General features: G+C 42.7%; 1 protein-coding gene and 1 long non-coding RNA gene across 2 annotated transcripts; one reads left to right on the forward strand and one right to left on the reverse strand.

The window, feature by feature from the left end:
• The first annotated feature begins 3,133 nt into the window (after window positions 1–3,133).
• LOC141144162 (serum paraoxonase/arylesterase 2-like) lies at window positions 3,134–32,627 on the forward strand. Its single transcript, XM_073629578.1, has 9 exons — window positions 3,134–3,288; window positions 6,725–6,795; window positions 11,041–11,096; window positions 11,201–11,369; window positions 18,407–18,539; window positions 22,596–22,796; window positions 24,174–24,255; window positions 27,506–27,634; window positions 32,112–32,627. The coding sequence occupies exons 1-9, from the start codon at window positions 3,215–3,217 to the stop codon at window positions 32,271–32,273; spliced, it is 1,077 nt and encodes a 358-aa protein (XP_073485679.1). The 5' UTR covers window positions 3,134–3,214; the 3' UTR covers window positions 32,274–32,627.
• An 18,094-nt stretch (window positions 32,628–50,721) lies between these two features.
• LOC141145781 (uncharacterized) lies at window positions 50,722–53,257 on the reverse strand. The gene is made up of 3 exons (XR_012244636.1): window positions 52,621–53,257; window positions 50,918–52,507; window positions 50,722–50,807 (listed from the first exon to the last, which is right to left on the reverse strand). It is a non-coding gene; the product is annotated as an uncharacterized lncRNA (long non-coding RNA).
• Window positions 53,258–54,095: the final 838 nt, after the last annotated feature.

Consider the following 54,095-nt stretch of genomic DNA (forward strand, 5'->3'; position numbering starts at 1 on the left):
CACACATTTTCAAATAATTGCATAAGCCGCAGTGTCTACATCCTACTTGGTGCCAGCCAATAAGGTCGCTTCTCCTCTCGGCCAATCGGGTCTCTGGACTCACTTCCTGATTGGCCAGGAGGAGAAAGGAGAAGCAGCATGACAATAGCGAATATTAATTTGCTATTGTCACACAACTGGGTGGGCTCAGGGTGCAGCACACTTACCAGCTATCCTGCAAAAGAAACAAATATACCCTTTCGAATAATTTACGTTAAAAACAGAGGGTCTTTTTTTACACATTTTCAAATATATGCATAAGCCGCAGTGCCTACATGAAGGCTTCTCTGTGTACTAGGGTCCTAACTCATAATGTTCAAAGTCTCCAAAGTTGGAAGGCATATACAGTAGCTGTGCATAGATTAAAGTGGAGTTCCACCCAAAAAAAAATCATTAATGTGCATGAAAAACTAAAAACAAAAAACATTTGGAGAATTTTTTTTTTACTCGCCTCTTTAATGCCTGTTGCTAGGGGGTCCCTCGTAATCTGCCTCCTTCTGCGCCTGGGCTCCTGACGTCACTTCCCTCGGCGCAGGAAGGGAGATCAGCTCTCCCCCCTCCCTCTAGGCAATCATCTGGGACCCAGATGATTGTGCGGCCAGTCACAGTGCGCGGCACGGCTCGCGCATGTGCAGTGGGCGCCTGGCTGTGAAGCCACAGCCGGGGCCCACAATTATAATGCCGGCGCCGCCGAGCTGAGGGGGAGATGAGCGGGGCTTTGTTCGCCCCGCATCGCTGGACCCTGGAACAGGTAAGTGTCCGATTATTAAAAGTCAGCAACTCCAGTATTTGTAGCTGCTGACTTTTATTTATTTATTTTTTTTAACTCCGCTTTAAGGGCAGGTTTGCCTGGAGGGAGCCCACCCCTCCTTAGAGACACAAGGACACATGGAAAGCCCAGCAAGAGCACAATGGCAGCTGAAGGCATCCAGTGTGTCCCCTCATCAAATTCATCAAAGTGGCAACCACCCCAACCTATAACTAGCCTTTGCAGCAAGATGCACATGGAAGTGCTTTCTAACCCTAGTCATGAATTCCGAGTTCTACCACGCCCCTCCTGTCCAGGCGGATCTGAAAACAGCTATGAAGGAGATGGCCGATTCATAGCTGCAGCTTGTCTCGGCTGTGAACACTTTTCAAAGACAAGCAACTGCAAGAGGAATGCAGAGTGAGGGGGTCAGGGGACATATCAGCCTCTGCATTCCTCTTGCTGTTGCCTGTCTCCTGAAGCTGTAAAATAAAAATTATAATGGTAGAACTTCTTTAACCACTTCCTGCCCATTGCGCCCAACATCATATGATGACGCAGACTTTGAGTGGGAATATCTGAAGGATGCCTGCAGCTACGGACATCATTCAGATATCTTCTTTTTCTGCCGACAATTCCCTGCACCATAAAAACAATCATAGTGGCTGTTCAGCCGCTTGATTGTTTTTACAGGCGGCGGGAGGGGACTTCCCGGTGCTTCTACTATCAGCCCATGGCGGGCGTTTACCATAGAGCTGACCGATGGTCCCCGGTCATCTCTATGACCTTGGGAGGCCTTTGCGGTTGTAAACACTGCTCTTGCCTTAGCTCATAAGCCGAGATAGTTTTTTATTTTAGGCTTTCCAGCCTAGAGGCAAGATCTGGGGACTTATAGACCCCAGATCTTGCTGTAAAGAAGACCTGTTGTTACGAGGGATGTTACGAAGGACTATTACGAGGGATGTTTTACGGGGGATGTTTACATTCATTGTAATAGGAATAAAAGTGATTAAAAAAATGTAAAGAGAAAGTGTAAAAATATAAAAATGAAAGTAAAATAGACAATTTTTTTTTTTTTTTTTTTTAAAGCGCCCCCCCCATCCCCGCGTGATCACTCGCAGAAGTGAACGCATACGTACATGATGCAAACAGCGTTCAAACCACACATGTAAGGTATCACAGCAAACGTTAGAGCGAGATTAATAATTCTAGCCCAAGACCTCCTCTGTAACTCTAAATAGTTAAAGCGGTGTTGCGCCTTTTTTTTTTTTTAAAGTCAGCAGCTACAAATACTGCAGCTGCTGACTTTTAAAATATGGACACTTACCTGTCCAGGGCGCCCGCGATGTCGGCACCCGAAGCCGATCTATCCCTCGGCTGTCGGGTGCTGCCGCCCCCATCCTCGGTAAGGGAATCAGGAAGTGAAGCCTTGCGGCTTCACTTCCTGGTTATCTACTGCACATGCGCGACTCGCGCTGCGCTATCCCACTGGTCCCTGCTGTTTTCTGGGACCTGTGTGTCTCCCAGAATACAGCAGGGGGGTTGGAAATGGCATAGATACCCGCGGGTGGCTCGGGTATAGTGGGAGCAAAATACCTGTATTAGACAGGTATCTGCTCCCCTCCCCCCTGAAAGGTGCCAAACATGACACCGGAGGGGGGGAGGAACCGGAAAAGCGGAAGTTCCATTTTTGTGTGGAACTCCACTTTAACCTGTAAAGAAATGTAAAACGTTGCCTATGGAGATTTTTAAGTACTGAAGTTTGGTGCCATTCCATGAGTGTGCACAATTTTAAAGCATGACATGTTAGGTATCTATGTTTTCGGCATAACATAATCGTCCACATTGTGCAAAAAAAATTATCATTTGTAGATGTAGGAGTGAAGTGTCAGAATTGGCCTGCTTGGCAATTGGTTAACAGTGAAAGAGCAGTCACAGACTGATGGGGTCATCTCTCTGCTCGCTCTGCCTTCTTCTCCTATCAGCATGTTCCTTATCAACTTATTCGCAAGCAGCACACCTGACTGCCTTCCAATCCTGTCTCTCTATCCCATTAAGAGTGCTGCTGTATAGGAGCAGCAATAATTTCTGTCTTTTATATCTACCTGGAATTCTACATTAAATATCTGAGAGGCATTCTAATTCTTCTCTACTCTATCCAAACTTAGATAAAATGCTTTGCATGGAGCTGGGCTTTAGGAATGTTACTATGTCTAAAATGTTATTATAATTTTTTTTTATATATACTTTGTATTTTGAAACTTCTAAATAAATAGTTAAAAGTGACATTCTAAGTGTCTTGTATGATGCACGGTTATGCCTCCAGGGAACTGCCACTGTCACAGCCTCTGAGGCCCCACCCCCAGTGGTTGTCACAGCTCTCATACAGCACAGTGCAGGCAAGATCTCTCTCATTACAGCACTGTCATGGGGACAATGCTGAAATTAACCCTTCTCGGGGTCACCCTGGGATTTCTGGGGGAACGTATCTACCAGTTTTGGTAAGTCACATTCTTTCCCTCTGTACTGTATAGAAGAGAATGCTTTTCCACAAAAACAAATGTAACAATCTGTTACGCTTTAACTTTAGAAACCTTTGTTCTATATGGATCTATATATAGCATAGTATGTACCTGTCCCCTGCTTAGGCAGCCTATAGCCTTTCACTTGCTGAGGTACTACAAATCCCAGCAGTTACAAAACTTAACAGTGGGAGTGACACCTTTCTGTACTCAGATCAGCACATTTCCAGCATTTTTTTTTGCAATATTATCTGGCATTGTTCTTCTAAAGTTGTTAGTCTCTGTCACCGAATTTCATAGTTATACAATAATATACTCAAAATAACATTCTTCCAACTGTTGTATATGTACACGGAGAGGTGGGCAACCCTGCGGAGGTGAGGATGTACCTGAGCAGCATGGAAGGAATAAAAAATCAGCAGGGCACAGCTTGTTTTTTTTTCTTAAAATAGATAAACATTAAAGAGCTAAAGAAGGTTTGAAGATTTTAAGGGTTTCAAAAGTTCAAGTAAGTAATGCAAGCTCTCAGGTCAATAGTATGTAATGCAGAGTTCAGTGGTCATTAGTAAGTGACAGAGACTGTAGAGGTCATTAGTATAATGCAGAGTTTAAATCTCAGTGCTAAGTAATGAAGAGTGCAGAGGTCAGACGTATTCAACACACAGTGCAGAGGTTATCAGTATGTAACGCAGTGTTCAGAGGTTTGTTGCATGTGACGTAGAGTGCCAAGATCAGGAATAGGTCATGTAGAGTGCAGAGGTCAGTAGTATGTATAGTAACTAATGCAAAGGACAGGATTAAGTAATGCAGAGTGTAGGGGGTCCGCAGTAAGTATTGCAGAGCGCAGGGGTATGTAGTATGTACGTAATGCAGAATACAGGGGTCAGCAGTAAGTAACAGGGAGTGCAGATGTCCGTATTAAGTAACACAGAGGTCAGAACTCAATAGTAAGTAGCTCAGAGTGCAGGGGTCAGTGATAAGTAGCACAGAGGTCAGTAGTAAGTAGCTCAGAGTGCAGGGGTCAGTGATAAGTAGCACAGAGGTCAGTAGTAAGTAGCTCAGAGTGCAGGGGTCAGTGATAAGTAGCACAGAGGTCAGTAGTAAGTAGCTCAAAGTGCAGGGGTCAGTGATAAGTAGCACAGAGGTCAGTAGTAAGTAACGCAGAGTGCAGGGGTCAGTAGTAAGTAGCACAGAGTACAGAGGTCAGTAGTAAGTAGCTCAGAGTGCAGGGGTTAGTAGTAAGTAGCTCAGAGTGCAGGGGTCAGTGATAAGTAGCACAGAGGTCAGTAGTAAGTAGCTCAGTGTGCAGGGGTCAGTGATAAGTCTAATATACTCTAGTATATTAGAGAGAGGATTTGGGGTTGCAAATGCTCCATGAGAAAGCAAAACTCAGGAATATGGCCTTTAAGTTGAACTCAACACTCCTGTATTTAGAATTCTTCTATAGACGATGTGCTCAGCAACCATGTTTTTTTAGGAGAGTCAACCAGCCCCAACTGGACCTCCATCCTAATCCCAATCTTCTGTAGGACAGTCGAGCAGCCTTCATAGGGCTCCATCTGTTTTCAGACTGGGCCAGTTTCCATATCCAGACACAATCAGTCCTCTTTAGGCAGACAGACCACAATGAGTAGTTCCAAACACGTGCACCTTCCCCATGGTAGGAGAGCTCAACTCATCCCAAATATTTATGCCCTTTCCCATAATGCACCACTGGCAAAGAAACTCCTAGTGGTTGGTTGGGAAAAGATATGAATATATATAATCCGGACCCACTGTGTGATCTCACACTAATGCCAGAGGTGACAGAGGTGACACCTACTGACATAATGGAGAACTGACAACCAGGCTGAGCTTAGTGGAAGCTGAACAAGACAGGCCATACATTGGCATTGGCTGACAGTAGCCATAATTTATAGACTCTCCTGCTTACAGCAGCATTATATGTTTGCTATATTGATTTTAAGGTATAAACTTGTTTTTCGTTTTGGATAAAGTGTAGAGGGATTAGTAGCCCTGTTAGGTTTTTATTGCTTTCTGTGCCCACATTATGGAAATTTACCCTTTTTATTTGTCGTGTTTACCGTATCACCAACAGTGAAAGTGGAAAGAAAATCCCAAATTATTATTGCAATAGGCCACAATTTGGAGGCAACTAGGCATTTACACCAAATATCAAAGACTTTTCTAGTATCTATGTAGAGTATCACTGCGGGGATTCCTCTCTGGTGCACTAACTGGGAAACGTCACTAGTAAATGTAAAATCACTGCGCTGGGCCTAGAATGTGGAACAGCTTATACTCAAAAACCAGGAATAGTGTCTTTAAAAAATAAATAAAAATACAAATGGTGCGCTATTTCCTTATATAAATCCCCATAATCACGTAGTACAAAATTGTGTTACAAGAAATGTGAATTCAATATTAAAGTGACCAGTGCATTATTGCAAAAAATGTGAATTCAATATTAAAGTTACTAGTGCATTGGAAATCAACAGAGAAAATTCTTTAAAGGAATTTCTAAAGATCCCAAGTGTCCAAAATGTCACTATACCAATGAATACAAAATGAATACAAAAGACTCTGTATGTGATGCTATTGGTCAAACACACAAAGTTCGTATCCATTTTTTATTCTTTGGTATATAAACTTTGTCACTAGCTTGATCCTTCCCTCTGAGGCTACCTATCAAGGAGTTAAAGTGGGTCTAAGGGCAGAATTATTATTTTTTTCCCTAATGCTTTCTATGCATGAAGCCTGCAGGAGTGCCCCCATAACAAGCTGCTTGCTATGGGGGCACTCGGCAGGGGGGAGGAGCCAGGAGTACAAGCAGGGGGCCTGAGAACAAGAAGATTGGGGCTGCTCCGTGTAAACAATTGCACAGAGTAGGTAAGTATAACATGTTGTTTTTATCTTTTTTTTTTTTTCATTTGAACCTTTACAATCCTTTTAAGTTTAGAGTAGTATGACACAGCTCTGTAATTGCAATTGGCTGCAGCAGGACAATTTTAAATAGCAAGGGTAGGCCTAAATTTACTAGACAAAATAAGAGTGTAGACTGGGGCTTTACTACAGTGATTAAAGTAGCTTTGTAGCTTCTCCTCTGCTGTTTACTCTCCATTTCTATGGAGCTATGGAGTACATATCCCATGGTACCTTGCTGATTCCTGTACTGATTGTGCCTCCTGAAACTCCACCTCTTGGTACTCTCTGTAGTTCAGAAGGCAGGCTCTGTAAAATGTGTCACACAGCAGCACAGAATTTTAGGAAATTAATGCGTGGGAATTTTCACAAAGTTTAAAAACCTCAAGATAATTCAGATTAATAGAAGTGGGCTAGAAATAACTAAAATACAATATGGAAATGAATATATGATTTTTACATTTTGACCATAAATATGCTTTGATTTTTGCAGCCATAAAACTGGCTTTTTCAAAGAGGTAGAACTTATTGACCTTCCCAACTGTCAGCTAGTGAAAGGAATTGGTATGTATGTGATGTGGTCATATACGTTTTTTTTTTTTTCTTGGGTAAGGGGGGGGTGTATGTATTTTAATTATTCCTTATTTTAAAGTTACCATACTATGTATAAGCCAGATAATTTTAGCACTTTTGATGTTATATGCAATCTAATGCTATCTATTACCAGTTGTTCTGTATAGAGAGCAGTGATGCAGTTAAAAGATCGATCATTATAATTTTTTTTAACAGTTTTGTCCCCTATGGGACAAAGTACATATATATATATACTTTAAAGTTCATCAAAAAGTGCAGCGCAATCAAAATCAAATGAATAAACAAAATCCAAATCAGGTTACATCATGTTGTGATAACCAAAACGTCTACATCAAAGCCCCATTCATAAAATGCCACCGTAGTGTAAATATAGTGACAGTCAATAGTTGAATCCAACGTGTTCGGTGCCCACCACCTTTAGGCAAAGTTCCTGCTCACCTCCAATATCTGACCCCACCACAGAGTCAAACCAGCCTTAGGCCCCTTTCACACTGAGGCGGTTTGCAGACGGTATTGCGCTAAAAATACCGCCTGCAAACCGCCCCTAAACAGCCTCTGCTGTTTGTTCAGTGTGAAAGCCCTCGGGCTTTCACACTGAAGCGGTGCGCTGACAGGACGGTGAAAAAAGTCCTGCAAACCGCTTCTTTGGAGCGGTGTATTCACCGCTCCTAAACCGCTCCTGCCCATTGAAATCAATGGGACAGCGCGGCTATACCGCGGCAATACCGCGGCTATAGTCGCGCTGTACGAGTGATTTTAACCCTTTTTCGGCCGCCAGCGGGGGTTAAAACCGCACTGCTAGCGGCCGAATACAGCTACAAGAACGACGGTACAGCAGCGCTAAAAATAGCGCTGTTGTACCGCCGACGCCCCCACCGCCCCAGTGTGAAAGGGGCCTAAGTGTCCTCCACTTAAGATAAAACTGGATGGTACTGGAACACTCCCTCTTGTAGCACCCCTGAATCTCAGTCCTCCACCTCTCACTCTCGATGATCGTATGATATATCATAAAACCTGCTGAAGAAGCTCATGAAGTGGTTGTAACTTGCACAGGAGGGAAGAGCCATTGCCATCGACCTTATTTCACCAATTTGTATCAGTGTGGTGAGCTGATGATATGCGTTTTTTGTGAGTGTTTTTATCCCTAAATAATGATATTTGAAGCGCTTCACAATGTGCATAAAAATGAATATATATGAATAAATATAAATACTCAAATAAATCCAGCGGTGAGTAAAAATTCCTAAAAAATCCAGCAATCAAAATAGTGTAAAATTATAAAAAATTAGTGACACCAAATGTGTAAAAAAATCCACATAAAAAATCCACATAAAAATAAATATATAGGGATGTATTCAGAAGGTTCAATTATACAAGTGTAGAATCCGATTGGTATAGAGCTTTGATCCGGTCCCACTAGCAAAGCTGTTTAAAAACACTTGCTTAATTAAGGTGCTCATTGACCTTTATAGTAACAATGTTTCTTTTGCTTCTGTTCACAACCAATGTGAGAATCATAAAACAGATCTCATTTGACAGGCAGATAAGAGAAAAAAACAATCATTGTGCAATAGTTAGGATACCAAGGTACACAGGCAAACTTCAATCCACTCACGTGTGCCTTATAATAAGGCATATGCAGGTTTTACTATAGCAGTCAGCCGCCTTAGACAGGAGCAGATTCACTGCAGTACACTGTGTGATACTGCTGATCTGCACAGAGCGTCCTTGGCTCCTCCCACGCGTTACATCACAGTCACGTGACTTTTTCAAGGAGCCATTGCCATCGACCTTATTTCACCAATTTGTATCAGTATGGTGAGCTGATGATATGCGTTTTTCACTTAGTTTTTTGTGAGTGTTTTTATCCCTAGTTCGTTTAATAAATATATATGTAGCAGAGAGCACTATGGTTTCTCCATTTCTGTTTTTATGATATATTATACGATCATCGAGAGTGACAGGTGGAGGACTGGGGTGCTACCAGAGGGAGTCTTCCAGTACCTTCTTAAGTGGAGGACACTAAAGCTGTTTTGACTCTGTGGTGGGGTCAGATATTGGAAGCGAGTATTAATTTTGCCTAAAGGTGGTGGGCACCGAACACGTTGGATACTGTCAGAAACCATGAATCAGACTGAGACAGAAGTACAGTTAAATCACACTTGTTTAAAAATAATAAAAAAAGGTATAACAAAGAAGAAATACCGCGCTAATAGCTAAACAAAATGAAATAAAATAAAAACGAAAATAAAAAAGCTGCAGCTCAATTTTGCATGATATGTGCAAACACAGTACATAAGAAAGGAAAAAGAAAAGCTGCGCTGCAAAAAATATTAATTAAACAAACATATTGTGACAGTCTAAGTGCCGTGTGATATGGTGGTGAGTCCCCACATAAAAGGGATACCATCAAAAAAAAGTCCCATAAAGAAATAACGTTCTGTGAAGTGAATCTTGATAAGCGATCCTTTTTGTGCAAAGAAAAATGATGAATAAAAACACCAGTGACAGTGAACCTCCACCTTAAAAAATGCACGCTTACCAAAAGGCAAGCAATAGCAAGCCTGTGAATTGGGATCAAAAACCTGACATCAGACCAGCGCCAGCAGTGGATCACTTGATGGTAATAAGGATATTCATCATTTTTCTTTGCACAAAAAGGATCGCTTATCAAGGTTCACTTCACAGAATGTTATTTCTTTATGGGACTTTTTTTTGATGGTATCCCTTTTATGTGGGGACTCACCACCATATCACACGGCGCTTAGACTGTCACAATGGGGTTGATTTACTAAAGGCAAAAAGATTGTGCACTTTGGAAAGTGCAGTTGCACACGGTAAGAGCAGTTGCTCCAGAGTTTAGTAAATGAGCAGAGGCTCAGCTGACTTTCATCAACCAATCATGTGCAAGCAAAAATGCTGTTTTTTTTATTTTCCTTGCATGTGATTGGGTATTCTTTGCAAAGTGAATTTACTAAGCTCTGGAGCAACTGCACTTGCAGAGTGCAATTGCACTTTCCAAGGTGCACAGTCTATTGGCCTTTAGTAAATCAACCCCAATATGTTTGTTTAAATAAAAAAAGGTAAACAGAGTAAACGTAGTCAAAATATAGCCAGAGTTCAGGAACCGGAACAGATAGTCAGACAAGCCAAAACGACAGGATGCCAGAGATGAGCGTAGTAGGACAGCAATCAGGATCTGGAGCCAGAAGAAATGTCAGCTGAGCAAGTCTTTAACAGGAACACAGGAGAGCGTCTCTAGAGATGTGAGCAAGGCGAAGGCAGAGATCATCTGGACTGGACGGCTTAAGTAGGCAGGACTGACGAGCAGGACATCATCAACAGGTGAGTCACTGTGGAGAGATAGGAGCTGGCATTTAGCCGGCAGCTGAGCGGCCAGCTTTGAGAAGGAAGGGCTGAGCCCAGCCCTGACAGATACAACTATTGACTATCACTATATTTACATTACGGAGGAATTTTACGAATGTGACTTTGATGTAGACATTTTGGTTATCACAGCATGATATAACCTGATTTGGATTTTGTTATTCATTTGATTTTGATTGTGCTGCACTTTTTTGATGCACTTTATTATTGGTCGGTGAATGAACACACTTTGATAGTGTTAGCAGCAGTCATAGCTTTGTTTTGATTAAACACGAGATATTCATTTGAAGGATATTTACTATAGTTTAATAATTGTGTGCGCTGATGATATATAATTTTTTATACACATATAGAACTTTGTCCCATGTTTCTAAGTGCTTTCTAGTTATGAGGTCTGACCTGCCTCTTCCCTTCTTGCCGTGGCTAACGTGATAACAGCTATGAAGGAGACGGCTTGTTCATAGCTGCAGCTTGTTTTTCGGCTGTGAGCATTTTGCCTTTGAAAGCTGTTGCTGGTCTCAGTAAATTTCTGACAGCCGGAATAAGCTGCAGCTATGAATCAGCCGTCTCCTCCATAGCTGTTGTCTGGCAGAACATTGTGTTTGCCTGGAATGTAAATTTAATTTGGCATAATTAGACATTTTAGGAAACGTGTAGTGAGGAAATAAAGTGGGTACCAGTATTGACTTCTGAAAGTAATTCTTCTCTGGCTTTCAAGGTGATCTGTTTGGCAACTAGTGTTTATAGAAATAGGCCAGACATGACAGCCCATGAATGGATGGATGGCATTGTTAATAACAATGGTTATAACATATTTTTTTTATACAGAATATGGCTCGGAAGATATTCATCTTCTTCCCAATGGACTCGCATTCATCAGCTCTGTAAGAATGATATTTGCTATTTCTGGATTGAAGCTGCCCCAACTAATCTAATTAGTAGTCATTTCCAGGTATGTTCTAATACTGTAGGTTATATCTCTTTGAAGGGCCTTAAACACCCAGCGCTAAAGAGTTTTGCACCCAACAAACCTGCAGAAATATTCCTGGTGGATCTGAACAATGATGTCCTTCACCCAAAACCACTACAGCTCAGTAAAGACATAGATGCGTCTTCATTTAATCCTCATGGTCTCAGTGTGTACATTGATGAGAGAGGTAAGGAACTACAACTAAAATCTTTTCTCCCTTCACTCCTTCTATCCAATCTACGGATTTTGGCTGTTTAGGCATTTGGCAGAAATACCAGTAGTTATTTTGGCAAAAATGATTTCACTATAACATTTTTTTACATAGGCACATAGTTTTTTACATAGTTTTGTTGAAGCGGAAACTCTTAGCATTGCTCATGTTTAGCCAAAATTTTCATTAAAAAAAAAAAATCTCTTTATCTCTTCATGTTTCTTTATGTATTTAATTGTCATTTGTGTACTTTTACTTTAAAGCGTAACTAAAGCTTCATTTTCTACTGTTCTACCTTACTTACCTGCTAGCAAAGTTTTTTTTCTTTTTTTATTGTTAGAAATTCTATATATATATAGACCTACAGAACTTACAGACAGTGCGCAGTCTACGTTGGCTTTGCTGCTCAACTGCAGACAGTCTACAGGAAACTTTATTACACAGAGAAAATACATAGCGTTCTATCATAGATGAAGCTACAGACTTAGAAACACTCCCATCTACTGGCTGATGTAGTTGTTGCACAAAATACATGAACAATGTATTCCAAAGTTTATCTCTACATTGATTTTGGCGCAAAAAACAATACATAGTTACATAGTAGGTGAGGTCGAAAAAAAGACACAAGTCCATCAAGTCCAACCTATGTGTGTGATTATATGTCAGTATTACATTGTATATCCCTGTATGTTGCAGTCATTTAGGTGCTTATCTAATAGCTTCTTGAAACTATCGATGCCCCCCGCTGAGACCACCGCCTGTGGAAGGGAATTCCACATTCTTGCCACTCTTACAGTAAAGAACCCTCTACGTAGTTTAGGGTTAAACCTCTTTTCTTCTAATTTTAATGAGTGGCCATGAGTCTTGTTAAACTCTCTTCTGCGAAAAAGTTTTCTCCCTATTGTGGGGTCACCAGTACGGTATTTGTATATTGAAATCATATCCCCTCTCAAGCGTCTCTTCTCCAGAGACAATAATTTCAGTGCGCGCAACCTTTCCTCATAACTAATATCCTCCAGACCCTTTATTAGCTTTGTTGCCCTTCTTTGTACTCGCTCCATTTCCAGTACATCCTTCCTGAGGACTGGTGCCCAGAACTGGACAGCATACTCTAGGTGCGGCCGAACCAGAGTCTTGTAGAGTGGGAGAATTATCGTTCTATCTCTGGAGTTGATCCCCCTTTTAATGCATGCCAATATTCTGTTTGCTTTGTTAGCAGCATCTTGGCATTGCATGCCATTGCTGAGCCTATCATCTACTAGGACCCCCAGGTCCTTTTCTATCCTAGATTCCCCCAGAGGTTCCCCCCCAGTGTATAGATTGCATTCATATTTTTGCCACCCAAATGCATTATTTTACATTTTTCTACATTAAACCTCATTTGCCATGTAGTTGCCCACCCCAATAATTTGTTCAGATCTTTTTGCAAGGTTTCCACATCCTGCGGAGAAGTTATTGCCCGGCTTAGCTTAGTATCGTCCGCAAATACAGAGATTGAACTGTTTACCCCATCCTCCAGGTCGTTTATGAACAAATAAACAGGATTGGTCCCAGCACAGAACCCTGGGGAACCCCACTACCCACCCAAAGTGTACGGCCCCTGCCCATACGTGACATCTGTAAGATGGAATGGGGCCAGGTGCCAAGTTAATGTAACTTGCACATGCATGGAAGTTACATCATCAGTAGCCTGAAGGGCCTGGTATGGACTGGGGGGGGGGACACCTACGCTTTTTAAAAAAATACATATTTTTGTATTGCCAGCAATGGTATTGTATTGCCGGAAATTTAAATGTCATTTTTTTCTTAATAAATGTCAGTTTTGCTGCAGCAGGTTCTAAACACAGTACAGCTGTTCCACTTTACAGGCAGACAGAGTGGACTTATGCCCCATACACACGATCGGACTTTCCGACAACGAAACCGTGGATTTTTGTTCAAAGGGTGTTGGCTCCAACTTGTCTTGCATACACACGGTCACACAAATGTTGGCCAACAATTACAAACCTAGTGATGTGTAAGACCTACAGCGAGCCGATAAAAAAGGAAGTTCAATAGTCATGTGATATCTCCATTACAAACTCTTTTTTTTTACAAGACCTAGCGCTTCCGGCTCGTACTTGATTCCGAGCAAGCGTGGAGTTTTGTGCGACCGACTTGTGTACACACGATCGGAAAGTCAGACAACAAAAATTTGTTGGCAGAAAATTTGAGAACCTGCTAACCAACATTTGTTGGAGGAAAGTCCGACCACAAATGTTTGATGAAGCGTACACACGGTCGGACTTTCCGCCAACAAGCTCACATCCAACATTTTTTGTTGGAAAATACGATCGTGTGTACGCGGCATACGTCTTTAATAGGATTCGGGGTTTCAGTCCGAACTTTGGCGATGTTCAAGAGTTCTGGCGCAAACCAAACCGGGGGGGTTCGGCTCAACTACAATGTGATAGGGACAGAGTCGATACTAGGAGTCAGGTGTGCGGGAGGGGGGATAGGGGGGTCCAAACTTTGCTCCTGTCACTTCTACCACCTGTCTCCTTGGACCCAGAGAAAGACAGAAGCAGCTCAGAGAATAAGGCTCTGGTGCTTGTGCCTAGCGACTGACCTCCTCTACTGAGACTGCATCATGCCAGCCACTCAGGACAGGATCCAACAGCAAGTGGAGGTCACTGGAGTAGCGATGTTTACTCCTGTGATTTCCAGGTTTCAGAGGCTTTGGCCAGGTATGATATATACAAAGTTGTATTAGCTCGACCAATTGAACTATGTAAAAATATACAATACATGGAACTCATATTTAAGTTCCGCTTTAAAGTCGAACTGAACTCCCAAAGTAAAGACTTGCTATGTTTTAAGGAACATTCTGAAATGGTAATTGTGCAAAGCCCTGCCTCTGCCTCTGCCAAGATGGCAGCATCCACATAGAGATAAAATAAGACAATGTAAACAGTAATGGGGAAAGATCAGAGCTCCACAGGCAATACTGGTGATTGGTCCTTTGCCCTCTGCATGCTGTTATTTGGGCACAGCTTCCAGAGTTCAGTTTCGCTTTAAAGTATAGCTATGTGCTTTATGTCATACAACCCGGACTCTATGTATAAAGGTGTACTTGCAATACAACATGGATAAGCTTCATCATGTAGAATGAATGATCTAATGGGCACAAAGCCATAAAGTTTCAGTACGAATATCACTGTTCAAAGCTAAAGGCCATCAGTCAGTCACTGGAATCTAGGACAAAGTATGAGGTTGAAGCAACTTCTCTCTGTGTTTGCTGATAAGAGCATGCAAACTCATCCCTGCTGCACTCCAGCAATCTTCCAACTGATCTTTGTATCCCTCATTAATATTCACCACTTCTTACCTCTCTCCCTGACTCTTCTAAACTAATCATTACAAACAGAAACGAATGTAGAGTTGCTGCTTGTAGTAATAAATAATAATTCTTGTTTAAGTCTTCTAATGCCGCGTACACACGATCGGAAAAGGTATCATGGCTTTTCCGATGGGATTCCGCTCAAGCTTGTCTTGCATATACACGGTCACACCAAATTCCGACCGTCAAGAACGGGGTGACGTACAGCGCGTACAACGGGCCGAGAAAATGAAGTTCAATGCTTCTGAGCATGCATCGAATTGTTTCCGAGCATGCGTGATTTTTTGCGCGTCCAAATTGCATAGAGACGATCGCATTTTTGGATAGGAACTTTTTCCGACCGAAAAATAGAGAACTTGCTCTCAATCTTTTGCTGGCTGGAATTCCGCTTGCAAAAGTTCGATGGAGCGTACACACAGTCGCATTTTCCGACCAAAACCTCTCATCGGAGTTTTGATGGCGGCATTTCCAATCGTGTGTACGCGGCATAAGAACTGAACAGTGAGGACTAATCGGTTGCTACTGACAAATATTCGAATACTAATTCTCTCATTAATACTAACAGTGGGGCACTATTCCTCCCACTGACACCAATGGTGGGGCACTATTCCTCCCACAGATACAAATGATGGGACACTATTCCTCCACTGACATCAATGATGGGGCAATATCCTCATACTGATACCAGCAATAGGGCACTATTCCTCTCACTGATAACAACGATGGGGCACAATTCCCCCCACTGATACCAATGATGGGGCACATTTCCCCCCACTGATAACAATGATGGGGCACTATTCCTTCCACTGATACCAATGATGGGGCACAATTCCTCCCACTGATACCAATGATGGGACACTATTCCTCCCACTAATACCAATGATGGGGCACTATTCCTTCCACTGATACCAATGATGGGACACTATTCCTCCCACTAATACCAATGATGGGGCACTATTCCTTCCACTGATACCAATGATGGGGCATTCCTCCCACTGATACTGATGAGAGGGCAGCATTCTTTCCACTGATACCAATGATGGGGCACAATTCCTCCCACTGATACCAATGATAGGGCACTATTCCTTCAACTGATACCAATGATGGGACACTATTCCTCCCACTAATACCAATGATGGGGCATTCCTCCCGCTGATACTGATGAGAGGGCACTATTCTTTCCACTGATACCAATGATGGGGCACCATTCCTCCCAATGATACTAATGATGGGGCACTATTCCTCCACTGACACCAATGATGGGGCACTATTCCTCCCAATGATGGGGCACTATTCCTTCCACTTATACCAATGATGGGTTTGAAGTTGTGAGACCTTTATTCTAGTCTTTTGCCTATTTTGTACCATCTTCGTAGCATTTACAGTGACGGCCACTTATACAAACAAAATAAACTTTTCATGAGAAAAACATGCCACTGCTGAGCTGATTTTGAAAATGCTAGTTTCCTGGCTGTCTCTGGATGATTCAGTACCTATTGACCACATGCACCCACCGAAATCAACTCCTGAGCTACGTATTTGCCAGAGAATCAGCATATTCAGAAGCAGAGGTCAACAATGTTAGCCACTATTTTTCATAGGATGGGATTCCTGCAGAGTATAATGGAAGGCAAACCTTTTTTTAGTATTGGATACAGTGGAGAGGGATTAGAACACCTGCCAGGTTTTTTTATTGATGTCTGTGTCACCATTAGGGAGATTTGTCCCCTCTATTTGTCCTGCAAGTGGAAGTAAAAGCAAATCCAAAATTTGAGTGGTCTCCAGACCAGGAACAGAGGGAAAATCGTCCATTGGGGACACTAGTTCTGTTGACCACCAGTGATTTCCCTCAATTTGGAAGGATTTTGTGTCACTTACTGATGTGGCTATGGGACAGGAAGTGAAGGGAAGTCTTCCCAATGGAACACAGATTGAAAAAAAAAAAAAAACTGACAAGAGTTATAAACCTTTCCTACTTTATCCAAAATGTATTGGTTCTTCAATTTTGCCTGCTTTAATGCGGAACTCCAATAATTTAAAAACCTCACCCTTTAACCCAGCTACGTAATAAATAGAAATAAAGTTAAATTATTCTTTTGGCAAATTGTTTCCAGCAACATGATGGCACTTTGCCTTGGAATCTTACAAATACGTATCAATTTCAGATATTTAAAGTGGATGTAAACCCACTCTCATCCTTTCTAAACGACTGCCATAGGGGTTATCTATAAGGATATACATGCCTCCTGCATGTATCTTTACCTGTCAAATGTCTCCCCTCTGTCTGTTATTAGACCCGAAAAACTGCAGATTCTGTGGGCGGGTCTGTTGTCTGGAGCTCGGTGGGTGGAGTCTTGATGTCAGTAGACTCTCCGCCCACCTCTACACTCCCCTTGTCAATATGCATTTTCTCCTGTGTATTTCTTACACTGAACTTCTGCTATGATCTCTAACATCCAGTCAAAACCCAGAAAAGTGACCACATGACTTCAGCATGTCCAATCATGCTGAGGTGTGGAGCAGCCAATCCTGGGAGAGCTGGAGAAGAAAGGAGGAGGGGATCTGAAGTACACAGAATGTCTGTCTCAGGCTTGTGCATGAGATATGTAAATCACCCGTCACAGCAAGGGGGAAGAACTGACTCCTATTTCTCTGTCTATCCATGTTTTTCTCATTGAAAAAAAGATAAGAGGCCTGCTCAGAGCTGGATTAACTCTTTGTGGCAAGACTGGGCACAGATGACATGAAATCCTATACTGTACAAGGTGCAAGCCTTTATTAAAAAAAAAAAATTGTGTTTACATCCACTTTAGTTTCTCATTCTATATGCTCACTCTAGGGGGAGCACTTTCTACACCAGGGCTGCAGTGTACATTAAAGCGGTATTAAACCCAAATCCATAAATGTAATATATTGCAGCTTACCAATCATTAGATGTGATGGCTGCATAGGTTGTATTTTTTTTAGGCTTTTTTCCCTCTGTTTTCACGTGGTGATCTGGCCAGTAACACATCTCTTGTATGAGGGTACCCCCACTCTGGTTGAAGGAGCACAGAGGGCACAGTAGACAGCAGCATTGTTAATCTTGGGGGAGGGGCGTGTTAGACTAGCAGATTTAGATACAGCAAGAAATTGAAGCCAAAATCCAGTATTTTTTTTCATGTGGAATAAAGGTTTTTCATAAATGAATAAAACCTGATCATTGGAATCACCACTGTCAGTGGTTAATGGTTTGTCTCAACACTCTTAGCTGATACATTTGCAGGAGAGCTTGTTCTGTTGAAACCAACAGACTTACTGGTCAGATCACCAGATGGATATAAAAGAAAGAAAGCCTTAAGAAGAAAACGAATGCAGCCATCACATCAAAGAATTGATAAGACGCAATATAAAAAATTATCTTTTGGGTTTAATACCTGTGTTGTGCCGCCCCCTACAGGGAGGTGGAATACCTCAAATGGTACATATGGCATGCTTCCAGTAGGTAGAGTCAGGAGGGAATCAATTTACAGACCAAAGGATTTGCAGACCTGTGGATATTTGTGTTATTTATAACACAGTTTGTATTGGTTGGTCAGGACTCAGGCGTTGGCCTTTATAAAGCTTATCTGACCTCTAATTTTCTTTCTTTTAGATGGCACTGTCTACCTTTTTGTTGTGAATCATCCAATTCCTGAATATAATAGCTGTATTGAAATATTTAAATTTGATGAGAAGCAGAAATATCTCCTACATCTGAAGACCATTAAACATCCATTATTGCAGAGGTACTGACAGTGATCCAAAATGACAGCAATGTTCTGAGCAAGACTGTAGGAAAAAAAAGGTCCACTGAATATATTTATTTACTCTGTTATTTGTATCCCAAGGGCCTGGACTCACTATATCTAATTTGACGGGTGCACAGTTCTTTAAAGGGTAACTCCCCTTTCGTGGGAAAAAAAAAATAGCAAATAAAAAAAAACAAAAAAACAATATAGCATGTACAATTGTGTCTCAAGTCATAGGCCCCTTTCACACATACAGATCGTTCATTTCATCAGTTCAGTCATGTCAAAATGGATAAAGTATGTATCCGTTTTCCATCTGTTTTTCATCCGTGCTCATCAGTTTTTCAAAAAAAAAGTGACTGAACTGAACTTCAAACACTGTATATAGCTAGTTGCTAAGGAGGGGGCCGGGAATCTGGTTGCCATGTCCTTAACAACCGATGAGTCATCAGCTGTTAGTTCCCCGCTGACAGCTGAATGTAAAAAAAAACAAAAAAACACCAAAAAAACGGCCCTTCAGGTCTGGTATGGATTCGGAGTGGGACCTTCCAAGCCAAAATTTTTGAAAAAAATGATGTGGGGTCCCCACCAAAATCCTTACCAGACCCTTATCTGAGCATGCAGCCCAACAGGTCAGGAAAGGGAGGGGACGAGCGCGCGGTTGGTTGGTGCTTTGGGGCAGGGGGGCTCTGCGCCCCCCCCACCCCAAAGCACCTTGCCCCCATGTTGATGGGGACAAGGGCCTCTTCCTGACAACCCTGGCCAGTGGTTGTTGAGGTCTGCAGGCGGGGGGCCCCCAGATCGCGCCCCCCCCCATGTGAATGGGTATCCAGTTTATTGTATCCCTACCCATTCACCCCAAAAAGCAGTTTTTCACAAGTCCCTTATAAAAAAAATTGCTCTGAGCCACCTTTTCCCCGAGCGTCTTCCCCCCGAGCCGTCTTGTCCTGGTGCTGTCTTCTCCCACCGTCGTCTTCTTCCAGAGCTGTCTTCTCCCACTCCGCTGTCTTTTTCCTCGCCGCCAGTTACCTGCCGAAAACAAAAAAGCCGATCTTCTCCTGAGGCGGTCTTCCTCCGTTGTGTTGTTTCCCGCTGTCTGACATCTCTTATATAGCCATGAGGCGTGGCCATCCGATGACATCACCCGGAGAGCCCGCTCCTTGTGATGTCATCGGATGGGGGCTAAAAACAAAACAAAGAACTTGCCGGCAAAAAGAAATTGTGAATAGAACGGCGTGGTGTGCCCTCCGGTCCATACCAGGCCCTTCAGGTCTGGTATGGGAGTGGACCCCATGCCGTTCTTTTCACAATTTCTTTTTGCCGGCAATTTTTTTTTACATTTAGCTGTCAGCTGAAGCCCAGTGACAGCTGATGTCAGTTGTTAAGGACGCGGCTGCCGGCTTCCCGGCCCCCTCCTTAGAAACCAGCTAATATACAGTGTGTTTAAAGAGGAGAAAAAACAGGAGTTTAAAAACGGATGTCAGTGGATCGGATGCAAGTGGATGTCGTCCGCTAACATCCGTTTTATGTCCATTCTGTTTTGTTGACGGAAGCGGATGAAAACGGATGCAAATGAATGATCATCCGTTGTCATCCGTTTTTCCATAGAAATGCATAGGAATGCATTGTCTGTTTTTCATCCGTCAACAGATGGATGAAAAACGGACGAATGGTCCGTATGTGTGAAAGGGGTCATATTGTAATTAAATGTTATTAAAAATCCATGCATCCTGTGTGGGCAAACATGGCCTTCGCACGGGTGTACGTTAAAGTGGAACTCCACCCAGAAGGGAAAGTTCCGCTTTAAGGCCTCCTCCACGCTCCTCTTTTACATTTGGCAAATTTTTTGGGAGAGGGGGACCCCTCCCTCCCCGCAGTTTTCTGGGACACCTCACAGGTCCCAGAAGACTGCGGAACCATTCACAATGCGCATCGCAGCCCACAGTTAAGATTCTGGCGCCGGGGACTGAAGACGGTCTTAGGCGCCCCAACGGGTGGGCACAGCTCTGGATCCTGCGATAGGTAAATGTCTGCTTATTAGAAGTCAGCACTGCAGCTACAGTTTTTATAGCTGCTGACTTTTAATTTTTAGAAAAACGACTGGAGCTCTTCTTTTAGCATGCTTATGTGAACAAGGCCTAATAACCACTTGTAAAAATAAAAAGTATAAATTAAGCAAAATAAAATACAACAGCAGCTTGACTCTCTATATGCAATCTTGAATAATCAGTAAATCCACCGATGTGCATCGCTAAGTACTTCAGGTACAATCCCTCCACCAACTCACTGCATCAAAATAATTGTTTTGGCTGGTCGTTTGGATCATCAATGAGTGACCAGTGGTACCCTGTATACCTTGCTCATTTATGTGAAAGGGGGTTGTATCTGAGAGTCAACTTTTTTTGAAGGGGGTTTCCTGATTCTGATAAGCCCCCCACTGTAATACCCCCACAACCCTGCCTAGGGGGTTGTGGGGGTCTACAGGATGGGGGGGCTATCAGAATCTGGAAACCTCCTCTAAAAATAAATGGTCCCCAGATACTGCCCCCCCCCCCATACCCCCACATAAATAAGTAAGGCCCCTGTCTTCATCAATATGGGGATAAGGTGGCTTGCCAAGCCAGTCCCACCTGGCAAAGTGCCTTACTCATGTTGAGTGAATGTGGCCTTGTATGGTTCTGCAAGGGAGAGAACACATACCTGCTGGTTTCCCCCTTTTTCCTAGGCAACACTGCAGCATGCTTGGATATGGGTGTGGATTTTGAGGGGGGAACCCCATGCTTTTTTTTCTTCTTATTTTTGTGTGGGGGTCGCCCTTAAAACCCATTTGTAAACTTCAGCTGACATTCAGAAAAAAATGACACCAAGTCTGCACAATGTTGTTGTCACCAACGGTGACTTCAGATGAGCTCTGGTGCATTCCAGAAAAATGCTGCAAGTCTGCTTTTTTATCCAACACACTACAACCCACCTCAAGATAGTGATGTGGTGTGAACAGGGCACATAGAACTCAATTGTTTTCTGTGTGCCCTGGTGTGAAGCCTGTGTTGATCTATGCAGGTCATCACAGCTCAACTGAACTGGTGTAAACGAGCCCTTAACAGTGGGTGGGCAGCAAAAACCCCCGTAATCAGACCCACAAAACAAAGTGAAACACACAGAAGAGTTTCTGTCTACCAAAGGTGACAACAGACACCTCATAGTGCTTGCTCTTGGTCAGCCATTCTCAACCAGGGTTCTAAGGAACCCTAGGGATCCTCCAGGGGTTGGTAGGTTGAGCTGTGGCTGATTGACCTCTCATTTTATGGTACCTACATAGTCCCAGGGTTAACTTAACTTGGTACAGCCAGTTACATGAAGGTAATGATCTTTTTTAGATGTCTGTAGGGGGGTGTATTTTACGACCACTGTAATGCCGCGTACACACGATCGGAATTTCCAACAACAAATGTTCGATGGGAACTTGTTGTGGGAAATTCTGACCGTGTGTAGGCTTCATCGGACATTTTTTGTCAGAATTTCCGCCAACAAAAATTTGAGAGCTGGGGTTCTCAAATTTTCCAACAACAAAATCTGTTGTCGGAAATGTGTACACAATTCCAACGCACAAAATTCCACGCATGCTCGGAATCAAGCAGAAGAGCCGCACTGGCTATTGAACTGCATTTTTCTCGGCTCGTCGTACATGTTGTACGTCACCGTGTTCTTGACTTTCGAAATTTCCGACAACATTTGTGTGACCGTGTGTATGCAAGTTTGAGCCAACATCCGTCGGAAATAAATCCACAGTTTTGTTGTCGGAATGTCTGATCGTGTGTACGGGGCATGAGAGTTGCATTCTACCTGCTGACCACCAATGTAAGGGGCATTTTTTTCACTGACCACCAGTTAATTGACTTTAGCAAGTTTTCCATGGACCTGAAAATAATTTTAAGGGTTCTTCTGGGGTAAAGAAGGATGAAAAGGGCTGTTCTAGACCTTTATCTTCAGTATTTCCTTTGAGAAAAGTCTTTATGTAAAAAAATTTGGTCAACTTTTTTTTTTTTCTTACAGTGTGAATGATATTGTCGCTGTTGGACCGGAGAGCTTTTACGCCACCAATGATTATTACTTTGAGAGTGTACCTATGAAAATTGTAGAGGGTTTCCTTGGATTAAAATGGACAAATGTGGTATATTACAGTCCCAGGAATGTCCGAGAAGTGGCTCCGGGACTCTACAGTGGCAATGGTATTGTCATATCAAACGATAAAAAGTATGTAATCTCTTATTATTTCATTAGCATGTGTAAGTGTGCAATCTCTTGTTATTGGTCGAAATTACTTAAAGTGGGAGTAAACTCCCTTGGTTGATATCTACCTATAGGTAAGCCTATAATATGACTTACCTATTGGTAATGTAAATATCTTCTAAACGTGCGCCATTTAGGAGATATTTACTGTACACACAGCCAGTGACATCACTGACGCATGTGCTCTGAAGGAATGGCCACCCGGGCTGTTCGTTCAGAGCCCTGTGCCATGAAATGCGACTTCCGCACGCATACGCTGGAGTGACATCATTGCGACTCCGGCCAGTCACGCAGCTGGAGTCCGCAAACCCGGAAGGAAGACGGGTGAAGATGGAAGCGCCCGCAGCTCTGACATCTCGGCGCTGGAAGGGCTTCGTTTTAAGGTAAGATTAACATAATGTGCTAGTATGTAATGCATACTAGCACGTTATGACATTAGTTTGCAGGGACCACAAAAAAAAGAAAAACGTCCACCAGTTTACTACCGCTTTAAATTAATATTATATTTGCTTTCTCTACCAGTGCTGACGAATTCCCATAACATTTTGGGCAAGTTGAAAAAATTCAGTTCAAGTATTCGTGTGCATGTTTTCTGTAAATGGGAGCAGGCTGCCTCTAAAAATAAATCATCTTTTATTATAGTAAAACAGACATAGGCTTTGATAATTATGTGGGTTCAGCTCCTACCTGATTCTGGTGACACTTTTTCAGTTCCAGTGACACAACCAGACAACTTTGATTAGGATCATGTAAATGTACTCAGCCGTGGCGACAAACTGCATTAAAGTTGAATTAAAGTGTAACTAAAGAGAAAACAAGGTGATGGGAAAGGAGCTCCAGACGGCAGCCTCAGCTCTGTTACTGTGTGCTTTATGAAGGGGCGGTGTACGTTCCCTCCAATCAGATCTCAGAGCTCTCTTTACTTAGCTCTGCGGTGTGTATTTTTAGTTCTCCACCCACAAGCTTTAAAAATTCTGGACTTTAAACAGATGTAGAGAAGAGAAGACTGCAGATAAACAGGTATAACTTATGTACTAGGATTTGTTTCATCTCTGTGTATCACCTGAGGCCAGTTAATTTACTGGGTGTATATGAGGGTTTGCAGCCACTTTAATGTAAAAATTGGAGATTAGGTTTAACCAACTCTCCCTTCCCATCTCCAGGACAACAACTGTTGGGGACAGTGCTGGAGGGGAGGCGAGTATAGTAGCTAAATCTGCTTTCTTATTTTACCTACTGCTGAGGAGGGAGTTTTTTAAAAAAATAGCCTGGAGTAGTGTTTTAAGTAAAATTTATAATCATTTTTGTTTATTTACACTATATATTTGCTTATCCTTTAAGATTTATCTATGCCGTTGACATCATGGCTCACGCAATCAATGTCTATGAGAAACATGACAACTGGTCCCTAACCCTTGTAAAGGTAATCACGTCTTATACTGTTCAGTGTTTTCAACTGTTGTTCTCTCTCTCTGCCTCTCTTTCCTTCTTGCTTTTTCTTTCTTTCATGCTCTCTCTCCCCCCCCCTTCCATTCTATCTTCTTTCTCTTCTCTCTCTTTCTCTTCCCTCTCTCTTCTCTCTCACTTTTTTCCTTCTCTCTTTCTTTCTTTCTTTCTCCTCTCTTTCTTTTTCTTCTCTCTCTCTCTCTCTCTCTCTCTCCTATCTTTCTTTCTCTGTCTCTCTCTCCCTCTCTTGCTTCCTTTCATTCTCTCTACTTTTTCTTCTTCTGTCTCTCTCTTTCTTCCTCTTCTCTCTCTTTCTTTCTTCCTCTTCTCTCTCTTTCTTTCTCCTCTTGCTCTCTCTCTCTTTCTCCTCTTGCGCTCTCTCTCTCTCTCTCTCTCTCTATCGCTTTCTTTCTCTCTCTCTCTCTCTTTCTCTCTCTCTTCCCCCTCTCTCTCGCTTTCTTTCTATTCTCTCTCTCTTTTCTTTCTCGCTTTCTTTCTATTCTCTCTCTCTCTTTTCTCTCTTCTCTCTTTCTCGCTCTCTCTTTCTTTCATTCTTCTCTCTTTCTCGCTCTCTCTTTCTTTCATTCTTCTCTTCTCTCTTTCTCGCTCTCTCTTTCTTTCATTCTTCTCTCTTCTCTCTTTCTCTTCTCTTTCTCTTCTCTCCTTCTCTTCTCTCTTCTCTTCTCTCTTCTCTTCTCTCTTCTCTTCTCTCTTCTCTCTTCTCTCTTCTCTCATTGGAGATGTGTGAACCGGCTCCATTGAACCTGTATCCATTTTGCATAAGTGTGAACCCAGCCTAAGGTTTGGAAAAGTCCTTGTTCATTAGTGCAGGAATGTTACTGTACAGTGTATTAGTACAGGAATGTTAGAGTACTGTGCGAATGTTTTAGGCAGGTGTGAAAAAAATGCTGTTAATTAAGAATGCTTTAAATAATAGAAGTGTTAATAGTTTATGTTTATCAATTAACAAATTTGAAATTAAATGTACAGAAGCGAAATCCAAATCAAATCAATATTTGGTGTGACCTCCCTTTGGATTCAAAACAGCATTAACTCTTGTAGGTACACTTGCACACAGTTTTTGGAAAGTAGGTAGGTTGTTCCAAACATCTTGGAGAAGAACTAACCTCAGATCTTCTGTGCTTGTAGGCTGCCTCATATCCTTCTGTCTCTTCATGTAATCCCAGACAGGCTCCATGATGGTGAGATCAGGGCTCTGTGGGGGCCAAACCATCACTTCTTAAGGACATTGGCTGTATGTTTGGGGCCATTGCCCTGCTGCAGAATACATTTGGGACCAATCACATGCCTCCCTGATTGTATGGCATGATCTTTGGCATATGGCAGTATCTGTCTGTATTTCTCAGCATTATGGACACCATTGATCCTGACCAAATCTCCAACTCCATTAGTAGAAATGCAGCCACAAACTTCCAAGGAACTTCCATCATGCTTCATTGTTGCCTGCAGACTCTTGTTATTGTACCGCTCTCCAGCCCTTAACCAACAAACTGCCTCCTGCTACAGCCAAATCTTTCAAATTTTGGCTCATGAATCCAGAGCACCTGCTGCCATTTTTCTGCACCCCAGTTCCTGTGTTTTCATGTGTTGAACTGGGGTGTAGAAAATGGCAGCAGTTGCTATGGGCTGGGCAAGTGATGGTTTGGCCCCCACAGAGCACTGATCTTAACATCATTGCGTCTCTCTGGGATTACATGAAAAGACAGAAGGATTTGAGGAAACCTACATCCACATAAGAACTGTGGTTAGTTCTCCAAAATGTTTGGAACAACCTACCTGCCGAATTCCTTCAAAAACTGTGTGCAAGTGTACCTAGAAGAACTGATGCTTTTTTAAAGGCAAAAAAAAGCAAATATAGATTTCATTTGGATTTCTTATCTGTTCATTTACTTTCCATTCCGTTAATTGATAAAAAAAAATAAACTATTAACACTTCTATTTCTGAAAGCATTCTTCATTTACAGCATTTTTATTTTTTTAACTTGACTAAAACTTTTGCAAAGTATTGTATTTTCCCTGCTCTCTCCTCTTCTCTTCTATAGAAGTGAAGTCAGAGATGAGAGTGGAGGGTCTCTGGAAGTGTGAGTGTAGCTCACTGATGAGTACTGATATTTACCGTAGCAGGAAATGGACTTCACCCTTCAAGACATCCTGGTCACCCAACTGGTAGAGTCTACTCTTCCTGAGTTTGTAGATCTGTCTTTGTCACCATGATGCCATTTCCCGACTCTGAGCGCTCAGTCTGTGCAAGCTCAAAGTCTGCCTTTGGGATCTTAAACCATCTCCAGATATATGGCCAGTTTGTGGTCTCCCTGTAGTGAATGGTGAGTAGTTAGTTGCTGGGAGTTTGTTATTTCATTTCTCCATTACCTGGCATATTTTTCTTTGGAATTTTGCATTTTGACCTTTATTGGAGATTTTGTCAGGTCACACAGTTTTAGTCTGGTTCTTGTTTGTCAGTAAAACTTTAGCAGGTGGTGCTAGTATGATAGCCCCCTCTCATGTAATCCAAGCAATAAAGTGAAACTGCCCAGCTCCACCTGGCAAGCATTGTTGGAGGTGCTTCAATGGACTTGAAGGAGATACTTGCCGAATTTCAGATGGATATTTCTGTTGGGCTGGAGTCCTATTTGGATTGTTTCTTTCTCTCCAGCGATGGCCGGTCCATAAGGGGCGCAGGTGCACCACCCCCCTAATCTCTATGCACCGGCCCCTAATCTCCATGCGGGGTGCCGGACACACAGAATTCTACTAGGTTTTTTGGTTTTTTTTAAGCACATCATTAAAGCTGGTTGCTCTAATTGGCGTCAAAAAGGTTGGGCTCGGGGCGCAGAGCATTGTGCCCTGAGCCCACCTACTTGTGACATTAGCGAATCAACATTCGCTATTGTCTTCCTGCTTCTCCTCGCGGCCAATCAGGACAGGAAGCGTGCCCTAAGACCGGATTGGCAGGGAGGAGAAGCGACCGGATTGGCCAGGAGAAGAAGCCGGGGAAGATGTTGACGCCGTCCTGGAGTGTGGGCTGGCGAGTGGGCAGGGTTTTTGTTTGCCGCCCCCCCCCCACGGAAAAAATGGAGCACCAGCCGCCACTGTTTCTCTCCCTTTCATATGACTCTTTTTCTCATTCGCTCGCTCTTTGTTACTCTCCTGTATGTTCATGGATATAAAATACACTATTATATTTCCTTCTTTTTTTTCCCCACCAGGCAGTTGATGTAGATACTTGCCCAGATAACCTGTTTGTGGATCCAGTTACAGGGGATATCTGGACAGGAGCCCATCCAAATGCATATAAAGTGTTCTTCTACAAAGATGAAGATCCCCCTTTATCAGAGGTTAGTGAATAAATTATAATATATTAAAGATTTTACTCCCTCTTTATGCACGAACATGTTAAATGTTCAAGTTCAATAATCCTCCTCCCACCTCCCCTTGGAGCACTGCTGCACTCTTTTAAAAAAAAAGAAATCTGTACAGTGTAAATATTCCGTGTGTTAAGGTGCTAACTTAGACCTAAAATACTAGTGTGTATATTAAAATACCAATAAAATCATGAAAAAACAAAAGACAAATCTGTGCAATATTTTTTTTTTAGCAAGTGGAAGTCCTGTTATAATATGCTTCTAAACAAAAACAATCTTCTATTTCGCCATCTATCCCTCACCACGTGCAGAATAGTGGTACATGCTCTTCACACTCAATAGTGATCCACTCTGCTTGTGTGCTCCGCCACCTAATATAAGGGGGGCCTCTCACCAGATATCTTTGGGCCACCAGGACCCTCACCGCTTATGTGATTACAATCCTTTGGTTAGTGTGTACTTGGTGTCCACCTCCTTTACTCTTACATCCAATATCACCAGTGGTGAAGTCCCGGAATAAAACAATAGCGCGATAATCGTTTCTTTTAAAACATCCTTATTAAAAACACATTCCAATGCACTTACATTTCCATGTGCCATAAAGTGGCACCAGCTGTAATCACCTGTAAAGTTACAATCGTTGCCGCTCGTCTCTATGAGCTGGCGTGCGTTCCACCAGAGTCGGACGTGACGTCAGCAAGACCCGGGAGTTCCGCCACTGCTAAGACAGGAAGTCACTTCATCGGGAAGTCCATGTTAAATGTTCAAGTTCAACAATTCTCCCCCCACCCCCCTCTACGTGAAGCACCCCTGAACTCTGGACCCATGATATCCTTGATCTTATCCTGTCCCCAGCACTGGGTGGGTCCTGAATGCTGCAATATTGGGAGTCATGTAATGACTGTACTGCAGCATTCTTCTCTGAGTCCAGGGTGACTTGATGACTTGCCCTCAAGGGGAATGTTCTTGACACCATGGGCTTAGAGTGAGTTCTGTGATGTTGGACATCATTCAGCCCGGACGAAGAGTGGTACTAGATCACAGAGTGGTGAGTCTGTAGGGGACAGCACCGGAGGTAGGGTTTGTGTTACAGCGGGAGCTACCTTTTTATTTTCACTACTGCAGGGTGTTGTCCCTTTTTAATGAAGCTATAGTTGTGCTTTAAAACATTTTTAAACATTTGGATAATATGGGGGAAAGTTAAAGTGTAACTATGGGCAAAAAATACAACCTACAGTATATGATGCAGTCTTTCAATAGCATTAGCACAGCGGTGTTTGTCTCATTTATTCAGGTCATGGTATATCTAGTAGTAGTTTGCCACATTTAGCTGGATATGTTCTATAGTGCTGAAGGTGTTCCATGGTTTACCAAGACACTTGTTTGTTTCCTAGAGTTTCAGGAAGATTTATATTCACACCTTAGAGCACCTTATTCCAATCACCACGAAATGGTAAATGGTGATTGTCCAAACAGTAGGATAGTACCGTGGGTGTCAAAATTGTGGTGCCATCCTGTCCTAGTTACATAACCCAATTGTTGGTGTCAGGAAGTCTGCATATGTGTTAGTTCCCTAAATTTACATGGCTAAAGATGTAAATTGTTAAATCGCTAACTTTCAAGGCACTCCTGAGATGTCTGTGTTCTTTGTCTTTAGACTTTCTGGTTGTTGTTACCATCTCAGTCCAATGTTGCAAAGCCCTAATGACCCCCAGTTTGTGTTCCAGTGGGCGAAGGGAGGCAAAAAGCAAATACTAGTCTGTGTGGGTGGGTTTCCTATAGACCTCAATGTACTTCCCTCCTTCACATGTAACACACAATCCAAAAAACAATAATTTATTATGTGCCCCTTCTTGTAAACTCGATGTATGTGTCCACTAGACATGTGCAATTCCTTTAGTTACAAAACAGCCGAAATTTCTGAATCACAATAGCAAGGAATTTAATTGAATCTGAAATAAATTATAACGAAACTAATTATCAGAATTTGAATTTAAAAATGAATTCCAATTCAAAATGGAAACATATTGCAATAAATACAGTAAGGTATAAACGTGAAATAAGATGGTGATTCTTACTTAGGCTGCTTTATAGAATAGAAAGAAACTCTCATGTTGATGGGGACAAGGGCCTCTTCCCCAGAACCCTGGCCTGGTGGGTGTGGGGGGTGACTTATTGTAATCCTCTTTAACTCTTTCAACCCCTTCGAGTCTGGTATGGATTTTAAGGGGAACCCCACGCCAGAATTTATTGCCGAAGGACCTGGTATGGATTGAGGGGGAGACCGCGCGCTGTTTTTCTTTCCGCATTTTTCATTGCGGGCATTCTTTTGTTTACATTTCATCTGCCAGCAGGGAAGCCAGCTGACAGCTGATGAGTCATTGGTTGTTAAGGACGCGGCGGCTGGCTTCCCGCCCCGCTCCTTTGGCAACCAGCTATTCTTCACACAGAATTCAAATCAGTCGATAATTTTCAGCAAATTTGAATCATTCCGAAAATGTGGAATTCGGTAGAAAACAAGTTTACGAAACTAAACCAATTTTAACTAATTTTTATTACTACTTCATTCAGAGATTTGCATACATCTGAATAACCAAAAAGTTGTCAGAATGAGTTTCTGTGTTCATATAAATCTTGTATTTCTGATATTCTAATCTTGGTCCATGTATAATCCAGATACCTTAACCAATAATTTGGTGTTAGTCCCCTGAATTCAGAGGTTCTCTTCTCCACCTCCTCCATGTACAGGTTAGCTACAATGGGAGATATAGTTTTTTTTTTTTAGAACAGCCAAGTTTCTGTCTGTTGAAGTTACCTATATATTGAAATAGGTGGTGTTAAGGTAAATGTCCGGCAAGCAAAATACTTGATCTGGCTTAAGTTCTAAATGATTTCCAAGAGTTTTATCTCTTTTTAGATGTTTCTTTACATTCTCGAAATCATCTGCAGTTGGTATATGAGTATAAATGGATGTGACATCACAGGACCCCATAGTTTCTGTTGACTTTAACTTCACTCCACATACCTTGTCGACAAATTCTTAGGCCTCCCTAAGATACAGAAGATGCCCCTCTAAGCAGCCAGCAGCATTAACCCTATCACATATTACATTCAATCACCCGTAGTTGGCAACACAGTACATACACCATATGCAGAAGCAGCAGAACTCTAAATTTGTCAAGTAGGTACCTGGATTATATTGTAAGAGCATCTGTCAATCAACCAGTACCAATTTCCCTTCCCTCCCTGTGGCCCGAAGTCTTTGGGCCATTCTTGTGACACTGGAGGGTCTTCTTCATCTTTGCCCCACTCCGGAGCTGTCCAGTCCATACGGACATAGTTAGTAGTGCAGATGTGGTGATCTCAGTGCCACTCTTTGCACCAATACAGTGTGATTGAAGGGTACTGTGGTGTGGCCTCCTCAGGAGTGGGGACATGACATACAGTAGAGTCATCAGTGTTGTGGATTCAATTACATTGGATGTCATCCAACTCAGAAAATTAAAATGTAGCCCAGAGTTGGGCTTTAAAATAACATCAATACAAACGTTCACTCAAAGCATTATAATCTTTATTAAACATCTGATTCTGACAGTGTGTGTTTACCCTATAGCAGTGGTCTCCAAACTGAGACCCTTTGCTTGCTTTTATCCAGTCCATGGAGCACTATTTTCTTCCACTAATACCAACAATGGGGCATAATCCCCCCCTCTACTGACACCAGAGAAGTGAAGTGACGGAATTCTTCCCAATGACACCAAATTTGGGGCACAATTCCTTCCAATTACACCAACAATGGGGACCAATGTTACCAACAATGGGACACAATTCCCCCCAATGACACTAACAATGGGGCCCAATGACACCAACAATGGGGCCCAGTGACACCAACAATGGGGCCCAATGTCACCAACAATGGGGCCCAATGTCACCAACAATGGGGCCCAATGTCACCAACAATGGGGCCCAATGTCACCAACAATGGGGCCCAATGTCACTAACAATGGGGCACAATCCCTCCCAATGACAACAAAGATGGGGCACAATTCCTCCCAATGACACCAATAATGGGGCCCAATGACACCAACAATGGGGCACAGTTCCTCCCAATGACACCAACGACGGGGTGCTATTCCTCTCACTGACACCAAAGAAGGGGCATTGTTTATTCCCACTGACATCGGGAGCTCTTCTACTACCAATGCCCACAATCCAGTCCCCCTTAAGTCTGAAGGACAGTAAGCTGGCCCCTTGTTTAGAAGGTTTGGAGACCTGGTTTCTCTAGCATTCAATCATTCTAAAACACTGGAAGGAAGAATGTGACTGTGTTTTTATATTTAATTACTTCTTTAGACTCTTTCATAAATATTGTCCTAATAAGGAGTTTTTTGCTGCATTTATGACTGAGAAGCAGAATGAAGAAATAATAGAAGCTCTATTAATTTTGCAGGTGATCCGTATACAGAAGATTCACTCAGATCACCCAATAGTGACCCGGGTTTACGTCAATAATGGCTCAGTGATTCAGGGGTCATCCGTAGCTGCAGTGTACAAGAAGAAGCTGATTATAGGGACCGTATTCCACAAAGCTCTGTACTGTCAGCTGGATTAATGAACCACCAGGACCTGAAGAAACCATCCGACATAGATAACAAAATCCATTTTCGAAAAATAATTTTCTTTGTGTTGCAGAAATCATTTTGAGAAGTGGACAGTTCATGGGGGGAATTTGCAGAGACAGACTCAGAGAAGGGCAATAGAATCTACATGCAGTGTGCAATGTATATTGGAATGTTACTATTAGCTTTCAGCTTCTTGTGCAAATCCCCCTTATAGCGGTCAGTGCTAACATTGCACCAATGTCTAAAGTATGGCTAAAAGCTCCTGTCTAAACAGGTACTGTACCAAGACCAGTTACTATGTAATGCACAACCATTATAAAGTACAATAAAACAACAAAAAATTACCTTCCCAAATTCTCCTTCATTTGTGTCTCACTGTTACTGCCACCAGGGGTGGACTGACCATTGAGCCACTCGGGCACTGCCCGAGGGCCCTGGGCCACTAGGGGGCCCCATCAGGGTTGCCAGCCTCAGTAAAACCAGGGACAGTATGTATAAATATGTATATTGCATCAGTGTTAAAAGTAATCCTAATACGACTAATTTGTCACACTAGACAGCGCTTATGTTGAGCATTTGAAACATGTGGCCAACAGCACATAAAAGGACATTCATATAACAAAAAACAAAGTCCCTAAAAAGTCCCTTAAAAGAGAGTCCCTTAAATAGGGTAGTGATGCAGACAGTTCAGGGTGTAGTTTAAATTAACAGGTGATCACGAAAACAATCCTCCACATGCACCTTCCACCGATCACTCCGAAATCCACCCGGTGACAAACACAGTCCCCCTCGGGGGTTAAACTCACCAGAAATGGGGAGTAATAAAGCCTTCAGAGTCAGCACTCTTTTAACAGCAGTTTGTTCACATCATCACTATGCAAAGGGTCACAGGTTTGCAGGGCTCATAATGAATCAAGGAAAACAGAAAAAAGAAGGGGTGCACATAGCGTAATCCTGTTTATTGACTCAAAATCCCTTGCACAAAGACAGACAGAGAACCCCCCTTTAATAAAATACGTACATCAAATAAAATCACAAATAAGCAATCAATCGAACAGGCAGGTCATGTAAGTGTGTCAACTTCACCATAGGATGTCAGCGCCGCTACACAGGAAAGGATGAAAACTTCCTGGTTGTGCTGATGACTCCGGTGGAGCGCACACGTCACTTCCTACGTCGTGTTAGCCACGCGCTGACCCGTTTCGTCATATCCTTTGACTTCAACATCTGTCTGTGTATACTGTGTGTACATGTATGTGTATACTGTGTGTGTGTATACTGTGTGGCCCCATAATCTCTGATTGCCTGGGGGCCCCATAATCTCCGATTGCCCGGGGGCCCCATGAGTTATCAGTCCGCCCCTGACTGCCACTCACAGTGGGAGGGCTTCAGTAACAGAGGCAGTGTTGTCAATTTAGAAAGCATTGGACAGGACTAGATGTGGCCAGCTGCCTGCCGACCACCTACAGACTTGTGAATCAGTGACAATGTTGGTGGCCACACCCCCACAACATTTTTTTATCCCACTGTAGTGCAAGTGGACACAGCCTACAGGGAGGTGACAATACTGCTCTGAATTCAGGAGCAGTGCAGCATTGTTGCCACCCCATCACAGGAAGCTGCATTAGATGGACCTGACTGGCAGGCTTAAAAAGGTATTTGTGAGTTTACAGGGGGGATAGGAGACAGCTGTAATTGCAGATGCACTTATGATTAAGTGCTGCAGCAAATATTTATTTTTAACGGGAAGCCATAGTTCTATTTTCACAATAAAGGTACACTTAGACGTAGGCTAAATGTTAGTCAATAGAAATTGCTAAACTTCAGTGTTTCCAAAAATCATTCATCATACAGAGCAGTATGAAAATAACTAACACGGACAAGCCAACAGTCAATCAATTGTATGTCCTGGATTTAATGTAAAGATCACAGATACACCCAAAAGAGATATGTTAGTAATAAAATAAAAGCAGGTGGGCTGGGTCCATCACTGACATTTGTGGTCTCCAGTAACAAGATCTTCTGGGGAGTCTCTGTATTGGCCTGCCTTAGACTTTTGCCTTGTACATTGGATAAAGTGTCGGTGGGAGAACTTTTATAGGATGATGCAGGTGTGCACAACAAGGAACCCGAGCTAAGATGTATTGCATCCGTGTATTTAGCTGTTTTTCTGGAGTTCAGCTTTAACCACATGCTGACCAGCGCACAACGATATACAGTACGTCGGCACAATGGCACGGCTGGGCAAATGGGCATACAGGTAGGTCCCCTTTAAGATGCGGCATTGTGGGCACGTGCTGCGTGACCCGCGGACTTGATGTCTGCCGGGTGCCCGCGATTGTGTCACGGAGTGGAAGAACGGGGAGATGCCTTTGTAAACAAGGCATTTCCCCGTTCTGCCTAGTGACAAGACAGGGATCTACTGCTCCCTGTCATTGGGAGCAGTGATGGCTGTCATGTGAGTAGTAGCCCACCCTCCCCCACAGTTAGAATCACCTCCTAGAACACACTTAACCCCTTGATCGCCCCCTAGTGTTTAACCCCTTCACTGCCAGTGTCATTTACACAGTAATCAGTGCATTTTTATAGCACGGATCGCTGTAAAAATGACAATGGTCACAAAATAGTATCAAAAGTGTCCGATGTGTCCGCCATAATGTCGCAGTCACGATAAAAATCGCAGATCGCCGCCATTACTAATAAAAAAAAAATGATAATAAAAATGCCATAAAACTATCCCCTATTTTGCAGACCCTATAACTTTTGCGCAAACCAATCAATATATGCTTATTGCGATGTTTTTTTTACCAAAAATATGTAGATGAATACATATCGGCCTAAACTGAGGAAAAAAAATTATTATATATAATAAAATTATTATATTTATTATAGCAAAAAGTAAAAAATAATGTGTTTTTTTCAAAATTAACGCTCTTTTTTTGTTTATAGTGCAAAAAATAAAAACCGCAGCGGTGATCAAATACCACCAAAGGAAAGCTCTATTTGTGGGGGAAAAAGGACGTCAATTTTGTTTGGGTGCAACGTTGCACGACCGCGCAATTGTCAATTAAAGCGACGCAGTGCCGAATCGCAAAAAGTGCCCTGGTCAGGAAGGGGGTAAATTCTTCCCGGGCTGAAGTGGTTAAATGCTACCAAAATCATTAGAAATGCAAATAAATATTTGTAGAGAATTGAAAATATACAGAACAGGATTGCTGCATAAACAAATTAAAATTGATGAGAAGATGGGGCAGGTTCAGTCTTGCTAATAAACTCTGAAAGGGACTTGGAAAATGGCACTTATATTAAAAGCAGTTGTTGAGTTGGGGGTGTTGTCATGCTGTTTGTACAGACATAGGTGCAACAGCCATTCCCATATTCTATACAGTGATTAATAATTCTGCCACTAGATGGTTGTGTAAGTCCAATGTGTGTCTAATGTAATGTTCTTCCCAGTGGAACTACAGTTAAAGGTTATGATTGAGTTTCTTCTCTCTGTTATGCAAATTGTTTCCAAAAAAAAAACAAGGGTTCAGCCATGTGTCCAGCAACATCATCATGACTGGTATGAATCATATCTGCAGAAGCTTTTCAACAGGTTATAGGCTCAGCTTCAGCCAAAATAACGCTTGTTAAGCCTCACTTTTATTTAATTTTTCCATGTTTTATTGAACTGAATCATGGTATTATTGCTCTGTAGTATGCTGACCTCTAGTGGCAGTTTAGAGCTTGTCTACCAGGTGATTTTGGTTTCTTCCTCCACCCTCCCCTCCTGTTTAGTGCTAGTTAGTTAGTGCTAGTTCAGTCCTAGCTAGACCATCCCTGTTTTTTCCAGGTTCCCTCAGTTAGTATTTCTAATAGACAGGGCCTTGGAAAAGTATTGTCTTCTTACACTTCCAAAGACTGGAAAATCATCGTCTGTACTGCAATTAGTTGAAGTAAAAATTGCGTTGAATTCAACTGCTGTGTTTTATTGAAGCGTTAAGCTACCTGTGGGTGGTGCCAAGTCAACAGGTCACCATCTTCTCCAAAAAAGACTGGGTCTAAGGAGGTACGTCAATGGATAAAGCAGCATTTAAAACAGAACACTGCTGCAGATACAGATACAGCTGAGAGTTACAGCAAAAGTGTCTCTGATAAAGAACTCATCACATTGGGTGCGGAGACTCTGTGGGAATGAGCCCTTACAGATGAAAACATTTGAACTATATTTACACCTGGTACTGTCATCTTGGGCACAGGAATCATGAAACTATATAAAGAAATTAGCGAAAGATCACCATGCCAGTGGTATAAAAAAACTACCCATGCAATCCAGGGTGGATTTGATTTAAATCATCATTTTTAAAGTGCAACGGTCATCTCTGTCCTGCAGCGCCTCCTCCTCTGCCCCGCTGTTGACTCACTGACAATCCCGTTCACTTTAATGGGATGGCTGGTGATACGGCAGTGACACAACAAGGTGAGGGACGTGGCGGCAGCGGGTGAGTGGATGCCCTCTAACAGGCGCTGCCATGATGGATCTGGAATAACAGGTGCTCTTTAAATGTAAGGACTTATTCTTTCTGGTAGAATCTTTAATATTTGCAAACAAAATGAAGGTCTCCTATTTAGAATATTAAGCTGCCAGGTTAGTAAAGCAGCGATATCAGAACCGATTCAGTCATACAGTTTGTAGTGTACATAGGTTTGCAAAACAATGGGATAAAGAAATATTCCTGAACTTTGTTTTATCTGATGGTTACTGTGAAATTGTGTGAATGCATCAATGCAGTGCATGTTATGTCAGCTTGCAGAGCTTGGATTCATTGAATAAGTTTATCAAAAATGTAAATATTGCAGAATATACAGCCTCATGCTACATAACTAAGCTCCATTTCCCACCCCCCCCCCCACAGTTAGAATCACCTCCTAGAACACACTTAACCCCTTGATCGCCCCCTAGTGTTTAACCCCTTCACTGCCAGTGTCATTTACACAGTAATCAGTGCATTTTTATAGCACGGATCGCTGTAAAAATGACAATGGTCCCAAAATAGTGTCAAAAGTGTCCGATGTGTCTGCCATAATGTCGCAGTCACGATAAAAATCGCAGATCGCCGCCATTACTAATAAAAAAAAAATTATAATAAAAATGCCATAAAACTATCCCCTATTTTGCAGACCCTATAACTTTTGCGCAAACCAATCAATATACGCTTATTGCGATTTTTTTTTTACCAAAAATATGTAGATGAATACATATCGGCCTAAACTGAGGAAAAAAAATTATTATATATAATAAAATTATTATATTTATTATAGCAAAAAGTAAAAAATAATGTGTTTTTTTCAAAATTAACGCTCTTTTTAATCTGATTTAAATCAAAAAATCCAATTTAAATAAAAAAATCAGATTTTTTTCAATTTATTTTATATAAATATTGATTTTTAGCCACCCTGATACAATCAAATAACGAAGTCTAAGAGCTGAATAAATTAAAGAATAACCAGAACATAATTTGCTAAAAGGAGCAACAACAGAGCCGGACAACCCCAGGCCTGATTGACTTATCTATTTTCCTGTGAAGATTTAGTGGAAGAATTATAGTGCCTGGCAAAAGTCACCCCTCTTGGCTTTTTACCTATTTTGTTACATTACTGCCTTTAGGTCAATGTGTTTTTAATCTGAATTAGATGTGATGGATCAGAACACAATAGTCTAAGTTGGTGAAGTAAAATTAGAAAAATAAATACCGTACATAAAACTATTTTTCAGAACTGAAAAACTGATAATTGCCATGTGCGTATGTATTCACCCCCTTTGTTTTGAAGCCCATAAAAAGCTCTGGTGCAACCAATTACCTTCAGAAGTCACATAATTGGTGAAATGATGTCCTCCTGTGTGCAATCTAAGTGTCACATGATCTGTCATTACATATACACACCTTTTTGAAAGGCCCCAGAGGCTGCAACACCTAAGCAAGAGGCACCACTAACCAAACCATAGGTGTGCGCAGCCTATTGCATTAGGGTGTGCACCCCAAAGCTAAAACACATATGTGTGTGTGCGCGCATGTGTATAAACTGTATACTGAGAGTTTCAGTAGAGCAATGGATGTTGTCAGTAGGGCAGTGGACAGTGTCAGTAGTTTTTATTTTTATTATTTTTTACAATTTTATTTCTTTAAATGTTTTTTTTTACTATTTTTTTAGGAGCCACATTAGGGGGCTTTGGTCAAATATCAGGGGTCTAAACAGGGTGAATATGCATCACATGGGGTGATTAGGGTGTGCCCAGGCACACCTGGCACACCCTGTGCACACGCCTATGAACCAAACACTGCCATGAAGACCAAGGAACTCTCCAAACAAGTAAGGGACAATGTTGTTGAGAAGTACAAGTCAGGGTTAGGTTATAAAAAAATATACAAATCTTTGATGATCCCTAGGAGCACCATCAAATCAATCATAACCAAATGGAAAGAACATGGCACAACAGCAAACCTGCCAAGAGACGGCCGCACACCAAAACTCACAGACCGGGCAAGAAGGGCATTAATCAGAGAGGCAGCACAGAGACCTAAGGTAACCCTGGAGGAGCTGCAGAGTTCCACAGCAGAGACTGGAGTATCTGTACATAGGAGGACAATAAGCCGTACGCTCCATAGAGTTGGGCTTTATGGCAGTGTGGCCAGAAGAAAGCCATTACTTTCAGCAAAAAACAAAATAATACACGTTTTGAGGCATGTGGGAGACTCCCAAAATGTATGGAGGAAGGTGCTCTGGTCTGATGAGACTAAAATTGAACTTTTTGGCCATCAAAGAAAACGTTATGTCTGGCGCAAACCCAGCGCATCACATCACCCAAAGAACACCATCCCCACTGTGAAACATGGTGGTGGCAGCATTATGCCGTGGGGATGTTTTTCAGCAGTCGGGACTGGGAAACTGGTCAATGTTGAGGGAAAAATGGATGGTGCTAAATACAGGGATATTCTTGAGCAAAGCCTGTACCATTCTGTGTGTGATTTGAGGCTAGGACGGAGGTTCACCTTCCAGCAGGACAATGACCCCAAACACACTGCTAAAGCAACACTTGAGTGGGTTAAGGGGAAACATGTAAATGTGTTGGAATGGCCTAGTCAAAGCCCAGACCTCAATCCAATAGAAATTCTGTGGTTAGACTTAAAGATTGCTGTTCACAAGCGCAAACCATCCAACTTGAAGGAGCTGGAGCAGTTTTGTAAGGAGAAATGGGCAAAAATCCCAGTGGAAAGATGTGGCAAGCTCAGAGACTTATCCAAAGTGACTTGGAGCTGTGATAGCCGCAAAAGGTGGCTCTACAAAGTATTGACTTTAGGGGGGTGAATAGTTATGCAGATTGACTTTTTCTGTTATTTTGTCCTATTTGTTGTTTGCTGCACAATAAAGAAAAAACATCTTCAAAGTTGTGGGCATGTTCTGTAAATTAAATGATGCAAATCCTCAAACAATCCATGTTAATTCCAGGTTGTGAGGCAACAAAACATGAAAAATGCCAAGGGTGTGAATACTTTTGCAAGGCACTGTATATGTGTATATATATATATATATATAAAACCATCTTCCGAAATCCAAATTTTGTATAGAATGAGTTCGAATTTAACACAAAAGATTAGAATAGAATAGAAAATAATAGAAAAGAATAAACTAGAAAAACAATAGAACAGAATAGAAAAAAATATGATATATAACGGAAAATTTATATCAAATACTTACCGTAATTTTCCTTTCCTGATAGGCTCCATGGCAGCATACGTGTGGGTAGGCTCCGCCTCCATAACTACCCAATAGGACCCCCTCTCCCATAAATCTTTGCTCTAGGCTGCTATCCATGTTCCGTAACTAGCCTACTCCAGACATTTTGGGAGGGACTCCTGCTGCCATGGAGCCTATCAGGAAAGGAAAATTACGGTAAGTATTTGATATAAATTTTCCGTTTTCCTGACAGGCTCCATGGCAGCATACGTGTGGGAAATAACTCGCCCAAAAATACACACGGGCGGGCAAAAATGTTTGAGCAAAGAAACCAAATTTATTTTACATTGTCAACCGACAATACTTGTAAACCAAAATTAATGGATGACAGAGCCGCAGGCTCAACACAATAATGAGAAACAAATGTGTTAATAGAAGACCAGGAAGCCGCTCTACAAATGATTTCAGGCGCGACATGCCGGGAAGCTGCCCACGAGGTCGAGATACTCCTGGTCGAATGAGCCGTCACTGCCTCTGGAGGGGCCAAGCCCTTTGCCTTGTATGCCCTCTGAATGGTCTGCACAATCCAAGAGGAAATTGATCTGACCGAAGCTCGCCTTCCTTTGTTTTTACCATGGAGAAGAACGAAAAGGAATTCCGTTTGTCTGAATGGACTTGTGACCTCCAGATATTGCTTTAGAGTGTGGCCTACGTCAAGTGGATGAACATCCTGATCGTCCGTTGTTCTGAAAGTAGGAAGTACAATCTCTTGATTTTCATGAAAGACTGAGGTCACTTTAGGGTTTGAACCAAGCATGGGAATCAACACTACCCTATCTGGAAAGAAGGTTAGGAAAGGTTCTTCAGAACCTAAATTTCTAATCTCTGACACTATTTTAGCCGATGTCACAGCTACTAAGAAAGTGGTCTTGAGTGTGAGATCTCTCATGGAAAGAGGTTTGTCAGGATCTGATCCGAGATTGGAGAGAAAATCCAAGACAATAGGAAGGTCCCATTTGGGAAATCTAGGTCTTCTTTGAGGTTTAAGCCTGATAGCTCCTTTAAAGAATTGACGGACTAATGTGTGATTAGCCCAGGATACTCCTGTGAAGGCCGAGATGGCTGACACTTGCACTCTTAGTGAGCTGACTGCTAAAGATAGGTCCAGCCCTGATTGGAGAAAACTTAGAATGTCTTCTACTGCTGGAGACTTACACGGATTTGACCGGGAAGACATGTGATCAGAGAATTTAGACCATATCCGTTCGTATACCCTGTTCGTACTTCCCCTCCGGGCACTGAGAAGAGTTGGAATAGCTTCTTCCGGACAGCCTAGGGATTCAAGCCTTTCCCTCTCAAGAACCACACCCTGAGGTGTAGGCAAGATGGGCATGGGTGTAACATCGAGTCTTGCGACAGTAGATCCGGCCTGAGAGGAAGGGGAACTGGGTCTTGATAACTCAGGAGTGACAACAGAGGAAACCACGGCCTGTTGGGCCAGAAAGGAATCACTGCAATGATTTCCACCTTCTCTGTTCTGAGCCTCCGGAGGAATTGCAGAATCACCGGTACCGGAGGGAAGGCATAAGCCTTCTGAAACTTCCAATGATCTGAGAGGGCATCTATCCCGTAAGCCTGAGGGTCTCTGAACCTCGAATAATATCTGGGCATCTTGTGGTTGCATGGAGAAGCAAATAATTCGACCTCTGGAAGTACTCCCAGGGTCAGAAGCCACTCGAACACCTCTCTGTGGAGAGACCACTCGTTGTTGTCCATCTGCACTCTCGAGAGGAAGTCCGCCTGTACATTCTGGATCCCCGGAATGTAAACTGCCGAGATGTTGGACAAATATTTCTGAGCCCAGCTCATTATTGGCTCCACTTCTTGTAGCAGAGACCAGCTGCGAGTTCCACCTTGCCTCTTTATGTAAGCTACCGCGGTTGTATTGTCCAACCTTAGCATCACAGATGAACCTTCTATTAGATGGCGAAATGACAGGAGTGCCTGAAAGGCGACCTTGAGCTCCAGAATGTTGGAGACAATCCCTCGAGCAGGGAAACCCCATCGGCCCTGCGCCACTTCTGAAAGGCAGTGAGCGCCCCAACCTCGATTGCTGGCATCCGAAGTTAACGTGACCCATGAGATGGGCATGATTGAATGGTGATTGCGCAGATTCTTCCCTTGAAGCCACCAAAGAAGAGACGTCCTCATGGATGACGTAAGGTGTATGCGCTGGACTTGGCTGGAAGAATCCCATTGTTGAAGGAACCCTTTTTGGAAGGGTCGTGTATGCCATTGGGCCCACTTCACCATAGGAATGGTAGCTGTCATTGTGCCAATTACTTTCAGGCAATGGAGAGCTGAGAGGTAAGACGACGCAAGGGCCCTGTGTATTCTGTCTCGAATCACTCCAATCTTCTCCTCTGGAAGGGAGATAGTGCCTTCCAATGTGTCGAAGTGAGCCCCTAGAAACACCAGAGATTGTGTTGGCTCTAAATGGCTCTTCTCTAGATTCAGCAGCCACCCGAATTCCTGCAGGGTGGAGATGACTAAGCTCCTGTGCTCTAACAGTTGATCTTCGTTCTGAGCTAGGAGAAGTAGGTCGTCTAAATAGTGGTGGAGACGAACCCCCTTGATACGGAGTAGAGCCACAACCGACAAGAGGACCTTTGAGAAGACCCGAGGTGACGTTGTTAGGCCGAAGGGTAGACAAGTGAACTGCAGATGCTGATTGCCGACCGCAAAGCGGAGGAATTGTTGGAACTCTGTTGCCACTGGCACGTGAAAGTATGCATCTTTCAGATCGATTGAAATCATCCAATCTCCCAGATGTATTGAATGTTGGATCGTAATTAAAGACTCCATTTTGAACTTTTCTTTTCGAATAAAAGAATTGTTAAATCTATTACTGGCCTCCATGTACCGTTTTTCTTCTGTATCATGAACAGAGGAGAATACATGCCTCTGCCTTGTTCGTTTTCTGGAACAGGGACGGCTGCGCCTTGATCCAATAAACAGCTCACGTAGGTTAATAGGACCTGCTTTTTCTCTTCTGAACCTGGAAGAGCTGTGGGAACAAATCTGAGTCTTGGGGTATTGCTGAAAACCCACTTGTGACCGGAGGAGACCGTCTTGATGGTCCAGTAATCTCGGATTGAGGCTGCCCAGACATGCCCGAAGTGGCGAAGATGAGCCCCCACCTGGCATGCCTGAGCGGGCCCAATCTCAAAAGGACTTTGTGGCGTCCTGGTTGCCAGAGGAACCCCCTTTTGCGGGTTTCTTGAAAGAAGACTGCCTGGATTTCCAGGATCTAGAGAACTCCCGACCAGGTCTGTAGCTGCGCGCATCCCTAGCGCGATCAGAGTTTTGTCTTCTAGGGAAACTGCGTTTCTGATTTTGTAGGCGTCTGTCTTGAGGGAGGAAACCAGACTTCCCACCTGTGGCCCGGGTTATGGCACTATCGAGCTTATTGCCGAACAATGAAGAACCTTCAAACGGAATTCGGCACCAAGCTTGCTTGGAAGCTGGGACCGCCAACCACGAACGGAGCCATAGGGCACGCCGAGCTGAAACAGCTGCCAACATAACCCGGGACATCAGGCGGATGACATCAATAGATGCCTCCCCAAGAAAGGCTGATGCCAGCCTGATCTCTTGGATAGGAGAATCCTTAGCTGTTTCAGTAGAGATACCTCCTAAGAACTCATTCACATTGTCAGACCAAGATTCCAAAGCTTTGGAAACTGCAGCTATCGCAAGTACTGGCTTACATGCCATTCCTGACGTCAGGTAGATCTTCTTTAAATCCGAATCAATTCGCCTTTCCAAAGGATCTTTAAAAGATACAGTGTCTTCCAAGGGAAGCGTTACATATCTTGCTAGTCTCATTAAAGCTGCATCCACTAATGGAGCTGACTCAAGGTGCTTTACTTCCTCTTCCCTGAAAGGATATAGTTTCAAGACCTTTGACTGCATGGAACTTTTCTTGTCCATTTTGCTCCATTCCTCAGAAATGACCTCACCCAGCTCAGAGAGAAAAGGAAAATACTGTCGCTCCTTATTGAGCTGCTTAAAAAACTTCCTCTGTTTTGGGGGGGAAGTAACTGGATCTTCCCACTTCAGGGCCTCTTTTACTGCCTTCACCAATGAAGGAACTAAAGCGAACTCAAACCCCACGCCAGGATCTTCCAGATCCGATTTGCTGTCTGAAACAGGAGCAGAAGGGTGACTTGGTTGGGAAGAATCCCATGTCTCATGCACAGAACCTTCACCCACTGGAGGGCATAATGGGTCTGATGGGGAATCACGGGGCTGCTGGGCTTCTCTCTCCTGTAGAGATTCTTTCACAACCCGCCTAACCATAGATTCCAAACGCTGGTCTGCACCATCCCTCTCATCTGCAGCTTTAGAGAAGCAGTGGTCACAGAGAGATTTGTCTGTTGGAACAGGCATCCTGCAACCCCAGCATGATTTTCCTGAACTCTCTTTAGAGTGAGATGAAGGGGGGTGAGAAGGATTTTTATTGCGCTGTTCAGATCTGGAAGGAGATCTATGACGGCTAGACCTGGAGGAAGATTGCCGGTGGTGTGATTTTGATGATCCACTTCCTTTATGGGAACTACGGTGTGGATCAGACCTAGTAGGGCTGTGAGGAAAGAAACACAGAGAAGATAGAGAAAGAAAATCAGCTGGTATCCTAAAAATTCTACTCTCAATCCTTGTACAGGCAGCAAAGCAAACTGCAAACATACCTGCTACAAGCGGGCTGGCCACTAGGGGGCAGTGAGGAGTCCATAGTGTCAATACAATAGGAAGCTGCAGAGACAGATTCACAGGATCAGCTGACTGACAACAGACCTCCACCCCCAGACAATCGAGATTGTCTTACCTTGAACCGCCAAGATAGTAGCCCCGGGAAGTCACCGTATCCCCCACGAACATTCCCAGGGCTCTGAAAGCTTTCCACAGCTTTTAAAAGTGGCGCCCGTGACGTCATCGCCGACGTCAGACGCGAGACGCTCGCGCGCATGCGCGAACCAAGCCTCGACTTCGTATTTTATATATATATATATATATATATATATATATATATAAAACCATTTTCCGAAATTCGAATTTCATATAGAATGAAATCGAATTAGAATACAATAGAAAATAATAGAAAAGAATAGACTAGAAAAACAATAGAATAGAATTAAATATGATATATATTATATTTTATTCTATTCTGTTCTATTGTTTTTCTATTTTATATACAACAGAGGGGGGAATGTATATCTCCATATACTGGGACTTTAAATGAAGCGCACAAGGAAAGGGGGGTAGTGCGCCTCCATCCCTAATTATAAATTCAAAAAATAATAAAAGAGTATGGGACTTTAAATGAGGCAGGTTCAAACACAAATTTGAGAGTAAAAATAAATACTTTTAATGTACATGAGTATCAAGTTGCGTAACGTTATATATAACAAAAAATTGCTCAGTGCATATGCAGACATCTTGGAAAGTAAATTGCATACATATAAACAGAGTGTAAAACATAATTGCCATAACAAGGGGACAATAATACATATTTCATGAGTATAACTTGTAATATACAGTAAAATTCATAAAAATCTTGGTGGAAATGTGAGGGGTTACATCCTCAACAGCTCGACGCGTTTCGTCGGTTAGCCGACTCATCAGGAGCGGATACTGAATATCTGTAAATAATGGAGATGTTCTAAATCAAAAAATGGGGCCCATGATATGGAAAGTATTATATGTAAAAAGATATATATAGAGCATAGAGATGGTCAAATCCACAAACTTACATCCCATTGGAACACTGAACTCCGAATAATCCCGGTGTGCAGGGGTCACCATATCAAGCCTCCCCGGGAGCTGAGGTATAGAAGTCCGTCCATAAGTAACAGGCCCACACTGAAAACGTCCCCAACCAGGAAACAAATGTAGTATATTGGGTATTGTGCCAATAGTGGCCAGTAAATCTGTAAGATAATTAAAAATATTGTATATGATACACCCGGCAGCACTGTCAAGCATAGAAAAAATAGGGATACATGGGAGGAAAAAAGGTAAAAATAGGGTGACAAAAGTGCAGGATGGGGTGTAGGTAGTGATATACCTGCTGGATAGTGTGCAAAGCAGAGATAAAGGTGGGATGTAAAGGGGGACCAGTGAGAATTCTGAAAGAATAAGTAAGCAAACACTGGGAGCGTGCTTACAGAGAAGAAACCTATTCGGTGATGTTCATGAGACAACGATACAAGTATAGAGTGGAAAAAAGGTGAAAAAGTAGAATATAAACAAGCCGTGACATATAGAATTACCCTGTAGTACCAGGTATAGGTTGTACGTGTGCAGTAAATCAAGCAGTGCAAGCCGGTCATCTGGTCAGTTGTAAATGGGGACTCCCAGGTGAGCCGGTCAAATAGGGCAGACAATACCAACGTCACGCAAGCGTGATGACGGGCGGGAAGCGTCTGCCCGCCAATGGCGCCAGACCTAATCCCGCCACTGTATCAGCCAGATGGAGAAACCGCAAAACCAGACGGCGCCAACTAAGGACGTCACTGGTGCGGAATGCGTGGCGTCGATACGCACGAGGCTAGCTGTCCCCATGACACCCGTGAATAGCAAGGGCGGCAAGGGGCGGCGCCTGATGCGAATCGCAGCTCCCGGGAAATGGAAGACAAAGGCAACCAAAGCAAAGCAGGCACGATGAACAATATCCACTAGGGATGAAAAAACTGTGGAGCATAAGTCGGTACAAAAAAGGGGGGGAAATATCTAAAACCCCACGTATCGCAAGTGCATAAAAAATAGTACATAACATCCAGAGGTTGGGGATTATAAGGTCCCATCAAACCTTCGGGTAGATATATGAGTATAAAAGGGGTAGCTACATGCTACCCATTGTGTAGGAACTCTGCCTCCATCCCGGTTTCAACATACAACAGAGGGGGGAATGTATATCTCCATATACTGGGACTTTAAATGAAGCGCACAAGGAAAGGGGGGTAGTGCGCCTCCATCCCTAATTATAAATTCAAAAAATAATAAAAGAGTATGGGACTTTAAATGAGGCAGGTTCAAACACAAATTTGAGAGTAAAAATAAATACTTTTAATGTACATGAGTATCAAGTTGCGTAACGTTATATATAACAAAAAATTGCTCAGTGCATATGCAGACATCTTGGAAAGTAAATTGCATACATATAAACAGAGTGTAAAACATAATTGCCATAACAAGGGGACAATAATACATATTTCATGAGTATAACTTGTAATATACAGTAAAATTCATAAAAATCTTGGTGGAAATGTGAGGGGTTACATCCTCAACAGCTCGACGCGTTTCGTCGGTTAGCCGACTCATCAGGAGCGGATATTGAATATCTGTAAATAATGGAGATGTTCTAAATCAAAAAATGGGGCCCATGATATGGAAAGTATTATATGTAAAAAGATATATATAGAGCATAGAGATGGTCAAATCCACAAACTTACATCCCATTGGAACACTGAACTCCGAATAATCCCGGTGTGCAGGGGTCACCATATCAAGCCTCCCCGGGAGCTGAGGTATAGAAGTCCGTCCATAAGTAACAGGCCCACACTGAAAACGTCCCCAACCAGGAAACAAATGTAGTATATTGGGTATTGTGCCAATAGTGGCCAGTAAATCTGTAAGATAATTAAAAATATTGTATATGATACACCCGGCAGCACTGTCAAGCATAGAAAAAATAGGGATACATGGGAGGAAAAAAGGTAAAAATAGGGTGACAAAAGTGCAGGATGGGGTGTAGGTAGTGATATACCTGCTGGATAGTGTGCAAAGCAGAGATAAAGGTGGGATGTAAAGGGGGACCAGTGAGAATTCTGAAAGAATAAGTAAGCAAACACTGGGAGCGTGCTTACAGAGAAGAAACCTATTCGGTGATGTTCATGAGACAACGATACAAGTATAGAGTGGAAAAAAGGTGAAAAAGTAGAATATAAACAAGCCGTGACATATAGAATTACCCTGTAGTACCAGGTATAGGTTGTACGTGTGCAGTAAATCAAGCAGTGCAAGCCGGTCATCTGGTCAGTTGTAAATGGGGACTCCCAGGTGAGCCGGTCAAATAGGGCAGACAATACCAACGTCACGCAAGCGTGATGACGGGCGGGAAGCGTCTGCCCGCCAATGGCGCCAGACCTAATCCCGCCACTGTATCAGCCAGATGGAGAAACCGCAAAACCAGACGGCGCCAACTAAGGACGTCACTGGTGCGGAATGCGTGGCGTCGATACGCACGAGGCTAGCTGTCCCCATGACACCCGTGAATAGCAAGGGCGGCAAGGGGCGGCGCCTGATGCGAATCGCAGCTCCCGGGAAATGGAAGACAAAGGCAACCAAAGCAAAGCAGGCACGATGAACAATATCCACTAGGGATGAAAAAACTGTGGAGCATAAGTCGGTACAAAAAAGGGGGGGAAATATCTAAAACCCCACGTATCGCAAGTGCATAAAAAATAGTACATAACATCCAGAGGTTGGGGATTATAAGGTCCCATCAAACCTTCGGGTAGATATATGAGTATAAATGGGGTAGCTACATGCTACCCATTGTGTAGGAACTCTGCCTCCATCCCGGTTTCAACATACAACAGAGGGGGGAATGTATATCTCCATATACTGGGACTTTAAATGAAGCGCACAAGGAAAGGGGGGTAGTGCGCCTCCATCCCTAATTATAAATTCAAAAAATAATAAAAGAGTATGGGACTTTAAATGAGGCAGGTTCAAACACAAATTTGAGAGTAAAAATAAATACTTTTAATGTACATGAGTATCAAGTTGCGTAACGTTATATATAACAAAAAATTGCTCAGTGCATATGCAGACATCTTGGAAAGTAAATTGCATACATATAAACAGAGTGTAAAACATAATTGCCATAACAAGGGGACAATAATACATATTTCATGAGTATAACTTGTAATATACAGTAAAATTCATAAAAATCTTGGTGGAAATGTGAGGGGTTACATCCTCAACAGCTCGACGCGTTTCGTCGGTTAGCCGACTCATCAGGAGCGGATATTGAATATCTGTAAATAATGGAGATGTTCTAAATCAAAAAATGGGGCCCATGATATGGAAAGTATTATATGTAAAAAGATATATATAGAGCATAGAGATGGTCAAATCCACAAACTTACATCCCATTGGAACACTGAACTCCGAATAATCCCGGTGTGCAGGGGTCACCATATCAAGCCTCCCCGGGAGCTGAGGTATAGAAGTCCGTCCATAAGTAACAGGCCCACACTGAAAACGTCCCCAACCAGGAAACAAATGTAGTATATTGGGTATTGTGCCAATAGTGGCCAGTAAATCTGTAAGATAATTAAAAATATTGTATATGATACACCCGGCAGCACTGTCAAGCATAGAAAAAATAGGGATACATGGGAGGAAAAAAGGTAAAAATAGGGTGACAAAAGTGCAGGATGGGGTGTAGGTAGTGATATACCTGCTGGATAGTGTGCAAAGCAGAGATAAAGGTGGGATGTAAAGGGGGACCAGTGAGAATTCTGAAAGAATAAGTAAGCAAACACTGGGAGCGTGCTTACAGAGAAGAAACCTATTCGGTGATGTTCATGAGACAACGATACAAGTATAGAGTGGAAAAAAGGTGAAAAAGTAGAATATAAACAAGCCGTGACATATAGAATTACCCTGTAGTACCAGGTATAGGTTGTACGTGTGCAGTAAATCAAGCAGTGCAAGCCGGTCATCTGGTCAGTTGTAAATGGGGACTCCCAGGTGAGCCGGTCAAATAGGGCAGACAATACCAACGTCACGCAAGCGTGATGACGGGCGGGAAGCGTCTGCCCGCCAATGGCGCCAGACCTAATCCCGCCAATGTATCAGCCAGATGGAGAAACCGCAAAACCAGACGGCGCCAACTAAGGACGTCACTGGTGCGGAATGCGTGGCGTCGATACGCACGAGGCTAGCGGTCCCCATGACACCCGTGAATAGCAAGGGCGGCAAGGGGCGGCGCCTGATGCGAATCGCAGCTCCCGGGAAATGGAAGACAAAGGCAACCAAAGCAAAGCAGGCACGATGAACAATATCCACTAGGGATGAAAAAACTGTGGAGCATAAGTCGGTACAAAAAAGGGGGGGAAATATCTAAAACCCCACGTATCGCAAGTGCATAAAAAATAGTACATAACATCCAGAGGTTGGGGATTATAAGGTCCCATCAAACCTTCGGGTAGATATATGAGTATAAAAGGGGTAGCTACATGCTACCCATTGTGTAGGAACTCTGCCTCCATCCCGGTTTCAACATACAACAGAGGGGGGAATGTATATCTCCATATACTGGGACTTTAAATGAAGCGCACAAGGAAAGGGGGGTAGTGCGCCTCCATCCCTAATTATAAATTCAAAAAATATTAAAAGAGTATGGGACTTTAAATGAGGCAGGTTCAAACACAAATTTGAGAGTAAAAATAAATACTTTTAATGTACATGAGTATCAAGTTGCGTAACGTTATATATAACAAAAAATTGCTCAGTGCATATGCAGACATCTTGGAAAGTAAATTGCATACATATGAACAGAGTGTAAAACATAATTTCCATAACAAGGGGACAATAATACATATTTCATGAGTATAACTTGTAATATACAGTAAAATTCATAAAAATCTTGGTGGAAATGTGAGGGGTTACATCCTCAACAGCTCGACGCGTTTCGTCGGTTAGCCGACTCATCAGGAGCGGATATTGAATATCTGTAAATAATGGAGATGTTCTAAATCAAAAAATGGGGCCATGATATGGAAAGTATTATATGCAAAAAGATATATATAGAGCATAGAGATGGTCAAATCCACAAACTTACATCCCATTGGAACACTGAACTCCGAATAATCCCGGTGTGCAGGGGTCACCATATCAAGCCTCCCCGGGAGCTGAGGTATAGAAGTCCGTCCATAAGTAACAGGCCCACACTGAAAACGTCCCCAACCAGGAAACAAATGTAGTATATTGGGTATTGTGCCAATAGTGGCCAGTAAATCTGTAAGATAATTAAAAATATTGTATATGATACACCCGGCAGCACTGTCAAGCATAGAAAAAATAGGGATACATGGGAGGAAAAAAGGTAAAAATAGGGTGACAAAAGTGCAGGATGGGGTGTAGGTAGTGATATACCTGCTGGATAGTGTGCAAAGCAGAGATAAAGGTGGGATGTAAAGGGGGACCAGTGAGAATTCTGAAAGAATAAGTAAGCAAACACTGGGAGCGTGCTTACAGAGAAGAAACCTATTCGGTGATGTTCATGAGACAACGATACAAGTATAGAGTGGAAAAAAGGTGAAAAAGTAGAATATAAACAAGCCGTGACATATAGAATTACCCTGTAGTACCAGGTATAGGTTGTACGTGTGCAGTAAATCAAGCAGTGCAAGCCGGTCATCTGGTCAGTTGTAAATGGGGACTCCCAGGTGAGCCGGTCAAATAGGGCAGACAATACCAACGTCACGCAAGCGTGATGACGGGCGGGAAGCGTCTGCCCGCCAATGGCGCCAGACCTAATCCCGCCAATGTATCAGCCAGATGGAGAAACCGCAAAACCAGACGGCGCCAACTAAGGACGTCACTGGTGCGGAATGCGTGGCGTCGATACGCACGAGGCTAGCGGTCCCCATGACACCCGTGAATAGCAAGGGCGGCAAGGGGCGGCGCCTGATGCGAATCGCAGCTCCCGGGAAATGGAAGACAAAGGCAACCAAAGCAAAGCAGGCACGATGAACAATATCCACTAGGGATGAAAAAACTGTGGAGCATAAGTCGGTACAAAAAAGGGGGGGAAATATCTAAAACCCCACGTATCGCAAGTGCATAAAAAATAGTACATAACATCCAGAGGTTGGGGATTATAAGGTCCCATCAAACCTTCGGGTAGATATATGAGTATAAAAGGGGTAGCTACATGCTACCCATTGTGTAGGAACTCTGCCTCCATCCCGGTTTCAACATACAACAGAGGGGGGAATGTATATCTCCATATACTGGGACTTTAAATGAAGCGCACAAGGAAAGGGGGGTAGTGCGCCTCCATCCCTAATTATAAATTCAAAAAATAATAAAAGAGTATGGGACTTTAAATGAGGCAGGTTCAAACACAAATTTGAGAGTAAAAATAAATACTTTTAATGTACATGAGTATCAAGTTGCGTAACGTTATATATAACAAAAAATTGCTCAGTGCATATGCAGACATCTTGGAAAGTAAATTGCATACATATAAACAGAGTGTAAAACATAATTGCCATAACAAGGGGACAATAATACATATTTCATGAGTATAACTTGTAATATACAGTAAAATTCATAAAAATCTTGGTGGAAATGTGAGGGGTTACATCCTCAACAGCTCGACGCGTTTCGTCGGTTAGCCGACTCATCAGGAGCGGATATTGAATATCTGTAAATAATGGAGATGTTCTAAATCAAAAAATGGGGCCCATGATATGGAAAGTATTATATGTAAAAAGATATATATATAGAGCATAGAGATGGTCAAATCCACAAACTTACATCCCATTGGAACACTGAACTCCGAATAATCCCGGTGTGCAGGGGTCACCATATCAAGCCTCCCCGGGAGCTGAGGTATAGAAGTCCGTCCATAAGTAACAGGCCCACACTGAAAACGTCCCCAACCAGGAAACAAATGTAGTATATTGGGTATTGTGCCAATAGTGGCCAGTAAATCTGTAAGATAATTAAAAATATTGTATATGATACACCCGGCAGCACTGTCAAGCATAGAAAAAATAGGGATACATGGGAGGAAAAAAGGTAAAAATAGGGTGACAAAAGTGCAGGATGGGGTGTAGGTAGTGATATACCTGCTGGATAGTGTGCAAAGCAGAGATAAAGGTGGGATGTAAAGGGGGACCAGTGAGAATTCTGAAAGAATAAGTAAGCAAACACTGGGAGCGTGCTTACAGAGAAGAAACCTATTCGGTGATGTTCATGAGACAACGATACAAGTATAGAGTGGAAAAAAGGTGAAAAAGTAGAATATAAACAAGCCGTGACATATAGAATTACCCTGTAGTACCAGGTATAGGTTGTACGTGTGCAGTAAATCAAGCAGTGCAAGCCGGTCATCTGGTCAGTTGTAAATGGGGACTCCCAGGTGAGCCGGTCAAATAGGGCAGACAATACCAACGTCACGCAAGCGTGATGACAGGCGGGAAGCGTCTGCCCGCCAATGGCGCCAGACCTAATCCCGCCAATGTATCAGCCAGATGGAGAAACCGCAAAACCAGACGGCGCCAACTAAGGACGTCACTGGTGCGGAATGCGTGGCGTCGATACGCACGAGGCTAGCGGTCCCCATGACACCCGTGAATAGCAAGGGCGGCAAGGGGCGGCGCCTGATGCGAATCGCAGCTCCCGGGAAATGGAAGACAAAGGCAACCAAAGCAAAGCAGGCACGATGAACAATATCCACTAGGGATGAAAAAACTGTGGAGCATAAGTCGGTACAAAAAAGGGGGGGAAATATCTAAAACCCCACGTATCGCAAGTGCATAAAAAATAGTACATAACATCCAGAGGTTGGGGATTATAAGGTCCCATCAAACCTTCGGGTAGATATATGAGTATAAAAGGGGTAGCTACATGCTACCCATTGTGTAGGAACTCTGCCTCCATCCCGGTTTCAACATACAACAGAGGGGGGAATGTATATCTCCATATACTGGGACTTTAAATGAAGCGCACAAGGAAAGGGGGGTAGTGCGCCTCCATCCCTAATTATAAATTCAAAAAATAATAAAAGAGTATGGGACTTTAAATGAGGCAGGTTCAAACACAAATTTGAGAGTAAAAATAAATACTTTTAATGTACATGAGTATCAAGTTGCGTAACGTTATATATAACAAAAAATTGCTCAGTGCATATGCAGACATCTTGGAAAGTAAATTGCATACATATAAACAGAGTGTAAAACATAATTGCCATAACAAGGGGACAATAATACATATTTCATGAGTATAAC

The sequence above is a fragment of the Aquarana catesbeiana genome, linkage group LG05, assembly GCF_042186555.1.
Source record: "Aquarana catesbeiana isolate 2022-GZ linkage group LG05, ASM4218655v1, whole genome shotgun sequence".
Classification (NCBI taxonomy): Eukaryota; Metazoa; Chordata; class Amphibia; order Anura; family Ranidae; genus Aquarana; species Aquarana catesbeiana.

What these genes read in the sequence shown, in the direction of transcription:
- LOC141144162 (XM_073629578.1), top strand. Translation starts at nt 3,215, where the DNA reads ATGGGGACAATGCTGAAATTAACCCTTCTCGGGGTCACCCTGGGATTT. An exon ending in AAACATCCATTATTGCAGAG is followed by an intron (nt 18,540 to 22,595) that starts GTACTGACAGTG and finishes TTTTTCTTACAG; the next exon opens with TGTGAATGATATTGTCGCTG. An exon ending in GGTCCCTAACCCTTGTAAAG is followed by an intron (nt 24,256 to 27,505) that starts GTAATCACGTCT and finishes TTTCCCCACCAG; the next exon opens with GCAGTTGATGTAGATACTTG.